The sequence below is a fragment of the Hypanus sabinus genome, chromosome 26 (assembly GCF_030144855.1).
Source record: "Hypanus sabinus isolate sHypSab1 chromosome 26, sHypSab1.hap1, whole genome shotgun sequence".
Taxonomy (NCBI): domain Eukaryota; kingdom Metazoa; phylum Chordata; class Chondrichthyes; order Myliobatiformes; family Dasyatidae; genus Hypanus; species Hypanus sabinus.
In genome coordinates, this window is record NC_082731.1 from 28,017,665 (window position 1) to 28,089,753 (window position 72,089).

Below are 72,089 nucleotides of genomic sequence, written 5' to 3' on the forward strand. Positions count from 1 at the left end.
ATGAGCAAGTGCAACAGGCAGTGAAGAGGGCAAATGGAATGTTGGCCTTTGTTACAAGGGGAATTGAATACAAGAGCAAGGATGTTCTTTTGCCTTTGTACAGGGCCCTGGTGAGACCACACCTGGAATATTGTGTACAGTTTTGGTCTCCAGGTTTAAGGAAGGACATTCTGGCAATTGAGGAAGTGCAGCGTAGATTCACTAGGTTGATTCCTGGGATGGCAGGGCTGTCTTACGCAGAGAGATTGAAGAGATTGGGCTTGTACATGCTGGAATTGAGGAGATTGAGAGGGGATCTGATTGAAACGTTGAAGACAATTAAAGGATTTGATAGGATTGAGGCAGGAAATATGTTCCAGATGTTGGGAGAGTCCAGTACCAGAGGGCATGGATTGAGAATAAGAGGTCAGTTATTTAAAACAGAGTTGAAGAAGAGCTTCTTCTCCCAGAGAGTTGTGGAGGTGTGGAATGCACTGCCTCGGAAGACGGTGGAGGCCAATTCTCTGGATGCTTTCAAGAAGGAGCTGGATAGATATCTGATGGATAGGGGAGCCAAGGGATATGGGGACAAGGCAGGGACTGGGTATTGATAGTGAATGATCAGCCATGATCTCAGAATGGCGGTGCAGACTCGAGGGGCCGAATGGTCTACTTCTGCACCTATTGTCTATTGTCTATTGTACCCGTGGGTATTTTGTACTTGTCACGTGACAGTGGTGTTGAAGCTATACTGGACTTAAGGTAGTGGTCTTGTGATGGTCGAGTGACATCATTTTCCCGGCAGTAGAGGTCATGTGACAGGTTTTTTGTACAGGGTATAAAAGGAGGACCCCTCCCTGTGAGGAGGGGCAGTTTGTGGCTGGATTTGCCAGTTTGACTCCATGTCACTGCATGGTCCAATATTATGACGCAGTTTGGTTGAAAGATGGAGTTTTATTTAATGATTGAAGTTTGAAAGGTCATTGCCAGCAGTTTCTTTATAATACTGCCAGTTAAAAATCAATGGAGAGTGAAGATCGGAGTTCGGGAGCTAAAAGTTCGAGGAAAGTTGATTTCGATGGTGAAACAGGTTCGACCTTGTTTGATCCTCATTTGGAAGGAATTCCTTGGCTGTCCCCGTGTTAATCCCTGCGAAATATAGCAGAAAGGATTGGGTACAGTTTTGTAAAGGAAAGGTCAGTGCCTTTAAGCCATTTCATTTTCATCTTCGTAAATTCTCCAGGAAAAGTAGTTCAACTGGGAACCGCAGCAACATGACATGAAAGAGATTTTAAATGGTCTAAAAAGTCTCTCCTTTAATGGACTGTAAGCATTTTGAACTTTTGCAGTACGACTTTGAAGAACTGTTTTTGCAACATCGCTTTAAGAACTGTTTTCGCTTTATTCCTTTAAGAACTGTTCAAGCTGCCACACAGCAGCTGATTTCCGGTTACATTATTAGTTTGTTTAATTTTGGGCCTTTGTTTTTCAGTGTTTAATATATGTTTTGTTTGTTATAAAAAACCCTGCCTCACTTATATATTTATTGTTGCTGAATCCGTAACGTAAATTTGGGGGCTGCATCTGGGATCAACCATTTTTGAGTTTAAAACCTTGCTAAATTTTGAATCGATGTTTTGGAAAAGGGGAATACTCGATTCTTTTGTTTGATTGGCTTGTGAGTGGTATTTGGCAACAACGAATATTGATGAGTTTCTGGCTTCGCCAGACGCGGAGTTGTTAGCAAAGGCGAAAAAAACTGAGGTGTTTGAGATAGCTAGTAGATTGCAACTGAAAGTTATTTTGAAGTCTACATCGAAGGCTCTAATACAGAGAAAAATCGCGTCACACTATGTAGATTCGGGTGATTTTGATGAATCGATTTTAGAGTCATTTCCAATAAGTAATCTGGAGATGCAGTTGCAAATCGAACAAATGAAGTTGGAGCGTTGTAGGTTAGAAGCTGAAATAAACAGAGGGAATTTCAATATGCGATGGTGGAATTAAGGTCTGAGAATCAGTCCTGGGTTTAGAAAACTGTTTGTTGCTAGTCAAGAATTAAATTGGTCCCTCCATTTTGTGAAACAGAAGTGGAAAGATATTTCCAACATTTTGAAACAATTGCTCAGATTTCAGAGTGGCCGAAAGATAAATGGTCAGTGTTGTTACAAAGTGTAATTAAAGACAAAGCACAACAAGTTTATACAGCTTTAACTGCTACGCAAGCACTTGATTATGATATTGTGAAATAGCATATTTTGAAAGCATACGAATTGGTCCCAGAAGCATATAGAGAAAGATTCAGAAGTTTGAAAAAGTCTGTGGAAAAAACTTATGTGGAATTTGCCTATGATAAAGCTGTGTGTTTTGAGAGATGGGTTTCCTCTAAAAATGTAAATGGGGATTATAATACATTGAAAGAGCTGATTTTAATGGAGGAATTTAAAAGAAGCATCCCTGTTGAAGTAAGGACCTACTTAAATGAGAGGGATACTGATACATTGCAGGACTCTGCTAGATTAGCTGATGAGTATGTTTTAATCCATAAGAATAAACTTCCTCAGGGCAGAGTTTTTAAGAGGAAAAATAACACAGAGACTCAAGCTAAATCAGAAATTAAATCAGAAGTTAATGAGAAAGGTAAGGAGGAAGTAAAACCTGTGAAGGAAAGACAGTTTGGTCCTATTTGTAACTATTGTAAGAAACCTGGCCATGTAATAGCTAACTGTTTCTGATTGAAAAAGAAAGAGAAAGAAGCAGTCCCAGATGCTTGTGTGCAACATACTGAAGCACCTGTAAAATTACAGGGTTTGATAAACACAAATGAGGTTTTGTTAGAGTCTGACCAAGTTAAAAAGGGATATGATCATTTTATAACTGAAGGGTTTGTATCCTTGAAAGAAGGATCTACTCCGGTGCCAATAAAAATCCTTAGGATACTGGAGCTTCTCAATCACTGTTTTTTGACAGTGTACTGAAGTTTAATGAAGAGTCTGATACAGGTGAGTTAAATTATATGCGAGGTGTTGGGAGTGCTTTTATGCCTGTACATTTGCATAAAGTAAATTTATAGTCAGGGTTAGTTACAGGATTTGTTAAAGTAGGATTACAGCCTAGATTACCTGTGAAGGACATTTCTTTATTGTTAGGTAATGACTTGGCAGGTGGACAAGTGTTTCCTGAAGTGCATTTGACAATGGAGTCAGAGGAACCAGAGTTGAATTCTAACACAGATTCTTCCTGTGTTGTGACTAGAGCTATGGCTAAAAAGATTGATGCGCAGAATGAGGTTGTTACTCATGACTGTTCAACTCAGGATTTGAGTTTTGAAGATGTGTCAGAGACTTTCTTACCTTCGTTGTTTGAACAAGATTCTTGGAGTAAGTCTGACTATGAAGATTTATCTCCGTCTCAGAAGGAGATGATAGCAGAGCAGAATAGAGACCCTGAGATTATAAAATTAAGAGAACAAGCTCTACCAGATAGTGAAATTGAGAAGGTGCCAGTAGGATATTACTTGGAAAAAGGAGTGTTGATGAGGAAGTGGAGATCACCTGCAATTCCTGCAAGTGATGAATGGAATATTGTTTACCAGGTAGTTGTCCCTAAAATTTATCGAAATGAGATTTTGACTTTAGCTCATAGGTGGACATCAGGGGGTAAGGAAAACTGTGGACAAGATTTTAAAACATTTTTGCTGTCCTGGTCTAAGAAAAGATGTGGCAATGTTTTGTAAAACGTGCCATATTTGCCAAATTGTGGGTAAACCAAATCAAGTTACACCGGTGGTTCTATTACAATCTATTTCAGCATTTGGTGAACCGTTTTCTAAAGTTATTATAGATTGTGTCGGTCCATTACCAAAGACAAAAACTGGTTATCAGTACTTGTTGACAATCGTGTGTACTTCGTCTAGGTTTCCAGAGGCAGTACCACTTAGGAATATAACAACTAAAACTGTGACAAAGGCTCTTATAAAGTTCTTTACTTACTTTGGATTACCTAAGGAAATACAAACTGATCAAGGCAATAATTTTATGTCTGGATTGTTTCAATAGATAGTTTATAAATTGGAAGCTAAGCAAATCAATTTGTCTGCATACCATCCAGAATCGCAGGGTGCCTTGGAGAGGTTTCATTCTACCCTCAAGAATATGATTAGGACATATTGTGTGGAAAATGAAAGTGACTGGGATGAGGGTATAAACTTACTTTTATTTGCAGTAAGGGAATCAGTACAAGAATCTTTAGGTTTCAGTCCATTTGAACTTGTATTTGGGCATAGAGTTAGAGGACCTTTAGCTTTATTAAAAGAACAGTGGATTAGTAAGGAAGTACACACTAATTTGTTGGACTATGTTTTGAAATTTAAGGACAGGTTACATAAAGCTTGTAGCTTAGCCAAGGAAAATTTAATATTGGCTCAGGAGAAAATGAAAACTTGGTATGACAAAGAAACTAGGATGAGGATGTTTAAGTCTGGAGATAAGGTGCTGGTTCTTTTCCCAGTGCAAATGAATCATTTACAAGCTAGATTTCATGGTCCTTATGAAATTGTGTCTAAAATCATTTATGTGGATTACGTGATTAAAAACTCCAGATCGTAGAAGGCCAACACAACTTTGTCATATAAATATGATAAAAACATATTATGAGAAACAATCTGATACTGTGACTGTTGTGGTTAATGATAATGAATTTGATTTAACTAGGAACATGATAGTTGATTCATCTGAATTTCATTCTAAATCCAACATTGTTTCTGTCAGGTTACCAAATTCAACCATTCTGGAAAATATTGATGAGAAATTAACACATTTACAGCCAGAGCAGATACAGCAGATGAAGAAATTAATTTTTAAATATCAGGATTTGTTTCCAGACGTTCCGAGAAGGACTACTACAGCATCACATGATATAGATGTTGGAGATGCCAAACCTATTAAACAACACCCATATGGGATGAACATAGAAAAATGTGAACTTGCTGAGAAAGAAATTAAATATATGTTAGAGAATAATATTATTAGATCTTCTAACTCAAATTGGAGTTCACCCTGTGTTATGGTACCAAAACCAGATGGTAGTATTAGGTTTTGTATGGACTATAGGAAGGTGAATGCTGTAACGAAAACAGATGCATATCCAATTCCTAGAGTAGATGATTGTGTAGATAAAGTTGGAAAGGCAAAGTTCCTTACAAAGATTGATTTATTGAAAGGGTATTGGTGTGTTCCACTAACGGACAGAGGTAGAGAGATTTCTGCATTTGTAACTCCATCTGGGCTATATGAATATAATGTTCTTCCATTTGGGATGAAGAATGCCCCAGGTACTTTCCAGAGGATGATTAACTCTGTGATTCAGGGATTGAAAGATACAGATGCTTATATTGATGATTTAGTGACAGGAAATTATACTTGGGAAACACACATTATTGCAGTGGAGAAATTGTTTGAAAACCTTTCAAAAGCTAACTTAACTATTAATTTAGCTAAGAGTGAATTCGGACATGCCACTGTGACTTACCTAGGTTATGTTGTGGGTCAAGGTAAGGTAGCTTCTGTTCAGGCAAAAGTTCGAGCAATTATAGAGATTCCCACTCCAACGGGGAAAAAAAAACTCTCAGAAGATTCTTGGGAATGGTAGGATATTATCGAAAATTTTGTAAGAATTTTGGTAATGTTGCCCTTCCATTAACTAACCTTTTGCAGAAGAATGAGAAGTTTGTGTGGACAGTGCCTTGTCAAGAAGCATTTGAAAAATTCAAAACTATGATATGTGAACAACCTGTGCTTAAGGCTCCTGACTTTGGAAAACCTTTTTCATTAGCTGTAGATGCTAGTGATGTAGCTGCAGGAGCAGTACTAATGCAAAGGTGTGAGGGTGATGAGGTTGATCATCCAGTAGCTTACTTTTCTAAGAAATTTAATAAGCATCAAAGAAACTATTTGACAATAGAGAAGGAATTGTTATCTCTTGTTTTAGCTTTAGAACATTTTGACATATATGTTGGTCCAACTCAAAAAACACTTATTGTTTACACTGATCATAATCCGTTAGTGTTTCTGAGTAAGATGAAAAACAAAACAGAAGGTTATTAAATTGGAATTTGATGTTACAAGAGTACAATATTGTGATAACTCATATTAAAGGTAAAGATAATGTGTTTGCTGATTGTCTATCTCGATGTTGAATGTTCAATGTAATTAAATTTTTTATGGAGTGATTTTTTTCCAATTGTAACATTCCGACTGTATTGTAAGTTGTAAGATGTTATATGATGATACTATGTATACTGTGTATGTTATAAAATTTGTACATTTGTTTTTTTCCTTGTAAATAATTATTGAAATTTTGTTCTTGATAGACCACATTTTTCTTTTTTGGAGGGAGGTGTTACGTACCCGTGGGTATTTTGTACTTGTCATGTGACAGTGGTGTTGGAGCTATACTGGACATAGATAGTGGTCTTGTGATGTTGGAGTGACATCATTTTCCCGCCAGTAGAGGTCATGTGACAGGTTTTTTTTTACAGGGTATAAAAGGAGGACCCCTCCCTGTGAGGAGGGGCAGTTCATGGCTGGATTTGCCAGTTTGACCCCTTGCCACTGCGTGGTCCAATATTATGACGCAGTTTGGTTGAAAGATGGAGTTTTATTTAATGATTGAAGTTTGAAAGGTCATTGCCAGCAGTTTCTTTATAATACTGCCGGTTAAAAATCAGTGGAGAGTGAAGATCGGAGTTCGGGACCTAAAAGATCGAGGAAAGTTGATTTCGATGGTGAAACAGGTTTGACCTTGTTTGATCCTCATTCGGAAGGAATTTGTTGGCTGTCCCTTGTTAATCCCTGCAAAATATAGCAGAAAGGATTGGGTACAGTTTTGTAAAGGAAAGGTCAGTGCCTTTAAGCCGTTTCATTTTCATCTTCGTAAATTCTCCGGGAAAAGTAGTTTGGGAACCGCAGCAACACGACATGAAAGAGAATTTAAATCATCTAAAAAGTCTCTCCTTTAATGGACTGTAAGCATTTTGAACTTTTGCAGTACTACTTTGAAGAACAGTTTTTGCCACATCGCTTTAAGAACTGTTTTCGCTTTATTCCTTTAAGAACTGTTCAAGCTGCCGCACAGCAGCTGATTTACGGTTACGTTAGTGTTTTGTTTACTTTTGGAGGTTTGTTTTTCAGTGTTTAATAAATATTTTGCTTGTTATAAAAAAAACCCTGCCTCACTCATTTATTTATTGTTGCTGAATCTGTAACACTTCCTTGCATTTTCCTTGAATCAAGCAGTGTAGGGCTTGGTATCGTTCATTATCGTGATGTTTTACCTTTCTTACTTCTTCAGTTAACTTTCTCAACTCATCGGTGAACCAAGGGTTATGTCTTTTGCTCTTTTTTCCGAAAACTCAACGTATTTTCCGCAACATCTGTCACTGTTGTTTTAAACTCTTCCCAGATATTCTCCACAGCCATTTTGCTACCCTTGTCACCTAAGAATGAAAATCTATTCTCTGTTTCAACCAAATATTCAATTTTTTTTTGCTTTATCCTTAATGAATTAATCAAACTCTATCATTTTTGATGGTTTGGCTTTTCTCATCTTCTTCAAACACACACTCATGTCCAATACCACAGGGTTGTGATCTGTATAACAGTCAGCACCAGGGTACGTTTTCACCTGCTTCACTCCATTCCTGAAATGATTGGGTACTTAAATATAGTCAGTTTGTTTTTTTACTGAACCATCAGGACTGGTCCACGTGTACAGTCTCTGTTTTGGCAGACTGTACCAGGTGTTCACAATCATTAGTTCGTTAGTGTTTGCAAATTCAACCACTCTTTGTCCGTGGTCATTTAATTCCCCAAGCCCGAAGTGTCCCACAGTCAAAACTTTTCTTCTGCTGCCAACTTTGGCATTAAAATCACCAAGAATCACAGATACTTCTTCGTTTTTAGTCTTTTTCATTAGCTTTTCAATTTCTCTGTAGACTATATCGAACTTCATCATCGTCATCGTCCGTGTTTGGCTTTCAGACCTGTATGACGTTAACGTCAAACGGTTTAGCTGAGATTTTAATCATCATCACTCTTTCACTAATGGAGACACTGCCTTTGATAGTCCTCGCTGTTTCCTTGTCTGCCATGATTCCAACTCCGTGCTTACGTTCACTTCCTCCTGAACGGATCAGTTGGTCTCCGTCACCCCTTTTGAGCCAACCCCCCCCCCCCCCGTCCATCTCCTTTCACATCATCCGAGTATGTTTATCTTCAGTCTTTTCATTTCCATAACCACATTTTCTAGTTTACCTCATATAAGAAGAGATCTAATATTCCATTTAGCTATCCTGACATGCGGTTTTCACTTGATAACGACCCTGGTAGCCTCATTCCTACCATTGGCAGACACAACTCCACTGCTGTTATTCGTGGCTCCGTTAACATAATTCTTTTGAACCTTTATTGAGACTGACATATTGGAAAATCATGTACTTGACAGGTTACATCAGTAGTTTGCCTTTGCCTTTGCCTTCTGCTGGGAGAGTTTAAAGAGATCACCACCTCTCTTCTTGGTATATCATCTGCCTGCGAAGCAGCCGTTGTCTTCCAAGCTCTTCCGCCTTTGCCACCAGTCCCCTGCTGTGTTTCTCAATACCTTATTAACGTGATGTATAAAGAGGTGTATTAAATAGCCTGAATACCTTATTAAAGAGATGTATTTCTGACCCCCAGTGGTTGCAGGTTTTATCTGCAAGGAACCAAATGCTTTCCATGAAGTTGACTTCAATCCAGACACAAGAGACTGCAGATGCTGGAATCCTGAGCAACATACAGTCTGCTGGAGAAACACAGTGAGTTCAGTAGTACTGATGGCTGGAAGGAAACTGTTGAATCCCTGCATCAGGTCAGTTCAAATTAGCATCTGGGCTACCACAGGCAGAATGTAATCATCACAAAAGCGAAATAAAACCTGCTCAGGTTACATTGCAGAGAAAAATACTCTTGAAACACCAGACAGACAATAGCCACGATGCATCAGTGGTTGAGGGAAAGATGTGGAGTGTTGCTAGGCAGACCATATACATCACCAAGTGTGCATGCCAACGATTATTTTGACACAGCTGTAAAATAGCAAAAGCAGCAAAAATAAATTACTAAAGATGTGTCCCATGAACAAAAGTTCAGATTAAATCCGCATTGAAGCTGCTGTCCAAAAGCATGGGGTTACTACTCGCTGACTTTGTCCAACTGTTTATCATTGAGGTCTATCCATGGACACAAATGAGCCTCTGTAATCCTTAATGAAAAACGGGCTGATTCAGTCTGTTTCAGATTGGAAAGTGGGAGAACAGACACAGTGAGACAGACAGTGTGGTGTGAAGAACAGAAATCACAGACAAATTGTATGAAATAAAATGATGTGACTGGCAGCTGCAAAGAGGGAGGAGGAAGGAGAGAGAGTCAGACTGGGAATGGAGAGAAAGAGTGATGGGGAGAGGAAAGTATGGACAAGATGGAGAGAGAGAATGCATCATATTGTACCTGAAAGAGAGACGACAAAGGAGAAGAGAGACTGAAAGAGAGAGAATAAAAACAGTGATCAAGAAAGAGATTGACCAAGACAATAATGGAGATGGAAATGAAAAGTGATAAGGAGAATGAGTGGGAAAGGGAATGATGTCTGATGGGAAAAGACACCAGAGAAAGCATGGATTGTACAGAATGCTATCACAGAGCCCAGCACTGCCTGCGAGGTACCAACTGGTGAATGAATCTCCTATCCTTTCCATGTCTGAACTTTCAATGTGACATATTCATCTGAAGATCTCTTGCAGTGAATCAGGACTTCCTGGCATAGTGGAATCCTCCTGTGCACTGTTTCATCCACATTGTCCAGCAGTCCCTCCGTGCCCGACTATTACACTGAGACCCAGATTTCAGTTATGAGCAGCCAGACTGATGAAGTGTCAATAACTAGAGGTGTTCCTCTGACACGCAGTGGTTGCAGATTATCATTACAAGGTACCAAATTCTTTTCACACCATGATCCTCTGGAGGATCGTCTGTATTTCCTGGGCAAGAAAGATCTCCAACTATGTCCTGCTCCTTCAGTGTCATCAGGGTGACATGTCCACAATGACCATGATGAAACATTGGAGATGAATTTGGAATGTGATGAGGCAACTCCATCATCAAGACTTCACTGTATCCCTGAAGGACTGAGGAAACACAGGAGACCAAAGACAACTTGGCACCATACCACAGAGACAGAAATGAGGACCCTGAACTACATCTGGGGCACTATAGAGAAGATGGCCAAGGACAGACAGAGATGGAAGGCCTTCATTTGTGCCCCAAACACAAGTGGCATAACGGGCAGTGAGTAAATGGAGCAGGAACCTGAACTACAATGGACCCAGAATGTAAACTGTCTTTCAAGCAGCACAGTGGCATTTCCCAGAGTGCACCAATATCAAACACACAAAGGCCATTCCAACCACGGGCTCTTTGCGGAAGGAAGAGAGGAGGACAATCAGAATAAAGGGAAGTCAGACACAGTGAACATGAAGTACACTGCAGATGCTGTGGTCAAAGCAATATGTACAACATTCTGGAGGAACTCAGCAGGTCGGGCATCATTTGTGGAAACGAGCAGTCAACGTTTTGGCCGAGACCCTTCGTCAGAACTCCGTGGAAACGTTGACTGCCTGATCACACTGTCCTCCACTCTCTCCAACCAATCCCAAACTTACGATGAAAGCCACAGACAAAGGCAGTGCTGTTGTAGTGTGCTGAACTGTCCTCTACCTTGCTGAGCCAGACACCTCCTCATACCTACCCTGTGAAGAGGACCCCACTCCAGACCATCAGAAAACAGTCTCCAACACCATCACTGACCTCATCAATTCTGGTGAATTCCTATCCACTGCCCCCAAACTCATAGTTCCATTACCCTACACTGCTTGCTTATACCTCCTTCCCAAGATCCACAAACATGACTGCACCTGTTCCAAGTTTGTGGCTTTCCTTCCCAGGAGATCAGAAGTGTGTCCTTCCTCCACCATTGATGCTGTCCTCACCGGCATCTCTTCCATTTCCTAAACATCTGAGCTCATCCCATCTTCCCACCGCCTTATCAGTGATAGAGTTTCTTTTGTCATTACCGACCACCCCACGAGCTTCCACATCCAACACATCATCCTCCACAACATTCACCATCTCCAAAGGGATACTTCACAAAACATATTTTACATCCCCCCCCCCCACCCACTCCATTTTCCGCATGGATCTGCCTTGACATGATACCCCTGTCCATTTGTCCATCCCCACTAATCTCCCTCCTGGAATTTATCCCTGCAAGTGGCAAAGAGCTACACCTGCTCATTCACTTCCTCCCTCACCTCCATTCTGGGCCCTAAACAGTCATTCAAGGTGAGGCAACACTTCACTTGTAAATCTGAGGGTCATCTATTGTGTCCAGTGCTCCTGATGTGGCCTCCTCGATTTTGGAGAATGGTCATAAATTGGGTAACAGTTTAATTGAGCATCTCCATTTCATTCACCAAGATGAGGTAACCCTCAAGGTGGAGGAGCAACACCTATATTCCATCTGGGTGGCCTCCAACCTGATGGCATGATATCCATTTCTCCTTCCAGTAAAGAGGAAATTATCCTCCCCTCCCCTCTTCCTCTATTCCTCATTCTGGCCTTTTACCTTTTCTCATCTGTCTATCACATCCCCTGTGTACCCCATTCATTAATTTTCTCCAATGGTCCACTCTTCTCTCCTATCAGATTCCTTCTTTTCCAGCCCTTTACTTTTCCCACCCACTTGGCTTCACCTGTCACCTACCAGCTAGCTTCCTTCCCCTACCCCCACCTATTTATTCAGGCAACTTCCCCCCCCCCCCTTTCAATCCTGTAGAAGGGTCTCGGCCTGAAATGTTGTCTGTTTATTCATTTTCATAAATGCTGCCATTTCCCAACAATGATACATTTCATTTAGTTAGCGTCACACATGCACCAGATGAGAAGCAGCAAACTTAGTGGTGACAAGGAGCCCTCAAACAGCGATCCAACGTCTTTGACACAGATATCACGTCTGATCAGTGGTTAACAGTGTCACATCTTTGTCAGAAAGCCAATTATTCTAATTCCCCTGACAATTAGCTGACAGCTGATCATTGGGAACCAATGCAGGAAAGGTTCAGACACCATAGATATGAAGATCACTACTTCTCCCAGAGTGTGCATTACCTACCATACTTCATGTCGAAAGTTCTTTATTTCCATCTCTAAATATCTGTTTGGACCCAGAGATCTCAACCCATCTTCCCTTTTCCTTCCGTCCACCTGCCAGGTTACACTGAATCCCTGTAAATCACTGTGAACCACCTCACACAGAACGGTTGCTGTCCTCTATGTCCAATTCTCTTTGAAGGATGGTTTGCTTAAAGTGACTGAGGGGAGGATATCTGAAAAGTCATCTGGGAGAAATGTTGCAATATTATTTCATTATATTGTCCATTCCCCAATGGACAAGTTTGTCACTGACCAGCAACTGTTCATCTCTGGTCAATGATTTGCCAGTCCCATCAAATGAGATGAGACCAATCTACACTGGTGAAGAAAGGAATCTCCCCTATTGAGCAGATAGGGTACACATCCTGAGGGAATGTAAATGAACAAGATTGGCCCTTAGATTGTTTTTGCAGTTTCATCATCAATTAAACTGTTTCCAGCAAATTATTAAAACTGATTAAAACAAATACAGAAAATATCCAGCATTTCAGAGTGTGACTGCAGCGTGGAAAAGAGAGAAAATATTTCACATGAAAATATTCCAGCAAATATGTTTCATATTTTAAAAATTAACATCACAAATATTTAGTTTTTGACACAAATATTTAAATGTACCATTTTCTCTGTTAACTGTAATAAAACTGCTGATTTATGAGAATGTTGTGTGTTCAAACCACCCTCCAGAGGCTTCTACACATTGTCCAGGCTGACTGTTCCCACACAGGAGCAGAGGGAGAGCTGCTCTGCTGGAAATTCAGTCACAACTGAGACACTAATCAAAGCTGGGGTTATGTTGAATGTTGGAGGGAGAGAGCATTTTGAAGACAAGTATCAGGGATCTTCCAGGTGATTATCAAGTTAAGTACTCTGGATTATCCTCAAGCTAAGAAAGCATTTTCAGAGATACAATTATGTCTTTGGCCACCCTTCTGGATTATCAGTTCACTCACACCAGGGCTGCACCATTATTCAATATTGACATTGCCTGACAGAGTTCATAGCGCAATGTAAACAATTTCAATAATGGGGTGAGTTCCAGGACCCTACCTTGCATGTTCTTCACTTGCTTCTTGATATGGGTGTCGGAGGGGGGGGGATGAATCACTGTACAGCTGAAGACTGATTCTGTCTTCCACTCCTGTAAACTCACGGTCAGGAAGTGTCTGGTACTGAACGTCCACCCCTGCTCCAGAGCGGTCGGTGTAGCGCTGATGTTGGAGGTGATCACAGTGCTGCCTGTCTCCCAGGTGACATTTATTTGGTCCGGGTAGAATCGAGAGATCACACACTCCAGTGTGGCTGTTTTCCTTTTCTTGGTCTCTTCCTGAGGTGGAGGCTGTCAGGGTTTTGAATAAAGACAGACAGTTCTGTGGGTGAGAAATGGAAACCCTCAGGATTTTACTGGAGATATTCTATTGGTTGTGTTAGGTCAAGACAGATCATCAGTACATGAGAGCTGCATTTAATGTAAACAGAATAACAGAACCACTCAGGACTGAATCACGTGTCTCATATTCCTGTAAGTTTTGATTGTGAAAAGAAAATCAGAACAAAGGATAGGTTTAGAATCCCTTTCTAATAACTGTACCAGTTGGTTCACTGTGAGATGGAGCTCTGTGAGACAGAGAAGCATGCAGATTTCTCAGCAGAGACACATCTCAGTATATTCTTTGCTTGGAGACTCAGTGCCATTGATCAGTAACAATGAACACTGTGAATCATTGAGAATCCCTTTCTCCATCTGGGATGAGCCTGAGATTCACTCAGTTTAATAACTTCACATGCCAACATTCCAGTCTTACTGTGGTTGTGCCTCTCCTGATCTCTGCAACTTTTGCCACCAACACAAACTTCAGAAAACATTGTATTCTTTCAACTCTGCTCACTCATACACCTGCACTACTTCTGCTGGTGCCTGTGGTTTTAGCATTCCTGCTTACAAACACTGAAGCTTCTGTCCCTGTTGAAAGGAGCAGTCACAGTCAGAGTGGTTGTTAGGGACTGAAGATCTGGTTTTATGTGTTTCAGTCCCAAGCTAGCAGATGGTAAATTTGAATAATAAATGTTTTTGGGAATGAAAAAGAAACTGTGGAAGGATTTGTACTGTTATAAAACCCATGCAATTTGCTGTTGTTCCTCACGGGCAGAAATCAATCATCCATATCTGATCTGTGACTACAGACATGCAGCACAACAGCTGAACCTGCATTACCATCAGGAAGGATCCAGCAAGACCCTCAGTTCCAGAGCAATCAGTGATTGATAGGAAATGATAAATGAACAAAATATCTCTGATCAGGTTTTAGGTCACCTGTCCTCTGGCCTTTGTCTTGGGAATGGTTGTTGCAAGACCATTCATACATTTCAGTGATGCTGAACCTGAAAACACAGAAGCCGAGTCTGTGTTCAGTAGCTCACTGGCTGAGGTTGGAGTCACACTGGTTTATTGGTTGTGGATTGAGGAATTTCTGTCTCATCCTGGGGATCAGCTTCACTTCACAAAATTCAAATGAATTGCATAAAGAGCCAGTGGCCATGACTTGCTATCAGGATCCAGTGACTTTTAATAAAGAACAGGCTATTATTCTATTATAGGTTTATTGAGAATGCCTGCATGAAAATGAATCTCAGGATTGTATACAGGTACCTTGGACTCCTTGAACTATGGGTACAGCAGCTCTGTCACATCAGGGAGCTGCTCGTTGTTCAGAGTAGCCAGCCAGGGTGCCATATGAACAGACCAGTGGTCAGGAGAAGGAGAGTCTGGTCAGTGGGCTGGAGAAGGAGCAGGACAGCGGATCGGAGGAGCTGGATTGGGTTCAGTGGATCTGACCAAGATGCAGACTGTTCCGTTGTTTGCTACTCAAAGATACTAGGGTACAAAAGTAACATGAAGTGAAACCGTGAGTGACTGTCTTGGATGTTTCTCTTGCGATCATAAGAACATGTTAAATATTGGTTGCTATAAACCTGTTTCCCTTGTTTGTTGGTGAGACAGACAGGGAAGTGGCAGTGTAGCCTCAGTTTTAGTGAGGAATAGTACTCGACTGTGGGCTTGCCTGCTGCTGCAGTCCAGGTGAGGGTGGTGTAACGTGTCATCTGTGCTCGGTTGAAGCTGGCCTCTCCTTTCAGTGCTGCCCTCTCATGTTCAATCAGTGGAATGGCAGGTTGAAATCACCAATTTGCAGTAATTTTCACTCAGGGTCTTGAACTAAAAATCTGCTTTCTTGCATAACTCTTTTTGGCATCTCATGAGTGGTGGAGGGAAAGAGGTCGAGTGTGTCAGTTTACGAAAATCAAGAGTGGCTTTAGACAAGGGTGTGTTTTTTCCACTGATTTGTTTTATGTGTACAGTGAAACAATATTACAAAAAAAGAGACATCTTGAGAATCAAAGTTGGCAGTGAAAACATCAATAATTTCAGATATGTGGATGACACTGTGTTAATTGCAAGTACAGAGGAAGAACTACAAAACCTAATTGATATAGTTGTTGAAGAAAGTGCAAAACGGGTCTATCTATCAATTGCAAAAAAGACAGAATGTATGGTGATATCCAAAAAGGAGAATCCTATCTGCAGGCTGAAAATAAATGAGGAAGACATATGAGGGGTGATTGATATCCTTGTGGCCTAAGGTAGAAGGAGTCAATGTTAGAAAAACTAGCAGATTTATTTTCCAACATAGTCCCCTCTTACATTCACACACTTAGTCCAGCAGTTGTGGAGCTTATGGATCTTGGACCTCCAGAAAGTGTCCACAGATGGGTGATGATAAGTTCGTGGCATAAGGTAGTAGGAGATTAGTAATACAGCTCTCGTTAAATGCATATACAGGTCAACTCTTTGAGTGATTATGCAGAAAGTTTGAAGTTAATAACTCGTCTCCTTCTATCTTAGGCCACGAACATATCAATCACCCCTCATAAAACAAGTACAGAACTTTTGCTACTTAGGAGCTGGGTGACATCAGATGGCAGGTGTGACATGGACATCAAAAGTAGAATAGGGATGGCAAAAGGCTGCTTTACGAGAGTGAAGAGTATACTGACCAACAATAAACTAGGCATGATAATTCGCCTCAGAGCACTGAAATGTTACGTTCATCCAGTTATGTTATATAGCTCAGAATGTTGGACAATATCTAGTAATATGAGGAAACGAATTAGCAGAGATGTGGTTTTTGAGGAGGATGCAAAGAATATCATGGACAAACAAATATCTAACAAGGATGTCATGAAGACCGGAAGTGCAAAAAGAAAAATAACCTATGAGATCATGAAAAGACAACTTCAATGGACATGTGATTAGGAAAGAAGAGTTAGAATGCACGGTAATTATGGGAAAGATTGAAGGGAAGAAGGCAAGAGGAAGGCAAAGACAAATGATAATGGAGACAGCAGCCAGAGAACTGGAAATGAATACCAATGAATTGATCCACTTGACCCGAAACAGGAGTGTGGGCCATGGCCGTCAAAGCCAAAACTGAGCATGGCTCCCGATGATGATGATGACTGTCCATATAACATGCACCAAATGCACTTGGAAACAGATGCCTGCTCCTGCATTGCCATTTCACCCAAGTCATAGACACCAATGATGATGTGAGCCCCATCCTGAGCCAACTAACAGTCTGGGTGTACAAGCCACATATTACTGACAACAATCTGGAGTGTTAACATTATTTCTGTATCACTGACAGCCAAACGAATGTGAGAATTATACTCATGACATAGTATATAGTATTCACACTACCTCCATAGCAAGAACATACAAAATGTACAGGTCACCTGTGATGATATCATCTCATTTATTAGTGATCCCTTTACAGACCAGGGTCAACGGACATGACTAATGTGGAAAATGAAGCAGCTGGAATTGTTTTGTTTGGAAAGGATGAAGTGGGAAGGATAGCCATGAAGGTATTTATAATCACAGGGGCTCAAAATGGATGAAGAGAGAAATTGTTGTCATTGGTGAATGTAGAGGGTGTAGAATGAGTGGGCTTGACAAAAGGATCAGGGTGACATCAGGGAAGAAAGATATATGTAGTCAGAGGCTTGTGTCTAGAAATCACTGGTGTGCCTGGTAGAGGAAGCTGACACAATTGTGATATACAAAAGGAAAATGGAAAATTGAAAAGACAAACTGCAAAATAGTGGGAGCCAATACAGGGAGACATACCGGTTTGCTCTTAATTACAGCCAGCTCAGACTTAATAGGTGAATCAACTTTCTTCCACACTAGTGATTCTCTGTGATTAGGCCATCTCCCTAGATGCTATCATCTCCTATCATTCCAACATCCTGAATGTTCCTTGGCCCAAAGACAATGATTTATATCAGGTGTCAGGAACTTGCTGGCTCCATCTTACAATCAGGCACAGGTCCATGAGACTTTCAATTATTCTAAAATACCCTTTGGAAGAGATATCCAGCTCATTTTCACAGCTAATCCAACCGAAGTAGAAGAGGCTCTTCTTCCTGATGATCCTTCCATGATGTGCACATGTTCCTCAACTGACTTTCGCCTGAACCCCGCACGGGCTGGCAACATCACTATCCGACCTGCTTTATTTGAGACTGGAACAAGATTGGGTCAACTAGGCTTATGGGATTCTCACGTTCCAACTACTGAACTTCACTTCACGACTTCTTTGTCAACTGCAGTGAAGAATTATCAGAGTTGCTATGGGAAAAGTACAACGGGAAGAGCCTCGAGGATCATGTCTGGTGACACTGCCTGTCCTGTCAGCACCAACAACACTGTGAGTGAGAATCACACCAGTAACACGGTCTCTGGTGTCAGCTCCGACCGGTCTCATCAACGGCCGGGAACGTGACCGTGTTCGAAACCCAACGGCCGGGAACGTGACCGTGTTCGAAACCCAACGGCCGGGAACGTGACCGTGTTCGAAACCCAACGGCCGAAGCTCGTGGATCGACTCTAATGCAGTGATTGGATGATCGGCCGTCACGTGGGGGTGTCTATTGGACGAGAGCTCGAGCGAGGGTTGTCGAGATTCTCACCAGAGGGCGGGGTGACATGTTTGGGTGCCGGCAAAAAAAAGGAAGATGCGTGAAGAGAGTCGGGTTGGGAGCGCGGGTAGCGGCAAGCTCTGATTGGAGGACCGGCCTGAAGGTGACGTATGGCCGCTCCGGTTACCGCTGCTTTAACGGCTGATTGAAGATTCAAACTCCCGGTGTCCGCGCGAGCTGGGAGGAAGTGAGCTCGCGGCAAATGGTTAAAGCGCGGGAGAAAGCGAGGGTCCGATTGGCTGAGGGGGAAAGACGTGTGAAGAGGAGCCAAGAACGCGAATCCCTCCAATGGCACAGCCGCAGCGGCGGGTGAGAGGAGACGCCAGCGCTGAGCTGTCGTGTCCGGTAGCACATCGTTGGTGACAGAAGAAACCCCTCGAACGGGCTTTGCCGGAGGGGTACACAAAGACTAACGGGACAATGCATTGCAGGGTAGGGAGAGAGGCAAGTCCGGGAAACATTCATTTCCTCGTGTCTCGGACCAGACAATGCAGTAAGGTGTTGGAAGAGGTTCTGAATGCTTGATGTGTGGATGCTTGGTGGGTGGAGGTAGGAGAGGCCGTTGTATGACAGGTGGACCAGTGTGGAGTGCGAATACACTTATGCTGGGTGGTTAGAAAATAAATAGTCGTTTATTTTGTTGTTCGAGGCTGGATCTGCAGGTATTCAGGGAAGCTGGGGGCTTCATAGGTGTGGCGTTTACAGAGTTGGTCAGACCTAAAGGACACACTTCAGATCGATGGGGAAGTAACTGGAGAAGACAGTCAGTACAGGGGTCCCCTGTGGCCATTTCCCCTCACTAACAGGCGTATGTTGAGACAAACAACAATGGCTGAGGTCCTGCAAAATGCAAGCCGGGAGTTAGGAATGAAATTAAAACACAGGTCCTTAAGGGTAATCACTGGATTACTCATGATGCCATGCACTGGTCTGTATGAGAATTGGAAAATAGGCCAGATTTTCCCTGGTAGTCGGCAATGGTGTAACACCCGTCCCTTTGTCTCCTCACCACCATCCAATCACCTCAACAGTCTTTCCAGTGAGGCTCAGATTTCCATGCATCTCATCCATTGTTGACTATTGCATTCTCTGCTCTCAATGTGACCCAAGTGCCGATTAGGGAATCAGTTTAATAAACGTCTGCACTCCAGGCACCATGGCCATCGATAGCCAATGCAGTTCCCCACCCCATGGCAATCTTGAAAGCCAATGCAGTTCCCCACCCCATTGCCACATCAACCTGCCTGACTTTGGCATCATTCACTTTCATGGTGAGGCCAAATGCAAACGTGAGGGGCAGAACCTCATATTCCAGTTTGGTTATCTGCAATCCAATGGTATAAATGTTGAATTCTGAAATTTGAGATAAACTTCTCTCCCACTGTCCCCTTTTCTCTCTCTGTCATACACATCTTTCTTTCAAAACTTCCCAAACTTATTGAGCAAGTTGAAGGGAGACAAAGTGACAGTACCTGTTTGAATTTATTCACAAGGTCCCTTGGTCACCATGGAGAGTGAGTAGAGCTCAGAGTGAGATGGAATTTTTTTCTGCAACTACTTAGTTTTCAACCATTAAATGTCTAATTTCCTCAGCTCTGGTGAAAGGCTTGTGATATTAGTTTATTACTCTCTCAACAGACACCCCCTGTCCTGTGATTTCAGAAGTGTTTATCTCTTACTTGCAAGAGATACCTGTAGATACTTGTCCCTCATTGATAATTTAATTCTTCCTGTTGGAGTTCAGATGCCAATTTTGTCTGAAGCTGATTTGCTTCTACCAAATTATTACCATGCAATACTACATACAACCACTAGGGGGCAGAGGAACAGATATTGAGCCTTCAGTTAAACTGACTGCTGCAATAGTAACCGACAGTCTCCGAGTGTCAGAGTAACAGTCAGGCACAGAGAGGCTGCTGGACCGTGTGGGTGCAACATTGCATAGGAGGTCCTGAGACTACAGGATCTCTTCAGATGAATATGTCACATTGAAGGTGACAGACAAGGATAGGGCAGGGTTTTCATTCATCAGTTAGTATCTCACTGATAGGTCATTTTATACAATCACTGCTTTCTCTCACTGTCTCTTTCTGTCAATGCATTGTTACCTTGCAATAATTTGCATTTATGGGGCTTCAATACAGCTATGATCTGAGCTCTTGTTGGACTCTGTTTTTGCTATTTTATTGTTGTGTTGACTTGATCACTAGCATCTCATGAGTTGGCATATTTGGAGATGTATATGGTCTACTCACCAATATTCCATTTCATTCCCTCCACTGCTGATGTACAATGTATATTACCTGTCCATTGCTGGCAAGGGGAAGAGAATCCTAAGGGATTATACAGATATGTTATGACCCAAGGGATCTCATGGGATGAAATTAGTCCTCTAAGATCACAGTGGTAATCTATGTATGGAGCCAAAAGAGATGGAGATCTCAAATGAATTTTTTGTATCTATGTTTATTCAGGAAACAGACACAGAGTCAAGAGATGTGAAGCAAAGAATCATCAACTTCATGGGCCCAATACAGATTACAGAAGAGGAGATGTTTGCTGCTTTGAGGCAAATTATGGTGGATAAATCCCCAAGGCCTTAAAAGGTGTACCTCGGACCCTCTGGGAGGCATGCAGATATTGCCGGAACCCGAGCAGAGTTATTTAAATCATCCTTAGATTGTGTGCAGCTTCAGGTCCCAGGATCTGCAGACTCTTGTATCTGAATTGAAGTCAATTTGAGCAGATGCATTGGTTGCCTTCCATTGATAAACCAGGGGCCAGAGGAAGACTTCAAATACTCTGGCCTTAGTCAAACTGGCAGCAGCAACACTGACTGCCACTGGGTGTCAGTGTAACAGTCAGACAGAGGGGGTGGAGAATGTGGGTGAAACAGTGCACAGGAGGATTCCAGAGCGTCAGGAGCTCCTGAGTCAGCAGGATCTCTTCAGATGAAAACATCACATTGAAATATGACTTCCTTCTATATCCTAAATGCATGCTTGTTGGTAGGTTAACTAACCACTTTAAGTTGAAATTGAATTTGTAGAGTCAGAGGGTCAGAGAGCATGGAAACTGGCCCTTTGGTCCAACTCCCCCATGCTGACCAAGACGCCCATCCAAGCTCGTCACCTTGGCATTATTTTGTGGATCTTTTTCTATCCATTGCCCCCTTGATTTTAGGCATCTCTACAAAATCTCCACTTGATCTCCTGCAAGTCAAAGGTTTTCACCAGAGATGAGGAATTTAGAGTTTCTTAGATATTTAATAAACAAGCACAGTAAAAGGAAAATATTTCACCTCACTGCTATGTTGACTCCCCACATTGACTGTGACTCCAAGATACAAATTATATGTTCTGTAATGTGTATATTCACTCCAAGGAAAGTCCTAGCCTAGACAATGCCTCCCTTTAACTCAGTCATGGCAACATCCTTGTAAATTATCTCTGTGCTCTTTTCTAACTAATAACATCTTTTCACCAGGGGCATCAATGAAAACTGAACACAATTCTCCAAATACAACATCACTGGCACCTTCTCCAATCCCACTATGTGCTCCCAACTTTTATACACAATGTTCTGATTGATGAAGACCAGTATAACAAAAGACTTCTTCACCACCCTGTCCAGCTGTGACTCCTTTCAGTGAACCATATACTTGAACTCAAGTCCCAGTGCTCTCCAGGGCCCTTTCGTTCACTGTGAAATTCCTATCTTAGTTTAATTTTCAAAAGCATTACACCTTCCACTCCCTGAGTGGATCTCCATTTGCCACACTTAAGCCCATTTATTCAGCTGAACAGGGATCCACAGTAACTTTGATAACCTTCTTCGCTTTTCCCTTTACCGTTTATTTTTGGAGGGCTGCAATTCGTGAGAGAGAGGTCGTTTATTGGTGTCACTGTACACATTTCTAAAAAGAGATCAGGTGTGTCCACGATTTTTTAGTGGGCTGCAATCATAGCAATTCAGTGATCTTCGATAGCACACGTCAGGGGCCAGTAAAGTGAATTGAGGTGTAAGTGGGGCAGCCATTGTGGGAGTGGACAGTGTGAAAGAGGTCATGGTTTAGCTCAAAAGGCTTCCTTGTAATCAGGCTTGGGCACACACGGTGGATGTTCTAAGGAAGTTCCTTATAAGTTTATTTTTCTCTTGGTACACAACTAGTTTCTCTGAGACTGGGTCCAGAGTTAGTTGTATGTTCCTTGTATGAGATGTGGTAACTTTAGGAGGCATCTAGTCTCCCTGATAAGTACATTTATTTGTACCAAGTGCATCAAGCTGCAGCTCTTTAGAGACCGTGTTAAGGAACTGGAGCTGCAGCTTGGTGACCTTTGGCTCTTAAGGGAAAATGAAGAGGTGAGCAATAGTGAGCCTGTCACCCCTAAGTTACAGGAGACGGGTACCTGGGTGACTGTCAGTAGAGGGTACTCAGCCAGTGCAGAATACCTCTGTGGCTGTTCCCCTCAATAATAATTAAAATGCTTTGGATACTGATGGGGGGAGAACCCATCGGGGGCAGCTACAATGACCTGATCTCTGGCACTAAATGTGTTTCAGTGCTGCAGAAAGGAAGGGGTGGAGTGGGGGAAGAGGAGTAATTGGGGATTCCATAATTAGAGGACCACACAGCAGATTCAGCAGACATGAAAGATAGTATGTTTACCTCACAGTTGCCGGAGTGGGATACAGTATCTCAGATCAGGTCCACCACATTCTAAAGGGGAAAGGTGAACAGCTGGAAGATGTGATACATATTGGTACCAACGACATAGGGCTGAAAAGCGAGGAGGTCTGGAAGAGAGAATATAGGGAGTTAGGTAGAAAACTGAAAAGCAGGACCACCAGAGTAGTAATCTCTGGACTGCTGCCTATGCCATGCACCAGTGAGGGTAAGAGAAGGTTGATATGGTAGATGAATGCACAGCTGTGGAATTGGTAATGGGGCAGGGTTTCTATAGAAGGTGCTTGGGAAGCTGAAAGCTCTGAAGGTGGATGTCACCTGGACCACATACCAGGGTTCTGAAAGAGGTGGCTGGGGAGACTGAGGAGGCATTGATAATGATCTCTTAAAAATCACTAGATTCTGGCATGGTTCTAAGGAAATGGATTGCAAATATCACTCCACTCTTCAAGAAGAGAGGGAGGTAGATCTCAGTGATTGGGAAGAAGTTGTTTGTCAAAGATGAGTTTTCAGATTATTTGGAGGCACAATAAAATAGGCCAAATTCAGCATGGTTTACATAAGGGAAAATCATGCCTGACAAATCTTTGAGGAAATAACAAGCAGGGTTAACAAAGGTGAATTGGAGGGTGTTGTGTACTTGGATTTTTAGAAGCCCTTTGAAAACTGCCACTCATGAGGCTGCTTAAAAAAATAAGATTCTGTGGAAAAGACACTAGTATGGACAGCAGATTGACTGAGTGCCAGGAGGCAAAGGGTGGGAATAAAGGGGGCATTTTCTGGCCAGTGGAATACAGTGTCAGGAAATGCATAGCCATGTGCTTTGGTAAAAGGAACAAAAGTAGAGACTATTTTCCAAATGGGCAGAAAATTCAAAAATCGGAGCTACAAAGGGACTTCTGAGTCCTTGTGCAAGGCTCCCTAAAGTTTAACATGCAGGTTGAGTTTGTGGTGATGCTGAGGCTCTGTGAGGCATTGGTGAGCCGTTGTTTGGAGCATTTTGAGCAGTTTTGGGTTCTTTATTTAAGTAAGGATGTGCTTATGTTGAAGGAGGTTCAGAAGAGGTTCATGAGATTAATTTCAGGAATGAAAGTGTTATCGTGTGCAGAGTATTTGATTGGGCCTGTTCTGAGTGGAATTTTCGAGAGAGAGTATTCAATGTTAAAAGTTGAAAGTTCAATGAATGTTGTATTCATGTATTCAATGTTGAAAGGCCTGGATTGCGTGGATATGGAGAGGTGGTTTCCCATCATGGGAGAATCTAGGGCCAGAGTGCACAGCTCTCTGAATAGTGGGTATGTATTGAATTTGAATTTCCTTTATTTCTTACATCTGTAATATACATGAGGAGTAAAAATCTTTGTTACAGCTCTGTTTAAATGTGCAATGTGCAATTTATAGTAATTTATAATAAATATTATGTACAACAGGGCAGTCAATAAAACATAGAAATACAATTCTATCAGCATGAAATAATCAGTCTGATGGCCTGGTGGAAGAAACTGTTCTGGAACTTGTTGATCCTGGTTTTTATGCTGTGGTACCATTTCCCGGATGGTAGCATCTGGAACAGTTTGTGGTTGAGGTGACCCAGATGCCCAATGATCCTTCAGGACCTTTTAAAAATACCAGTCTTTGTAAATGTCCTGAATAGTGTGAAGTTCACATCTACAGATGTGCCATGCTGTCCGTTCCACTCTCTGCAGAGTCCCACGATTGATGGAAGTACAGTTCTCATAGCAGGCAGTGATGCAGCCAGTCAGGATGCTCTCAATTGTGCCCCTGTAGAAAGTTCCTAGGACTTGGGGGCCCATACCAAACTAACGCAACAGTCTGAGGTGAAAGGGGCACTGTTGTGCCTTTTTCACCACATAGCCAGTATATACAAACCACGTGAGATTGTCGATGATGTGTATGCCGAGGAACTTAAAGCGTGTCACCCTTCAACCCCAGGTCCATTGCTGTCAATAGGGTTTAGCCTGTCTTCATTCCTCCCGTAGACCACAAAGAGCTCCTTTGTTTTTGTGACATTGAGGGAGAGGTTGTTTTCTTGACACCACCATGTCAGGGTGATGACTTCCTCTCTGTAGGCTGCCTCATTATTATTTGAGATTAGGCCAATCAATGTAGTGTCATCAGCAAATTTAATTTGCAGATTGGAGCTGTGGGTGGTGACACAGTCATGTGTATATAGAGAGTAAAGGAACAGCCCTGAGGGGCATTTGTGTTGAGGGTCAGAGGTGAAGGAACCCACTCTTACCACTGCTGCTGATCTGCCAGGAAGACCAGGATCCAGCTGCACAAGGCAACTGAGCTTCTTATCGAGCCTGCAGGGAATTATGGTGTTGAATGCTGAACTGCAGTCCAAAAGCAGCATTCTCACATAAACATCCCTCTTCTCCAGGTGTACAAGGATGGTGAGAAGACCTGTGGCTATTGCATCATCTGTCATTCAGTTATGTCCGTAGGTGAATTATAGGGTGTTCCAGGGTGGGTGGGAGAGGGAGAGATTACAAGTGTCTGCAAACACGGCTGCCACTTGTGCCATGCACACTGTGAGTACCCACCTTCGGATGCCATCTGGTCCCGCGGCCTTGTGACTGTCCACTCGGTGGAAACCCCTGTGCACTTCAGCCTCAGAGATGACCAAGCTGCAGGTCACATCAGTGGCACTTTTCAGGGGCTAGTGGTGTTGGTAACATTGAATTGAGCATATGAAAAATTTAGCTAGTCTGGGAGAAAGGCAGCAAAGTTGGAAATTCCGCTGTGTTTAGCCTTGAAGTCTGTGATGGTGTGTAGACCTTACTATAACCTGTGGTGTGTTGTTGGTGGAGAGTTGTGTCTGAATCTTGTCCCTTTATTGTTGTTTTGCTGCCTTGATGACTTTGTGCAGTTTGTAGCTGCATTTGTTGAGCTCCTGCTGATTACCAGCAACGTTGGCTCTATGTCACGTGGTAAGCGCTGCTCATACAGAACTGTTGATCCAGGGTTCCTGGTTTGGATAGACCCTGACCGCTTACTGGAGGGACAGCATCCTCGATGCACTTCTGGATGGAACTTGTGACTGCTTCCGTGAACTTGGAGAATAGAGATGAGGAGCAATTTCTTTACTCAGCTGATGGTAAATCTGTGGAATTTGTTGCCACATGTGGATGTGAAGGCCAGGTCATTGTGTGTATTGAAGATGGATGCTGATAGTTTGTTGAATAGTAGGTGTTGAAAGAGCTTTTCTACCTCCTCTCTGTAGCCATCTCAATCTTGTTGGTGATGAGCCCAACCATTGTTGTGTCATTGGTGAACTTGACAATGTGATTACTTGTTGTTTGACTATGCAGTTACAGTGTGTGTGAGCCGAGTATACAGCAACAGGCTCAGCACATGGCCCTGGGGAGCACCTGTGTTGAAGAAGATGAGGATGGAAGAGCGGTTGTGGATCCTGACTAGCTGAGGTCTGTTCATTAGGAAGTCCAATAGCCAGTTGCACAGTGGTGCAATGAGACCATGGAGTAAGAGTTTGTTCATCAAGGTCTGCAGGAGATCAGTGTTGAATGCCAAACTGAAATCCAGAAACAGCATTCTGACATAATTGTCCTATTATTTAGGCATGACATTCAAAAAGGAAATAGAAAATTGAAAGGGAGACAAACTGCAGAACAAGAGGAGAGACAAGACAGGGAGACATGCTGGTTTGCTCTTGAGTACAGACTTAAGAGACAAATGGAGTTCGTTCCACACCATTTTACGAGCGATTCTCTGTGATTAAGCAATTGTCCAGCTGCTATCACCTCCTGTCATTCCTTGCCCCAAAGAAGATCATATCTAACAGGTGCCAGCACTTGGATCAACTATGTTGTCATAAAGTCTTTCGCTTGTCTTTCAATGTAGTTTGTTAGTAATGAGGAGTCTATGTTCTATGCATTTCGTCAGGAAGACAATTCCCTTGACAACAAGAGAGACTGCTGCTGTTAGAATCTGGAGGAAAAATAAAACTGTCAGATGAGCTCAACAGGTCAGGCCACATCTACGGAAGGAAAGGAAGGGACAACATTTCAAGTGGACGTTCAACATCAGAACAGACACAGGATTCTTCTCCCACATGATTCTATTCAAGTTGGCTTTACTTTTCTTTGCTCATCCTTTGTACATTTCTAAAGGTTTTTTTTCCTTGCTATTCCCCATACTTAAAAAAAAAAGTTTCCCTTTTGAATTCAGGCCAGGATTTGCTCAGATTTCAGAAGAAATCTTCTCTGACTCCACCTTCAAATTTCAGATTGTGCTACCAGGAATGTGCAGGGTCCTTTTTCCAGCCACCGGGTCACGAGATACTCGTTTATTAACAAACAGTCTCTAGTACAGACAAACATCTCATTTTTCACAGCTAATGCAGCCCCATGTAGAAGAGATTCTCCTTCCAGATGACTCTTCCATAATGTGTAAACGTCACCTTGTTTCTTCAGAGAATCCCTCACTTGGGGTGGTGACATCAACATCCAACTCTCTGTGTTAGTGGTTAAAATAACATTGAGACACCCTGTGCTGGAGATTCCACGGGTTATCACATTCCAGTGACTGCATGTCTGTGTCAGTGGTTAAAGTAACATTGGGACAGTTACATCTTTCATTGTTGGAGATTTCATGGGTTCTCATATTCCAATGACTTCATGATTTCAGCTGCAAAGGGGAATTATCGGAGTTGTTACGGAAAAAAAAAAACAACTGCAGAAGCATTGTGTGTCCTGTCAGCACAGTCCTTGCAGTGAATATTCCACCAGTAGCATGGTCTATGGTGTCAGCATCTCCTCAGTGCCAAATGACCATTGACTGGTCTGTGTATCCAAAGCCCAGTGGCCAAAGCACAAACAGCAAGATTGGCAAGCTGTGATTGGACAATCGGTTGCCACGTGGATTGTGAGGGGTGCGAGATGTTGGAGCTGCAAATTTGAATCCCAATAGTCAGCACTCGAGTGTGGGCTGGTTAAGGCTTTCACTGGAGGTTGGGGTTGATGAGTGTGACAACCAAGGAGACACGGGAGATTGCAGATGCTGGAATCCGGGGCAACAAACAGTCTGCTGGATAAACTCAGCTGCTTGAGTAGTATTTGTGGTTGGAGGAATATGGAGCAGGCATAGAGTATATATGGATAATCTGAGCTGTGATGGGCAGATAAGAGGTACCTGATGGAGGGGAATGGTGGGTGGGGGAATGTGGCAACAGGAGTGTAAAGGGTGGGTCAGGCAACATCTGTGGAGGTAGAGAAAATGAGTTTCCATTACAGTTTGGTGAAAGTCCTTCATTAGAGCTGGACAGTTCTGTCACAAACTGGAGTGGCTGGTTATCTGAGATCATGACATCTTTGAAACCCAGGGAATGAAATGTGCCTCATGGGAGATATGTCCTTCCTCAAACTTCAGCTTGAGTTGTCAGACTGTGGATAATCAGAGTGTTGTTTTGAATGCGAGTGAGAGCAAACTGGAATCTGCTTGAATAAATAATTCTTGAAAGCAGTTTCCGGGTTTGAGTTTTCAGTAGCGTAGAGGAGGCCACATCCTGAGCAAGGAATCAACGACAGCAATTCAGAGATGTGCAAGTGAATCACTGTCTCACCTAAAAGGAGCCTTTGTACTTCTGGGGGTTGGGATGGGAACCACTAAGGGTCAGAGGAATATATCCAAATATTGAGGCCTCAATTAAATTCTGGATGTCAGTGCAACAGTCAGGAACAGAGACAATGCTGGATGGTATGGGTGAAACAGTGCACAGGAGGACTCCACCGTGCCAGGAGGATCTCAGACTACAGGAGCTCTTCAGATGAATATGACTCATTGAAGGTGATAGACAGGAGTTTCGGTCATTCATCGTCGAGAATGGCAGCTTAAGTCACCAGCTCCTCTGGAAAAATGCGTATTGAGCCCCATTAACACATAAAATATAATATTTTTTGAAAAATATTTGAACAGAAAAGAGGGGCAAGAATGGGGAAAAGGAATGGAAATAAAAAAGCGACACTGCGGAGCCTGCGTCCGAGAGGAGTACAGCGGGCGGCTCTCCTACCCGACCACGTGCTAGCGAGGCGGATGCTGGGCCTCACACAGGTGAAGCAGCAAATATGTTCGAAATCCTGAAAGAGATAAGGGAGTTTCAGAAAGAAATAAAGCAGCAGTTCCATGACATTAAGTCAGAGCTCGCCAGCGTCAATCAAAAAATAGTGGTGGCAGGGACTCGAATTGAGAAGGTGGAAGATCGTGTTCAAAACGTGGAATAGATACTGAATAACACAATAAAAAATATTACATCACCAAGAAGGAAAACTGCTTGACCTGGAGGGAAGATCATGGCAGAGAAATATCAGATTCTACAACGTTCCCGAATGACCGGAGGGCTTGTCTATGACGGAGTTTGTCAGAAAGTTACTGCGGGAGACAGCAAATCTTCCACCGGCTATGGAGCCGGAAGTCAAAAGAGCCCACCGCGCGTTAGTTCCGAAACCTACCCAAGATAGAAAGCCAGACTCAATAATAATTAAATTCCTTCCATACAGCACCAAGGTGGAGATACAATGAAGGGCCTGGGTAAGAAGAGAGTGTTTTTAGAGGATAAATTAATATATTTTGACTAAGATTATGCCCCCACAGTCCTGCAGAAACACAAAGAATACTCTAAAGTAAAGCGAATACTAAAGCAAAACAAGATTAGATTTCAAACTCCATACCCTGCTAAACTTCTAGTGTTTTATGACAACGGGACGCGGTTGTACCAGACAGTGGAATAGGTGACTACAGACAGGAAGGCCAGAGGGTTGCCCGTCAGCTTCACCAAAATGAGGGAAAGCCTGGCTGAGGAATTGTCCTGCTCCGCTTGGGAAATAGTGTGAGAATCAAGCAGGCAGGAGACGGAAGGAGGCAGAGAGAAATATATCAGGGAGAGACCGGGAGTTTCCAAAAGACAGTCCTCACCCCCTTCAGAAGAGACATAAGGTTTGGCTAACTCTAAAAATGTTGAGAAGCTAAACGGAAGCAAATGTATACGGTGTTATACTTATCTCGAGAAATACTGATTATAATATGAATTTTATATTACTTAATTGTTATTCTTTATTCACTCACTTACTCCTTTGTCACCACCAAAATGAGAATATATATGTGTGTCAAATATGCGTATGTATGTAATATGTGTGTATGTATGTGTATGTGTGTATTTTTTATACAAAAAATATATATAAAATACATAGGAGGAGTACACAGGGAAATCTTCTGTGTAATGGATTTGTTCACTGACTTCTATGAATACTGCAATGGGGGCCCTCAACTCACAAGAAGGAGAGGTTATTCCCCACAGCTAGACATTTCCTCTAGCTCAACACAGGGTCATCTACTAGAGACCTCAGCCTTGGAATCACACGTTCGTTGCCATTTTTGTTATTATTTGCATTTCTTGTTTCTTATTTGTTCAAAGAGTAGATCAATTAAGTTTTATTCTATTTTCAATGATACATTGAGAGATAAATACAGATGGCTAAGGACAAGGTAAAATTCAATTTTTTAATGTCAATGGGCTATCAAATCCAATCAAATGAAATAGAATTTTATCCAAAATGAGAAAAGAACAAGCCCATGTAGTATATTTACAGGAAACTCATTTAAGTGATAATGAGCATAAAAAAACTAAAGAGAATGGGCTTCACTAATCTGTTTTTCTCCTCATATAAATCAGGACATAGGAGAGGAGTCGCTATTCTTATCTTAAGTAAGCTAAATTTTGAAAAAAAACATTCGAACTGGGAGATAAAGAGGGCAGATATATTCTGGTAAGGGTGAATATAGACAGAAATTCATTTACTCTATTGAATATATATGCACCCTGGGAAGTGATATTGGTTTCTTTCAGAAAACTACTGATATTATGGTAACAGAAACAGAAGGTCTCCTGATATGTGGGGGAGACTTAAATTTACAATTACAACCAAACTTGGACTCTTCCAATAGAAAAACCTATGAAACCAAATCTTTACATAAGAAAGTTAATACACTTTTTGAGGATGTTGGTTTCTTTGATATATGGAGGGACCTTTTCCCTGACAGTAGGGATTACACTCATTATTCTCCTCCCTATTCTGTATATACAAGAATAGACTATTTCATAACATGTGGAAAAGACAAAGACAAAATAAACACCTGTGGAATTGGGACAATAGATGTAAGTGACCATGCACCTATATATTTATCTGTTGATTTTGACTTACAACCAATGAATACTATTTGGAAACTAAATTCAAGTCTACCCAATGATCCATACTTTAAGGAACAAATTTTAAAAGAATTTGGTCTCTACTTAGAATTTAATGATAATGGAGACGTTTCACCTCCCATTTTATAGGATACTCTGAAGGTGGTCTTAAGAGGGAAAATTATAGCAATATCTTCATATAAGAAAAAAATAAGGAACAAACATTAGAGGAATTACAAAATAGGCTGAATGAACTAGAGAAAAAACACAAATTGAATTTGGTGCAGGATACATTAGGGGAACTAAAAGAATTAGGAATGAAGTAAATAGTTTGGCTATGCAAGGAATCAGGAAAAACTTAATGTTTCTGAAACAGGGACATTATGAAAGTGGATCGAAATCTATGAAAATACTGGCGTGGAAACAGAGAAAGAAGATAGCAATAAATACAATTCATAGAATTAGGGATCCAAGAACAAAAATGATAAATAAATAAGCTAAATGAAATTCAAGAAGCTTTTGAAGTGTTTTATAAAACTCTATATTCCAAAGTTCCAGGGGGAAGCATAACCCAAATTGACACCATCTTGAATTCTCTGGAGTTACTCACTTTAAGCAAAGAACAAAATAGAAGGATGACTGCTGACATAACTGAGGTTGAATTAAAAGCTGCAATTAGTAGGCTTAAATTAAGCAAGTCAGCAGGATCAGATGGGTATATGGCAGAGTGGTACAAAGAATTTAAAAATGAGTTAATTCATGTTTTACTCCCCACACTGAACTGGGCTCTAAAAAAGGGCACAAATGCTACCCAGTTGGAAGGAAGCAATAATCTCAGCTATACCAAAAGAAGGCAAGGCTAAAATGGAATGTGAGTCATTTAGACCAATATTCATTCTTAATGTAGATTATAGGTCATTTACCTTCATCATGGCCAAACAATTAGAGGAATTTCTACCCATTCTGATATGTAATGATCAGACAGGTTTTATACGACAATGCCAGACACAAGGCAATATACGAAGGACACCACATTATGGATCATAAACAATAAAATAAAGTCGAAGCAATAGTGATGAGCATGGACACTGAAAAAGCATTTGATTCGGTTAATTGGAATTTTCTTTACAGAGTTTTACATAGATTTGGTTTCCAAGATACAATTATTAAAACTATACAGACACTATATGACAATCCTACTGCTAGGATTAAAATCAATGGATATTTATCAAATAGTCTTACCCTAGAAAGGGGCAAGAGACAGGGCTGTGCATGTTCTCCACTATTCTTCGCATTATATCTGGAACCATTAGCTCAATACATCAGACAAAATGAAAATATCAGGGGAATTACTATTAAAGGGACAGAGCATAAATTGGCTTGTTATGCGGATGACAGTTTGATCTATCTATGGCAACCAACATACTCTTTACCTAAATTGAGGCAATCCTTTGAACAATATGGTCAATTATCAGGAAATAAGATCAACATAGATAAAACCCAATTACTTTCATATTACTATAGCCCACCAAGAGAAATTGAAAGTTGATACCCCTGGGCATGGCACACAGACTCTTTCAAATATTTGGGCATCATTATGCCAAAAGATTTGGCAAAATTATCAAAATATAATTATCAGCTTTTATATAAAAAAAAGGAATGTGTGGCAAGAGGGAACCTGATTCCTTTTTCCAGTCTCAGTTCAAGGATTGAGTCTATTAAAATTAATAGACTGTTATATCTCTTTCAGACCCTACCAATAGAGATTAATCAAAATCAATTCAATGATTGGAACAAGATGCTATCAAGGTATATTTGGCAGGGTAAAAGGCCTAGAGTTCGTCTCAAAACTTTGCAATTAGCAAAGGAAAAGGGGGGATGGGGCCTACCTTCTCTTAGAGATTATTATTTTGCAGCACAGCTGTAATATGTTGGTGCAACCCATCATATGACGCTCAATGGAAAAACATTGAGGAGCGGGTACTTCCCATCCCCATACAAGCAATTCTGGCTGATAACAATCTGCAAAGCTACATAAATACTATTGATAACCCATGGGTGAAATTGACTCTTAAAGTATGGAAAACTACTATAAAAGAATATAATCTAGAGGGAGATATTGCAATTCTTAAATGGTGTGCATATGACTCAGACTTTACACAAAATAAATTGGATGTTAGATTTAAGGTCTGGGCTGCTAAAGGAATAACAGTTCTTTGCAACATAATGAAAGAAGGAAAACTGTTCAGTTTTGAAATGCTTAAAGAGAAACGCTTATTAGGAAAACAAGATTTTTAACGGTACTTACAGATGTGACAATATGTTAATAAGATGCTTAAAAATGTAACCAAGGCAAATACATGCTTGATGGAGCTCTTTAGAAAAGCATATAATTCAGATAATGGTAATAGAATCATTTCAAGCATGTACAAGAGGTTGTCAAATCTTAAAACACGTTTGACTTCATACATTAAAACAAAATGAGAGAAGGAAGGAGGGATAATTATATCTGTGGAAGAATGGACAACAATATGGAGATATCAATGGAAGTGTACCAGTTCACAGAAATGGAGGGAGTTTGGATGGAAAAATTTGATAAGATATTTTATTACACCCTCTCAGAAATCCCAGTATGTTAGTAACCTCCCTGTTTGCTGGAGAAATTGTGGAAATCAAAATGCAAATTATTATCATATTTTTTGGGACTGCCCTGTTATCAAAAACTATTGGAGGGGGATTCACAATGCCCTACAAGACAACTTTAAATGTGAAATACCCTTAGAGAGTAAGACCATATATTTTGGATATATACCTCAAGAGTGGTTGAAAAGAGATAAATATTTAATGAATATACTGTTGGTGGCTGGTAAAAAGACTCTTACTAGGAAATGGTTATCACAGGAGAGCCCAACTTTAAATACATGGATGGAAATTACAATGGACATTTACAAAATGGAGAAGATAACAGCATCTGTTAATCATAAGCTGGAACAATTTGATTCATACTGGGAAAATGGTTTAACTACATAATGCCTCAAAGGCCTGATTTTATTCTCACGAATCAATGAATCTGTTGTAAAAAAAAGATCACTCCCAACTTGTACATAGTTCTTTCCTTTTGCTTGTTTTTTCTCTCCACTCTTTCCTAGACCTCAGATAAAGACTTTGTGGAGATATGTGATATATATGATTATGTGATATAAATGTACAATGTCTGAAATACATATTATGGAAATGTTTGTTTGATGATGAACTTCAATAAAAAATAAATTACAAAAAAAAGAAAGTGATAGACAGGGAAATGGCAGGGTTTTCATTCCCAAGTGAGGACATTTTATGCAATCTCTTTGATAGGATGTTTTATACATCCCTGCTTTCTCTCACTGTCTTTTTCTGTCAATGCATCATTACCTTGCAATAATTTGCATTTATAGGTTGTATTCCATAGAGTTTTGATCTGAACTTGTGTTCATTGGACTGTGATTTTGTTATTTTACAGTTGTTTTGACTTGATCATTGACATCCATGAGTTGGCATATTTGGTGAAGTATATGGTCTACTCACTGACACTGCATTTCAGTCCCTCCAGCACTGATGTAGAATGTATATTGTCTGTGCCATGCTTTCAAAAAGTTTTACTTCTGATTTGCAACATGAGCAGGTTTACTTTACTGTGGTAATTTCATTCTGTCTGTTGTAACCCTCGTATGGACTCTTCTCATTCAGGGATTTGACAGTTTCTTCCCATTGATGCTGCTCAGCCCGCCAGTAGATTGTGTGTGGTTCCAGATCCCAGCATCTGTGAACTCTTGTGTCTGGATTGAAGTCAATTTGACCAGAAGGATTTGTTACCTTGCAGTGATAAACTGCAACCACTGGGAGTCAGAGGAACATCTCCAAATATTCAGGCTTCAGTCACACTGACTATTGTAATACTATCCGACATCCACTAGGTGTCAGTGTAACAGTCAGGCAGAGAAGATGGAGAAGTGGGGGAAACAGAGCACAGGACAATTCCAGAGCGTCAGGAGTTCCTGAGTTTGCAGGATCTCTTCAGCTATATATGTCACATTGAAATGTGTTTCACTCCACATCCCAAATACATGCGTAACTACAGTCAAGTTGGCACAAGTGAATAATGGTGCCTCAGGTGATATCTTCCAGATGGTCCATGAAACCATTTCTTTCACTTCTTTTACATCTTTCTTTTAAATGTGGTTCTGTTACTGTAACAGTGAGTTACAGTTTGATGTGATGGTGGGCCAATTGACTGATCTGGCCCTTTGCTTTTTGCAAAATCAAACCAGTCAGCTTATCAACATTTTGTGGGAAATTTTCCTGTCCGTAGGCCTCTTGATTTTGTGTATCTCCATAAGATCACCTCTCAGTCTCTGACAAGTCAGAGTGTCTCACCAGAGCTATGTAAGTTAGAGATTGTTAAAGATTTAATAAACAAGTACAGTAGCTGGAAAAAAGTCCTATCCCACTATTATGTTGGCTCTCCACAGTGACTGATTCCAAGATATTAATTATGTTCCGTAATTTGTCTATTCACTCCAAGGAATGTCCTATTGTAGACAACCTCTCCTTTCAACTCAAGTCATGGCAACATCATGGTAAATCTTTTCTGCACTCTTTTCAGATTAATAACATCCTTTCACCTAGAGAGTGAATAAAATTTGAACACAATACTCCAAATGTAACCTCACCAGTGCCTTCTACAATCGCACCATGTGTTACCAACTTCATATATAATGTTCTGACTGATAAAGGCCAGCATCCCAAAAGATTTCTTCACCACCCTGTCTTCCAGTGTCTCCATGTACTTGAACTCTAAGGTCCCCCTGTCCCACAACACCCTCCAGGGCCCTGTCGGACACTGTGAAAGTCCTATCTTGGTTTAACTTTTCAAAGATTCACACCTTGCACTTCCCTGAATAGAACTCCGTTTGTCATTTTTAAGTCCACTTATTCACCTAAACAAAATCCCACTGTAATTTTGATAACCTGCTTCGCTCTTCACTTTACTACTTACTTTTTGGTGAGCTGCAATCGGTGTGAGAGGTCATTCATTGGTGATCTAGCATAAAGTCTGAAAAGAGTTCAGGTGCTTTTGGGATATTTTGGGGGCTGCATTCATAGGGACTGTCAGGCACTCGGGAGCAACATTTAAGTGGAGCCGCCATTGTGTGAGTGGACAGTGTTAGTGCTGTTCCTTCAGCTCAACAGGCATCCTTGAAATCAAGCTTGGGGAAGCACAGGTGGATGTTCTAAGTTCTAAGTTTTTTTTTAATGTTAGTACATGCCTGTTATACTGAGAATAGGTCCAGAGTTACTGATATGTTCCTTGTATGAGATTTGGGAACTTTTGAAGACCTCCGGTCTCTTTGATAACTACATTTTCACAAAGTGCACCAAGGTGTAGCCCCTGAAGGGCCGTGTCGAGGAAATGGAGCTGCAGCTGGATGACCTTCAGCTCACATGGGAAAATGAGGAGGTGATAGATAGGAGCTACAGTGAGGTAGTCACCTCTAAGTTAAAGGAGGCAGGTACCTGAGTGACTACCAGGAGAGAGAAGGGGAAAAGGGAAAAGTACCCCTGTGGCTGTTCCCCTCAATAGTAAGTATATTGTTTTGGATACTGTTTGGGGGAGAGCCTGTCAGAGGACAGACACAGTCACCTGATCTCCAGCACAGAGTCTGTATCAGTGGCTCAGAAGGGAAGGGTAGGGAAAGGAGTGCAGTAGTGACAGGGGATTCCATAATTAGAGGAGCAGACAGCAGACGCTGCTAAGTAGAAAGAAGAAAAGCAGGACCTTCAGGGTAGTAATCTCCGGAGTTCTGCCTATGCCCTGCGCTGGTGACGGTAAGAATAGGATGATTTGACAGATGAATGTGTAGCTGAAGAATTGGTGCAGAGAGCAGAATTTCAAATTTCTGGATCACTGAGATCTCTTCTGGGGAAGTATGGCCTGCATGAAAAGGATGGCTTGCACTGAACCTGAGGGGGGCCAATATCCTGTGGTCAGGTTTGCTAGAGCTTTTGGAGAGAGTTTATATTAATTTGTCAGGTGGATGGTAAATTGTGTGAAAGGACTGAGGGTGGGGCAGTTGGTATACTACTAGGTCCAGTCTGTAGTGAGACTGTGAGAAAGGACAGGCTGATGATAGGCAAAATGGCAGTCAGTGGTTTGAGTTAAAGTGGAACAGGGGGCCAAAATCAAAAAGGGTGATTTTGGACTGAAGGTGTTATATCACAATGCAGCTGTGACTAGAGACCTAGAACGGTTAGGACCCAAGTGCTGGAGGATCTCGGGTTGGAATCAAGACACAATGTGCAAATGAAATGAAAGCAGAAACTAAACTAGATGATCAATGATAATCCAAGTCGCGCTGACAATTGTACACTGAGCCTCCATTCACATACTCCACAAATATTGAAATTTGGTGCCAAAACATGGCTGCCAATTAGCGGGACAGTCCTGAATCCTTAATGGGCTCATGACAGCTATCCACATTCTGGAGAATTAGAGTGTCTAAATCCCAGAAGCTGGCGTGGTTGGGTGCATGTCCTAACAGGACCCTCTTCCCAATAGCTGACACTTGACAGCCCGGGCTGCTCAAAAAGATGGTGATGGTAGTCATGGATAAGAGCTGGATGCAAGATGTCCTTTTCAGAAACCCAGCACCATTCCTTGGGTACAAATCCTTCCTAATCCACGAGGAACTACTGAACACCCCGAACAGTTTGTTAATCCAAAATTCTTCTTGTGGTGAAGACCTGTTCCCTATCAACACACCTCGGTGGCCGTGGGACTGATGGTGGTGGGACTAAAGGACTGGTGTCAATGGATCTTAATGTGGAGATGTGGAGAGTGGGACTGATCTTGAGGGTCTTGGGGAGCTGCAAGTTGGAAGCCACTGGGTTGACTTTCTTGAGAACCTTGAAGGGTCCAATGAATTTGGGCACTGACTTTCTAGACTCCAGCCAGAGAGGCAAGTCCTGAGTAGACAGCCAGAACTGTTCCCCAAACTGCAAAGTGGGTCCCTGTGTTCTCCTTCGGTTCGCCTTGATATCAGACATCCAAGTGGAAGCCAACAAAATCTCCCTTGTCTTAGTTCATTTCCCCTTGCAGTGTTGGACGAGATCAACAGCCTCATGAACCCCAGCCTCGGCCTCCTGCTCAGGGAAGAGTGGTGGATAATACCCGAATTGGCATTCAAATGGGGACGTCCCATGTGCTGAATGCTCTAAAGTGGAATGGGTGACCTCTGCCCACATCGTCAGGTCTTTCTGAGGGATCATTCCAAATCTTGGTTCAGCCACTCCATCTGGCCATTGGACTGCAGGAAAGGCTCACTGTTACCCCAATCAGCTTACAGAATGCCCTCCAGAACCATGATGTGAATTGTGGACAGTGATCTGACAGAATATCCACTGTGTATTCTGAAGAGCTGGAGCAGGACAATTTTGGCTGTCTGTGGCACAGATGGTAGCTTATACAAGGCAATGAGTTTGCAGGCCTTTGAAAAATGATCGACAATTACCGCAATGACGGTCTTCTCCTTGGGAGGCGGGAGACCCGTGACAACATCCATCGTGATGTGTGCCCATGATCTGACTGGAATGGGCAGAGGGTGAAGGAGCCCTTGAGGTTGGGTGTGGGGCTCCTTGTTCCGGGCACACAACTTATATGCCTGCATCTTCTTTTGATGAACTCAAGTTTCCCGACAATCCCTGGGTGAGTGGTCATTCCCAATGAGTGTCCTCGTTGAAGTACCTGACAGAACTTGGGACTAACAGGTGGCCTGGAGAACCATTCTCAGGAATCTCTCCTTGCATCTGGACAATGCGATCAAACATGTCAACCAACGAGACAAGGCATCTGGTTTCTGGATTGTGGACCCTGGTCGACAGGTCAGGATGAAATTGAAGTGGTTGAAGAAAAGACCACCTGACCTGTCTGGAATTCAGTCTCTTGGCCCCCTCAAGCCAGTGACTTCATTCCTCCAGAGGCAACTTGACGGTGAGCAGTTCTCTGTTACCTGTGTCATACCGATACCGATGGTGGCTATCTCCAGCGGAGGACAATTTTATTTTATTTTATTTTATTTTATGTTATTAATTTTCATTTAATTCCATTTAATTTTAATTAAGTTTATTTAAATTTATTGTCTGAAGGTTCTTATTGAGTCAACAGTGCTCTCACTTCAATGTCTGAGGCGTCCACTTCCATGAGGAAGGGAAGGTCCGGGTTAGGTGAATCCAAAATGGGAGCTGTCATGAACCGGTGTTTGAGCTCTGCAAAAGCAGCCTTCGCTTCAGTGGTCCAAACAAAAGGGCCCATGGATTTTTTAGTCAGACCTGTCAGTGGAGCTGCCACTGAGCTGAAGTTCCTAATGAACTTTCAGTAAAAGTTGGCAAACCCCAGGAACTGTTGGACTGGTTTCACATTGGATGGTTGTGATCAGTCTCTGATCCAAAGTTGTCCTTTGAGGACAACTCCTGAGGCTCCTTTGGTGAGTGGGGTGATTGAACAGACCTCGGAGTCTCCTTCATAGGTTTATTAGACTCTTTTGTTAAAACAGTGACTTTACAAATGGTCCTTGCACCCCCAGACTCGGCTCCAAGGGTCTGCGTTTAGGAGTCTTTACTTTAGGTTGGACCTCGTGGCAGGATCCTTTTGGCTTAGCTGCAAGGTTCCAGACACCTTGGTTTGCTGAGATCCCACAGTAAAAGCAGCCACCTGAGCGACTCTGGCTTCCACCTTGTGAGAGTTGCCACATGGCGACCTGGATCTCCAGGCTCTGTCTGGAAATCCTCTCGCTCTGGCTAGACTCAGCACATGAGAGACTCTGATTCTCACTGGGTCCGGGTTAGGCTCAATCGTACTGTGATGGGAGACTGATGGTTACGACTCAAATGCTGGAGTATCTGAGGCTGGAATCCAGACACGATGTGACACTGAAATGAGAACAGAATACTTATCTGAACATGAGATGACAATCCAAGTAGAGCTGAGAATCCCTGGAAGCTAACGCGGTTGGGTGTGTATTGTAACACACAAAGTATATGGAATAAGATAAATTATCTTTTCCTGTAGTTTGAAACTGGCAGATGTGACCTTGTGGGCATTGCTGAGTCAAGGCAGCAAGAAGATCATAGTTGGGAGTTTAATACGCAAGGATACACATTGTATCTAAAGGACTGGCAGGTAGGTAGAGGGGGATGGAGTAGCTCCATTTGTATAAAATTAAATCAAATTCGGAGAAGTGAGTGACTTGGATCAGAAGATGTAGAATCCTTGTGGGTAGATTTAAGAAACTGAAAGAGTAAAAACACCCTGCTGCAAGTTCTACACAGGCCTCTGAGCAGTGGCCAGAATGCGGGCTACAAATTACATTGGGAGATAGAAGACAATGTTACGATAGTCAAGGAGATTTCAGTATACCGGTACATTGGGAAAATGAGGTTGGTGCTGGATCCCGACTGAAAGTTCCTAGAATCTTTACAAGCTGGCTTTTTAGAGCAGCTTGTGGTTGAGCCACCTGGGGAAAGATTATTCTGGATTGGCTGTTGTATAAAGAACTAGATCTGATTCAGGAGCTAAAGGTAAAGGAACCTTTAGGAGACACAATCATAATATGATAGACTTCATCCTGCAATTTGAGAGGGAGAAGCTAAAGTCAGATGTATTAGTATTACAGTGGAGTAAAGGGAGTTGCAGAGGCAGGAGAGAGGAATTGGCCAAAGATGATTGGAAGGGTACATGATCAGGGATGATTGCAATGCAACATTAGCTAGAGTTTCTGCGAGCAATTCAGAAGTCACAGGATAGATATATCTGAAAAAGAAAGTATTCTAAAGGCAGGATGACACAACCATGGGTCATAAGAGAAGTCAAAGCCAACATAAAAGCAACAGATAGGGCATATAATAGATCTAAAATCAATGGGAAGTTAGAGGATTAGGAAGCATTTAAAAACCAACAGAAGAGATGAAATATTGAGGTAAGCTAGCTAATAGCATCAAAGACAACAGAAAAAGGATATTTTCAGATGTGAGGAGTAAAAGAGAGGCGAGAGTAGTTTCTAGACCACTGGAAAATGACACTGGAGAGGTAGTAACAGGGAACAAGGAACTGGTGGATGAACTGAGTAAGTATGTTCCCTCAGTCATCACTGTGAAAGCCACTAGCAGTATGCTGGAGGTTCGAGAATGTGGGGGGCAGAAATGAGAACAGCTGCTATTACTGGGGAGAAGGTGCTTGGGAAGCTGAAAGGTCTGAAGTTGGAAAAGTCACCTGGACAAGATGGACTTCTCCTGAGGGTCCTGAAAGAGGTAGCTGAAGAGAATGTGAAGGCACTATTAAAGATCTTTCAAGAATCACTGCATTCTGGCACGTTCTAGAGTACTGGGAAATTATAAATCTCATTCCACTCAGTAAACAGCTCGCTGTCGTGTTGATGGGATTTTGGTGGTGGCGAGATATTCATTAGTCTCACAACCAGGGAAGAAACTGTTACCCAGTCTGGCAGTCGTAGTCTGGAAACTTCTGTACCTCCTTCCGGATGATAGTGAGTCAAAGAAATTGTGACTGGATGGTAGGGAACCTCAACAATGCTTTGGGCCCTGTATCTGCAACACTCCCAGTAAATGTCAGAAATCTGGGGGGAGGGAGACACTGATGAGCCTCTCGGCAGTTTCACTTGGAGGCTCATGATAAAACAGGCTGAAGACAACATGGTTTCCTGCGGGGGAAATCTTTGAGGAAATAACAGTCAGGATAGACAAAGGTGAATCAATGGTTGTTGTTTAATTCAATTTGTAGTAGGCCTTTGACAAGTTGCTGCACATGAGGCTGCTTTACAAGAACCCATGATATCACAGGAAAAATACCAGAATGGATTGAAGATGGTGCTGACTGGCAGGAGGTAAAGAGTGGGAATAAAGGGAGCCTTTTCCGTTTGGCTACCGGTGACTCATGGTCTTCTGCAGGGGGCAGATAGTGTTGAGGAAGAAGGGATTCTACAAAGGACTTCGGCAGATATGGAGAATCGGCAGAGAAATAGCATATAGAATATAATGGAAGGAAGTTTACGGGCATGCACTTCAGTGGAAAAGAAAAAAAAATAGACTATTTCCTCAACAGGGAGAAAGTTCAAAACACAGTGGTGCAAAAGCACTTGTGAGTCCATGTACACGATTCTCTGAAGGTGAACTTCCAGGTGGGTAAAAAAGGCAAGTGTAGTATTAACATTCATCTTGAGAGACCAAGGATTTAATACTGAGCCTTTATAAGGCATTGGAGTATTATGATTAATTTTTGACCCCCTTTCTGAGAATAATGTGCTGACATTGGAGAGAGTCTGGATGAAGTTCAGGAGAATAATTCTGGGAATGAAAGGGTTAATGTCTGAGGAGCATTTGATGACCCTGAGCCTGTACTCACTGGTGTTTAGAAGATTAAAGGGGGATCTTACTGAAACCTATCAACAACAGATTTCCTGGTGGTGGCTGATGGAGTAGCAGCAATTTCCTGTTGCTCCAACTCTAATCATCTTAATATTTCCAACCTGTCTTGAAACTTTTTAAATGTGATACTTTTTCATTATGGCTGCATCAAGGGGTGGCAGACATACTAAAAAGGCTGATCCCCCTGATTCTTTGGATTCTATTATGGACTTGCTGCAAAGTCATACACGAGAAGCATCTGAGAAGTTTCAACAATTCAGCTCTGAGTTTAAACAAATAGATGGTAAATTGGATTCTATTCAGCAAACACTTAATGAACACAATAAATATATAAAAATAATGAAGCAATGTTGTCATCTCTGGAAATGGAAGTGGATGAACTGCAAAAGCTTTGTGAAAAGAAATTGAAGTCCAATGAAAAGTTGAGACAAAAGATTATCAACACAGAAAATAGAAGTAGAAGGAACAACCTATGGGTTCTGGGTCTCAAAGAATTAATTGAAGGTAATCTTCCTATGGAATTCTTTGCAAACTTTCTGCAAGAATTATTTCTGGAAATTCCGGTATCTTTGCCCATGATTGATCTAGTTCATAGGTCCCCCATGTGTAGATCTCCTAACAGAGATAGACCAAGATCTGTAATAATTTGTTTTCATGAATTTAAAACAAAGGATCTGTTAATACGTGAATCTCGACAAAGAGGCATGATTGATTATCATGGCAGCAAGATTAAAATTGTTGAAGATTACCCGCCTGAGGTTATGCAGGAGTGTGCTAAATTCAAATAAGTTATGTCCAAGTTTTTTAATAAGGGTTTTAAACCCTCCCTTCACTATCCCAGCTCGTCTCAGAATCACACTTAAAAATGGTTCTTTCGAATGGTTTTGTTTGATTGCTGAAGCACAAAGGTTTTTAATATCCGAAGGCTGGCTGCTTAGTTTGTCCTCACATGAAAACACAAGATTAAATGAGAAGCCTTTAACTTGCAAATCCCATCAAAGGGGCATGATTTGTTATAGGGTGGAATATTAAGATTCTCGAAGACTATTGGCTTGAGGTTATGCAGGAGTGTGCTAAGTTTAAACAAGCTTTGTTGGAATTTTTCATCAAGGGTTAACCCGTCCCTTGACTACCTAGTTTGACTGAGAATCTCATTAAAGATGGGCCCTTCAAATGGTTTCATTTGAATGCTGTAGCATAAAGATTTTGTTCTAAATTTAAGAGCTAACTGCTCAGTCTGTTTTTTCATGAAGATATAAGATTAAATGTTTAATGGCTTTCTGTATGAATAATGTTACTTTACTTTATTGTCACCAAAGAATTGATACTAAAGCGTACAATCAGCACAACGATATTTAATTCTATGCTTCATGCTCCCTGAAGTACCAATCAAAGTAAGTATAATAAAATAATTTAAATTGTAAATCATAATTAGAAAATAGAAAAGGGAAAGTAAGGTAGTGCAAGTCAGGTCTGGATATTTGGAAGGTATGGCCCAGATCCGGGTCAGAATCCATTGAGCAGGCAGTTGGAAAGAAGCTGTTCCCAAATCTGGCTGTACGAATCTTCAAGTTCCTGAACTCTGTCCTAGAGGGAAGAGGGACAAAAAGTGTGTTAGCTGGGTGGGTTGTATCCTTGATTATCCTGGCAGCACTGCTCCGACAGCGTGTGGTGTAAATTGTGTCCAAGGATGGAAGATTGGTTTGCTATCTTTTCCTTTTGGTAAGCCTTTGTAACTAATTTCCTTTGTATTTTTTAATACTGTATTTTTGATATATGAGAATTGAATTTCTTGTTTGGATATTGGTTAGTCCAGGTTGGAATATAAAGAAGCTGAAACTAACTGGAGCGATCACCAGGATTTTTTGGGGGGTTGTCTGTAGTTGTAGGTGTTGGTCAGTTTTCTTTCTTTGGGAGGTGAGCGAGGGGATAGTTCTCTTTTCTCAGAAGTTTTTGTCAAATTTTTTTAGCTAACTTATTGCTTGGCTACTATTTCTCAAGGTTTATGGATTGGTTTTAATTTACATTTTAACGCTTCCTTTAAAATATTCTAAAAATGGACCAAACTATTAATCTACTCAGTTTTAATATGAAAGGGTTAAATCACCCTGTCAAATGTAATAAGATTTTTGCTTATATTAGGAAATTTAAGGTCATTATTATTTTGTTTACAAGAAACTCACATACGCAAATGTGATAAGCTATGTTTTTTTAGCCGTTGGAATGGACTTGTTTTTCATTCACCTTCTCAGGCCAAATCTAGTGGAGTTTTGATTCTGATACATAATACACTTTCCTTTGTCCAACACAAAGTAGTGTCTGATACTACTGGACGTTTTCTTATAGTTTCAGGGAAACTGGATAATAATTTAATAGTATTTGCCAATGTGTATGTCCCCAATGTAGATGATCTAGTATTCTTTGAGTTTTTTTTAATCATTTCCACCAGATCTGGGTCTTAATTCTTTAATGATATGAGGAGATTTTAACGATGGCTAGACTCAATTTTGGACCGATCATCTTTTAAACCAGCGTCTTTTAATAAATCAGCTTTGTTTATTCAATATTTTATTGAAATGTGATATTGTTGATGATTGGCATTTCCTACATCCTTTAGATAGAGGGTCCTCATTTTTTCCCCACGTTCATCATACATATTCCAGGATTGATAATCAAATGATTTCATCAGTTCATTCCTGAGGCTATAAAGAGATTGTTGTTTCAGATCATGCTCCTCTATTTCTGTCTTTTAATCTCACCAGTCTTCCGCAAACAAACAGAATTTGGTGCTTTAATGCAACTTTGTTACCTGATAAGAAATTTTAAAAATTTTTAGAGAGGCATATTATTTTATTTTTTTTTTGAAGGGAATAAAGAGGAAGAGACTTCTAATCTTATTGTTTGGGATACTTTCAGGGCCTATATTAGAGGACAAATTATTTCTTAAACTGTGAGTGTTAAGAATAAAGCTGATAAAGAAAGAATTGAATTAGCCTATCAATTGAAACAATTAGATCAAAAACATGCTATAGCTCCAGATACTTTTTTATATAAAAGTCGTGTTGAAGTTAAAACTAAATATGATCTTCCGTTAACATATCCAGCTGAAACTCAGCTTCTTAAAAATAAAACTCCATTTTTCATACACAGAGATAAATCAGGCAAAATCTTGGCCAAAAAATTAAAAACTACTGTGGTTCAATGACAAATTAAAGAAATTTGCAAAACTAATTTTGATAGGACAACTGATCACTCTGAAATAAATGATACTTTTACAGATTTCTGTTCTAAACTTTATAGTTCTGATTCCCCTAAAGATAATACTGTAATAAATAATTTTCTAGATCAATTAAACATTCCTGCACTTTCTGCAGATAATTGTAAACAGATGGATCAACCCATTTCTCATGAGAAAATTGCCAAGGCACTTGGGGAAGGCTCCAGATCCAGATGGATTTTCTGGAGAATTTTATAAGGCTTTTTCTTCATTAATTATACTTAAGTTACACTTAGTCTTTTTGGATTCTTTCAAATCAGGTAGCTTGCCTCAATCTTTCTATGAAGCCTCTATTTCACTTACTCTAAAGAAGAACAAGGACCCAACTGAATGCTCTTCATATAGGCCAATTTCATTACTCAATGTTGATACTAAAATCCTTTCCAAAGTTCTGACTCGTAGGATTGAAAATATTCTACCTTCTATTATTTCTAATGATCAGACTGGATTTATTAAAAACCAACATTCCCATTTTAATATACGCCATGTATTAAATGTTGTTTACTCTCTCTCCCAGGGGATATCAGAATGTGTGATATCCTTAGATGCTGAGAAGGCCTTTGATCACGTTGAATGGAATTATTTATTTGAAACCTTAGAAAAATTTAATTTTGGGCCAGCTTTTATTTAATGGATTAAATTACTTTATCTATCTCCTTCTGACCGGGTTGTTATTAATTTTTAAATTCCAAACCATTTAAACTTCATCGCAGAACTAGACAAGGCTGTCTGTTGAGACCTTTGCTCTTTGATCTAGCTTTAGAACCCCTTGCCATTCCTTTTTGAGAATCTAGTGATATCTGTGGTATTTTACGGAGTGGTATTACTCACAAAATTTGACTTTTCTCTGATGATATGTTACTGTTTATCTCTAATGTTGAGACCTCGTTACCTTGTGTACTTCCTTTACTCTCCCGTTTTAGCCAGTTTTCAGACAATAAATTGAAACTACATAAGTGTGAGTTACTTCCTTTAAATAAATTGATATCGGTTAAAACAAATCTCCCTTTTAAAGTTGTAAAGAATCTATTTACTTATCTGGGTGTAACAGTTACTAAGAATTACAAACACCTGTTTAAAGAAAACTTTCTTACTTTATTGAATTATGTAAAAATTAGTCACTTCTTTCAATATCATTGATTGGACAAATCAATTCTATAAAACTGAACAGTCTATCTAAATTTGTCTTTTTCAGACTTTACCCGTTTTTATTCCTGAAAACTTTTTTTTACCGTTGATTCTGTTTTATCCTCTTATATATGGAAAAATAAACGTCCTTGTTGAAATAAAGTTAATCTTCAAAAATCTAAAAAGTCTTGAGGTTTAGCCTTACCTAATTTTAGGTTTTATTGCTGGGCATTAATATACAATATCTTACATTTCGGCTATATTATATTAATCGTGTAGATTGGTCAGTGTGGGTTTCTTTAGAAGCTAACTCTGTTAATAAATTTTCTATTAATTCTCTTCTTGGATACTCACTTCCATTATCTGTAAATAAACTAACTGATAATTTAATAGTTAAACATACTCTGAGGATCTGGATACAATTTAGAAAAAAACTTTTGCTTATTGAGATTTTCCCTTTTAAATCCCATTTATTCTAATTTTTTTAAACCCTCTGTGACTGAATAAGTTTTTAAGGAATGGGACAGGTTGGGTATTAAATGTTTTTGGGATATGTTTTTTGGAAGAAACCTTTTTTTTCATTTGAACAATTGTCAGCTAAATATAGCTTACCCAAAATTCACTTAGTTAGATATTTACAAAACATAGACTTTTAAAGATCACAACTACATACATTCCCTATAATCTAGGATAAGAACTTACTAGACATAAGTTTTAGTTTGACATCTTTTCATCATGGTTCAATATCTAATTTTATGGAATGTTGCTGGAGATGAGGAATGTTCCTTCAGACAACATTTAGAATCTCTGGGAACAAGGTTTACAGATAGCAATATCTGAGGAAACTTGGAATGAAATTCTTAAACTGGTTAATGCTTCATCGCTATGTGCTTGTCATTCCCTCATACAATTTAAGGTGGTACATAGAGCTCATATGACTAAGGATAAGCTATCTCGTTTTTATTCATATAAATCTCCCTACTGTGACAGATGTAATAATGGAGAAGTTTAATTAATTCATATGTTTTGGATTTGTCCAAATCTTGAAAAATATTGGAAGGAAGTTTTTCAAACTTTTCCCTTACTCTTTAAAGTCAATTTTAAGCCCAATCCTCTGACGGCCCTTTTTGGTATTGTTGCAGGACAAGATATTAAGCTGAAGACATCTGATTTACATATTTTGGCCCTTAGCTCTCTTATAGCTAGGAGGACGCTTCTGTTTATATGGAAAGATGGTTTTCCTCCTACTCATGCTCAATCTTTATGTGACGTTATGTCATGTTTAGATTTAGAGAAGATCCGTTGTTCAATTTTTGAATCTCGTGTAGACTTTGAAACATTGTGAGGACCTTTTATGAATTATTTTCAAAAACTTCAATTCATTGTTTAAACTCTTGGCTATTATTAATTTTTTGTTATATGAGAAGATATTTTACCTTCTTTTCTCCCTAATGAACAGCTTCGGTCTTGGTAGGGGTAAGATACTTTTTTTTTTGGAATAAATCAGTATAGCTTAATATAACTATCGATTAACTTATATGAATACGAGGTAATGTGTGTCTTATTATGAACAGATATAATGTAATTGGTGGTTTTTAAAATCTTTTTTGACCTTCTGCTTACACTTTCTTGTACTCTGTATTCTTCTATTTAGAAACTAATAAATATAATTGAAAGAATGGGCTTCCAACAGAAGTGTTGGTTTGGCATAATCTGAACTGTGACTGGTTTGAGTTTGCAGGATGTCATGGTGGAATGGAATGGGAGGATGTAAGAGACTATGAGGAGTGGAAGGAAGTGCAGACAGGCAGCATAAGTGGAAATAAATGAGAAAATGATCACAATGATCGAATTGAAGGAAGGTGATAGACTGGGAGATTAAAGTAATGTTTAATTTTAAGCCATGGAGTATAGTAAATGCCTTGAGTCCAAAGCACTGACAAGCAATCTAAACAACATCATAGGAGATTCACGTATGGCAAAGGTTCTGTGTGATGGAGCACTGTTGGTGGTTTGCTGAAGATTTGCAGCGAAGGGACAAAGCAATGAATGTACCAAATATTGGCAGAAGAGGTAAAAATGGTGTTGAAGAGGTGATAACGGGAATATCATTTAGAGAAAACTTAGAGGAACTAAAGAAAAATATTAAAGGAAGATTGAATTGATTTTATTATTTACATGCTTCACATACATGAGGAATAAATATCTTTAAGTTACGTCTCTGTCTAAATGTGCAATGTGCAATTTATAGTCATTTATAATAAATAATATGTACAACAATATAGTGCAGAAGTACAGTTGTGTCAGCATGAATTAATCAGTTTATGGTCTGGGGCAAGAAGCCATTCTGGATCCTGGCTTTTATGCTGCAGGACTGCTTCCCGGACGGTAGTAGCTGGAACAGTTTGTGGCTGGGGTGGGTCGGGTCCCCAGTGATCCTTCTGGCCTTTTTTACACACCTGTTTGTAAAAGTCCTGAATAGTGGGAAGTTCACATGTACAGAGGCGCTGGGCTGTCCACACCACTCTCTGCAGAGTCCTACGATTGAGAGAAGTACAGTTCCCATACCAGGCAGTGATGCAGCCAGTCAGGATGCTCTCCCTTGCTCCCCTGTAGAACATTTTTAGTATATAGGGCCCATACCAAACTAATTCAACTGTCTGAGGTGAAAGAGGCACTGTTGTATTTGTCAAGTACCCTGTGACCGGGTTACCGAACCAGTAGAAATGGAATACGCATTGGAGTGTTTAGTTCAGAGTTCTTTTACACCTGTGCGAGAACACTACAAGCATAATGTGTTGTATGTGGAAGCAGTGAGGACAGAACAAATGAGAGAAAAGTTAGAGGGAAATGATTCACATGCAAATGAAAGACAAAGTCAGTCAAATAATTCAACATTAGTAATAAATACAGCTGATTATTTTCATTAATGGGAAATGTTATTAATTGTTCTGAGAAGCAAAACCTAAATTGGAAAAGATAAAAATGATAGTGAAGGCAGCAGTGAGGTTTTTGAATATGAGAGCTATTATGGAAGCAAGTGCAGGGAGAATTGAGTTGGAATGATCCATGTCTTGAGGTTTATTTACAAGGTAACTAATACCCATCCTGTCAATTCTTCAGTGGAATTCTGGAAAGTTAATAGCTCATGGACAGGAATTTAAGAGTTATGTGAGGAATTTTGCTGAGCAACTCTGTGATAGGTGTGCAAGAAACATGGTTTAACCCAGCACTCATGATCGTCAATATGTATTGTGTTGTATGGTGTGGCTGATCATGGTATCATGACCATGATTGTCCTCGCCAAATTTTCCTACAGAAGTGGTTTGCTATTGCCTTCTTCTGGGCAGTCTTTTTTACAAGGCAGGTGACCCCAGCCATTATTAATACTCAGAGATTGTCTGTCTGGCATGAGTGGACGCATAACCAAGACTTGTGACCTGCACCAGCTGCTCATCTGACCATCCACCACCTGCTCCCATGGCTTCATGTGACCCTGATCATTAGCTACCCAGGTGCTACACTTTACCCAGGGCTGACCTGCAGGCTAGCAGAGGTAAGGAGCGCCTTACACCTACTTTGGTAGAGACATATCTCCACTCCATAACTCATCTCTCGATTTTGTAATTAATGGTTCAGATAGTGTAAGAAAAGATGGAGTTAATGGGGATTGGGGGTACAACTTTTGATAATATAGAGATCTAAAGAAAGGAGAAGAACCAGAATACATGGTTACTGAAGTACGGGCAAATGAAGGTACAATTGAAATCAATTATGTCTATATTCCTTGTAAAAAAAAATAATTAGAAATAGGGTTACTGGAGCAAATTAGTACCCAGGGAAATACAGTATGGTGTGGGGATTTTAATGCACACAGCACATTGTGGGGAGAGCATGATGACAGTGATGGAGCAGTGAGAGAAGAACGTATGGAAAAGGAAAATCTGGAATGTCGAAATGATGGAAGAGGGACAAGAGTAAATTTGAATGCAGATTCTGAATCAGCAATTGATATAACATTAGTTCCATCACCTTTAGCAAGAAGGTGTTGATGGGAGGTTTTGAAAGAAACAACAATAGGCAGTGATCATCACCCTGTATTACGTCGAATAGGAATAGAAACAGTTTGATGGGTTAACATTACATCATCAAGATAGGACTGCTGAGACTTTCCAAGGCAGAGGAAGTGAAATATGCTTTATGATCAAATCCTTGTAGTGCACAAATGTTGTGATGCTGTTTCACTCCCGCTCACCAGACCTGGAATATCTTGTGATCAAGGGTCATCCATTTTCTCTGCCACGAGAGATATCACTGATTATCTTGGTGATGGTGTACATTCCACTTCAGGCCAGTGTAAAGCAGACTCTGTATGATCTGAGCGATGTAAGAACAGGCATGAAACAGCACATCCCGATGTCTTCCCCGCAGGAGGCCCGAGAGGGGTTTGGAAGAGCTTCCCAGCTGGACGGATACAAGGCTACCAACCCAGTGCAATGGACAAACGACAACAAGTATACAGTGCATCTGTGGCAAAATGTGTAAGAATCAGAGAGGCTTGAAAATCCACTGGTCAAGGATGAAGTGTAATGAGCAACAGAGAGCACCACAATGCACAGATTCCCAATCTGGGGAGACAGAGGAGGGGCAGGGTCAGGAAGCACCCCACAGTACCCAGAGCCTCCGCATGGTGCAAGCTGTTCATCCTAACATCACATCTCAGACCGTGTGGATCAGATGGCCCAAAGCCTGCCAGACAGCAGAGTGGCAAAGATTTGATGAGGACGTAGATCTAGTGTTGGAAACCGTGGCCAAAGGTGGTGTGGAGAGGAGATTGCAGATAATGACAACAGTGATCATAACTGCGGCAGCAGAAAGATTTGGTACCGAGGAAGAGAAGCGGACTAAACAGTCAAATGTTAAAAACAACAGAGCCACCAAAATCAACAACATCTGGAAAGAACTCAGGGCGCTAAAGCAACAACATAAACTGGCAAACCATGAGGAAAGGGCACCACTGGAAGAACTGTGTGTGATGCTGAGGAAAAAGCTCTTAACTCTGAGAAGAGCGGAGCAACATCAGAGACGCAGGACAGAAAGAGCACAGAAAAGATCTGCGTTTATCAGTAACCCATTTCAGTTCACCAAACAGCTGCTGTGTCAGAAGAGAAGAGGAAAGCTGTCCTGCACAAAGGAACAGATAGACCACCATCTTCGAAGCACCTTCAGTAACCCAGACAGAGAGTTGAACTGGGGGACTGTGATGCCCTCATCGCCCCCACAGAACCAACAGAGGCTTTCAACCTTCAAGAGCCTCTCTTCAAGGAGGTTCAGCAAGTAGTCAAGAAAGCCAGAGCTGGCTCAGTTCCTGGTCCGAGTGGCACCACTACAACATCTACAAATGCTGCCCCAGGCCTCTCTGGCGGCTGCTGAGAATCCTCAAGGTCATCTGGAAGAGAGGCAAAGTGCCCAAGCAATGGAAGTATGAAAACGGAGTGTGGATTCCAAAAGAAGAGAACTCTGAGAACATCAGCCAGTTTAGGATAATATCCTTGCCGAGTGTTGAAGGGAAGATCTTCTTCAGCGTGGTGGCAAAGCGCCTGACGGAGCGCTTCCTGAGGAACAATTACATCTCCGTTCAGAAGGGTGGCGTTCCAAGGGTACCAGGCTGCTTGGAGCACACTGGAGTCATCACACAGCTCCTGAGAGAGGCCAGAGAGAATAAGGGTGACTTAGTGGTTTTGTGGTTGGATTTGGCCAGTGCCTATGGATCAATCCCCCACAAGGCTGTTGAAGACACGCTGAAGGAATATTCCTGAAGGAATCAGAGGCCTCCTTATGGACTACAACAAGTTCCACCTAAGAGTCAACATGGCCAATAACATCAGACTGGTGTGGGCCGGAGACTGGTATCTTCACAGGCTGCACCATCTCACTCATCCTTTTTGCCCTGGCAATGAAAATGTGGGTAAAATGTGCAGAGCCAGAGTGTCAAGGCCTGAAATCAAGATGTGGGATCCGCGAACCACCAACATGAGCCTTCATGGGTGATCTGACTATCATTACGGAGTCGGTGACTGGTGCTAGGTGAATTCTTAAGGGGCTGGAAAGTTTCATGAGGTGGGCAAGGATGTTCTTTAAGCTTGCAAAGTCAGGTTCTGTAATGCTGAAGAAGGGGAGAGTACAGGAGAAATCTTGTTTCTCTATTGAGGACATTCCAATTCCTACCATCACAGAGAACCCTGTAAAAAGTCTTGGGAAGATGTTTGATGCAACACTCAGAGATAAGGCGGCAATAAGAAACACCTGTGGGGAGTTTGAACAATGGTTGCAAGAGGTTGACAGGACTGGCCTTCCAGGGCGGTTTGAGGCATGGATTTACCAGCACGGTATACTACCAAGAATCAATCCTCTGGCCACTGCTTCTCTGAGTTTCCAATTTCCACTGCTGCTGAATTAGAGAGGGTAGTCAGCCGGTTCCTGCGAAGATGGCTGGGTTACCAAGGAACATCAGCAGTATCATTGCTCTGTATGGGAATAACTGCAAACTGAGGCTCCCCCTGAAATCCATCGAGGAGGAGTTCAAGGTTTTGCAAGCAAGAGGGGTGCTGCAGTTCTGGGAATCTTCAGGGGAAAGAGTGACATGAACTGGTGCAGAATGAAGTAAGGGCAGCTGTGGAGGAGGAGAGGACCAGCAGAGCAGTGGCAATGATACAGCAAGGAGCCTGGACCAAATGGGAGCAGGTGATCGAGCGAAAGATAGACAGTAGACAATAGGTGCAGAAGTAGACCATTCGGCCCCTTGAGTCTGCACCGCCATTCTGAGATCATGGCTGATCATTCACTATCAATACCCAGTCCCTGCCTTGTCCCCATATCCCTTGATTCCCCTATCCATCAGATATCTAACTAGCTCCTTCTTGAAAGCATCCAGAGAATTGGCCTCCACCATCTTCCGAGGCAGTGCTTTCCACACCTCCACAACTCTCTGGGAGAAGAAGTTCTTCCTCAACTCTGTTTTAAATAACTGACCTCTTATTCTCAATCCATGCCCTCTGGGACTGGACTCTCCCAACATCTGGAACATATTTCCTGCCTCAATCCTAACAAATCCTTTAATTATCTTAAACGTTTCAATCAGATCCCCTCTCAATCTCCTCAATTCCAGTGTGTACAAGCCCAATCTCTCCAATCTCTCTGCGTAAGACAGCCCTGCCATCCCAGGAATCAACCTAGTTAATCTACGCTGCACTTCCTCAATTGCCAGAATGTCCTTCCTCAAACCTGGAGACCAAAACTGTACACAATATTCCACGTGTGGTCTCACCAGGGCCCTGTACAAATGCAAAAGGACATCCTTGCTCTTGTACTCAATTCCCCTTGTAATAAAGGCCAACATTCCATTTGCCCTCTTCACTGCCTGTTGCACTTGCTCATTCACCTTCATTGACTGATGAACTAGGACTCCTAGGTCTCTTTACATTTCTCCCTTACCTAACTCTACACCGTTCAGACACTACTCTGCCCTCTTGTTCCTGCTTCCAAAGTGGATAACTTCACATTTATTCACATTGAATGACATCTGCCAATTATCTGCCCACTCACCCAGCCTATCCAAGTCTCCCTGTATTCTCCTAACGTCCTCTTCGCATGTCACACTGCCACCCAGTTTAGTATCATCAGCAAACTTGCTGATATAGTTTTCAATGCCCTCGTCTAAATCGTTGACATAAATCGTAAAGAGCTGTGGTCCCAATACAGAGCCCTGTGGTACCCCACTAGTCACCTCCAGCCAGTCCGAGAAACACCCATTCACTGCTACCCTTTGCTTTCTATCTGCCAACCAGTTTTCTATCCATGTTGAAACCCTGCCCCCAATGCCATGAGCTCTGATTTTACTCACCAATCTCCTATGTGGCACCTTATCGAATGCCTTCTGAAAATCTAGGTACACAACATCCACTGGCTTACCCTCGTCTAACATCCCTGTTACACCCTCAAAAAACTCCAACAGATTAGTCAAACATGATTTGCCCTTGGTAAATCCATGCTGGCTCGGCCTAATTCTATTACTGCCATCAAGATGTGCCACTATTTCGTCCTTAATAATGGACTCGAGCATCTTCCCCACGACTGACGTTAGGCTAACAGGGCGATAGTTCTGTTTTCTCCTTCCCTCCCTTCTTGAAAAGTGGGATAACATTAGCCACTCTCCAATCCTCAGGAACTGATCCTGAATCTAAGGAACATTGGAAAATGATTACCAATGCATCCACAATTTCCTGAGCCACCTCTTTTAGAACCCTCGGATGCAGACCATCTGGACCCGGGGATTTATTAGCCTTCAGTCCTACCAGTCTACTCATCACAGTTTCTTTCCTAATGTCAATCTGTCTCAATTCCTCTGATATCTTATGACCCTGGCCCATCCATACATCTGGGAGATTGCTTGTGTCCTCCCTGGTGAAGACAGATCTAAAGTACGCATTAAATTCTGTTGCCATTTCCCTGTTTCCCATAACAATTTCTCCCAATTCATTCTTCAAGGGGCCAACATTGTTCTTAACTATCTTCTTTCTCTTCACATAGCTAAAAAAGCATTTGCTATCCCCTTTTATATTCCTGGCTAGACTTTTTTCTCTCCGTATTGCTTTTTTAGTCAAGATCTGCTGTTCCTTAAAACTTTCCCAATCATCTGTATTCCCACTCATCTTAGCCCTGTCATACTTCTTTTTCTTTAATGCTATGCAATCTCTGACTTCCTTTGTCAACCACTGTGGCCCCTTCCCCCTCTTTGAATCCTTCCTTCTCATTGGAATGAACTGCTTTTCCATCTTTTGTATTATCCCCAAGAATATCTGCCACTGCTGATCCACTGTCTTTCCTGCCAGGGCATCCGCCCATTTAACTTTGGCCAGCTCTTCCCTCATGGCTCCGTAGTCTCCTTTATTTAATTGCAACACTGACACCTCTGATCTGCCCTTATCCCTCTCAAATTGTAGATAAAAACTTATCATGTTATGATCACTACTTCCTAATGGCTCCTTTACTTCAAGATCACTTATCAATTCCTGTTCATTACACATCACCAAGTCCAAAATAGCCTCGTTCCTTGTTGGCTCAAGCACAAGCTGTTCCAAAAATACATCCCTTAGACACTCCACAAACTCCCTATCCTGGGGTCCAGCACCTACCTGATTCTCCCAATTCACCTGCATGTGGAAATCTCCCATAACGACTGCATTACCTTTAGCACATGCCAATGTTAACTCCCTAATCAACTTGTACCCAATATCCACGCTACTGTTTGGGGGCCTGTACACAACACCTATTAGGGTCTTTTTACCCTTACTGTTCCTCAGCTCAATCCACACAGACTCTACTTCCCCTGTTCCCAAGTCACCTCTTGCTAAGGACTGAATCTCATTCCTTACCAACAGGGCCACCCCACCCCCTCTTCCCATATTTCTGTCTTTACAATAGCACGTATACCCTGGTACACTCAATTCCCAGGCCTGATCCCCTTGCAGCCATGTCTCCGTTATCCCAACAATATCGTAGTTCCCCATTTTCATCTGAGCTTCAAGCTCATCTGTCTTATTTCTGACACTATGCGCATTCAAGTATAGAATTCTTAGCCCATTCCTCCTCTCTTTGCTTAAAACACTGTCTATTGTACCTAACCCAGCTCCTTGAACTTCCATCGGGCTAATTGCACCTTGTATTTTGATGACCTTCTCAAGATCACCCAAACCTTCTACACATTTAACCCCATGCCCCTTCTGACCAACCCTCTGTACATGTAACTCTTCCAACACATGTTCTGTCTCACCTTTCTCCTTTACACAATTAATATTTGGGAAACGTGTATTCCCCACCTCTCCCTTATCCTTCATCATATCATCTTCTCTCATAATCTGGATCCCTGCCCCCTGCACATCTAGTTTAAACCCCCCCGAGCAGCACTGGCAAACATTCCTGCAAGAATGTTAGTACCCCTCCAGTTCAGATGTAGACCGTCCCTTTGAAACAGATCCCAATGTCCCTAGAACAAAGACCAATTATCCAAAAACCTGAACCCTTCCTTCCTGCACCATGCTCTCAGCCTCGTATTAATGTGCATAATCACCCTATTCTTCGCCTCACTCGCACGTGGCACAGGTAGCAATCCCGAGATTGTCACCCTGGAGGTCCTGCCTTTCAGCTTCCCTCCTAACTCCCTGAACTCTCTAAGCAGGACCCCCTCACTCACCTTACCTACATCGTTGGTCCCTACATGGACCACTACATCTGGGTTCATGCCCTCGTTCTCAAGAATAGCCTGCACCTGATCTGAGATGTCCCGGACCCTGGCACCATGGAGGCAACATACCATCCGAGACTCCCGATCTGCCCCACAAAATCTCCTATCTGCCCCCTGACTATAGAATCCCCTAAAACTATCACTCTCTTCTCTTCCATCCTCCCCTTTCTAGTTGAGGATTCAACCTCTGTGCCAGGAGATCACGTGAACGATCTCTGGAAGGTAGATCCACACCGCATCAGGTTCCTTATCCAGGTTGTTTATGATGTCCCTCCTAGCCCATCAAACCTGCATTGCTGTGGGAACGACCAGCTTGCCCCCTCTGTGAGAAGACCGGTACGCTAGAACATATTCTGAGCTGCTGCCCCAGAGCTCTTGCCGATGGCCATTATCAAAGGCGACATGACCAGGTCCTCCGGACAATTGCTGAGACAATCTGCAGCACCCTTAACATCTGCCGGAAAACAAGTTGGTCAAGAATACTATCTGCTTTGTCAAAGAGGGGGAAACAAACAGAACACCAGAGACTACATTGCGGCCCGTCATTGTGTCGTGGTCGAAATCATCGAAACACGTTCTAATGCTTGAGCTTACCGTGCCAAGGGAAGAACACATGGAGAAGGCCTACAAATTGAAAAAAGCCAAATATGAAGATCTGAGGAATAACTACCAAAGAAGAGGCTGGAGAGCAAAGTGTTGGCCCGTGGAGGTTGTGTGTCGTGGCTTTGCAGGCCAGTCACTCTGCAAAGTATACACTGCACTTGGAATCATGGGAGAGAGAAGAAGAAGAGCCGTTTCTACCACCAGAGATACAGCAGAGAAAGTTTCAAGACGGCTCTGGATAAAGAGGGCAGATCCATGGGTTGCTGCTAGGGGTCTGATCAACCCCAGTCGGGTCGCCTGGATGAGGATGTATGATGTTGAAAGACCCGAAACACCTGACGACCACGGGTAACATCACTGACGATGTGCCCTAGCTTAGCATCATGCAGATGTTTGTATAAGAATCAACAATCACATGTAGTACCAGAGGACCAATGTTATACCACCAACAGGTGCTTACCGTGCTATCCCACGTCCACATGTTGGAAAGTCTGACCACCTGGATGTACTTCCACTCCCTGAGTATAGGCCTGTGAACCTCCGCCATCTGATATCTGAATGAAAAATGAACACTACCTCACTACTGATTTATTTCTCCATTTGCACTACTTACTTAAACTATTTAATGAATAAAGATATACATCTCCTGTAATTCAGATTTTTCTCTCTTATTATGTATTGCATTGTACAGCTGCTGCAGAGACAACGGAGTTCATGATATGTGCCGGTGATATTAAGTCTGATTCTGATAGATCAGGAAATTATGCCAGAATGCCAGCTGTTTGAAAAGGCTGATTGGGGAAAGTTTAAAGAAATAAGTGATCCGGAATGACAGAATATTGAAATCAATCAGGATGTGGATCTTTTATGTGACAAGATTGTGGAAGGGATAATAACAGCAGCAACAATATGTGTCCTAAGGAAATGGAACAGAGCTGAAAGGAAAATGGTGCCATGGTGGAGAAAAGACTGTGGGGAAGCAATAAGACAAATTAATCGAGCATTCAGAATGGAATAGAGGACACACAATTTTCCAAAGTTATTTCAGTACTAAAAATGTAAGCAATAGTAAGAAAGCAATTTGAAAGTAGAAACAGAAATATTGGAGTAAGTTTTACGACTCCGGAGGAATACGAACTCCCATTGAAAGAGTTTGGAAGATGATAAAAAGAATGAATGGTGTCAACAGGAAAATTGGATACCCAGTGTTACCTGATGGGGAAGGTTTGAACACCAAATTATATAAGTTGGGAATTAGAGGAAAATGCTGAATTGGAATAAAGATTTTAAAATTGGTATATCTATCATGGTGTGAGGAGGGAAATCTATGTCAAGTAAACTGATTGTGGAAAATAGAATCCCTCAGGGAAGTGTGGGTGGCCCATTATTATTTACTACAATGATAAATGATATATTTTCTAATATAAATAGTATTGGAATGTCATTGTGTGTGGATGATGGAGCTATGTGGAAAAGGGGTGGGAATGTTGAATTTATAACATGGAAACATCAAGAGGCAAAGTTTTGGTGAAACGGCATGAAAATGGGAATTCAGCTTTTCGGTAGAGAAATCCAAATTAATGCTTTTTACTAGGAAGAGGATAGAAAAAACACTGAAAACTGAGACTTTGTGTAATAGAACTAGACAATGTGGAAACATTTTAAATTTTTAAGCATTTGGTTTGAAAATAGACTCACATGATCAGCACGTATTAAAGAAGTAATCAAAAGTAAGAAAGTGCTGAATTCAAAGTCAAGAAATAAGGTTAATCAGTGGGGGAATAAGGACAACACCAGTGGAGGCAATGCAGGTGGAGTTGGGAGAGACACCTCTGGAACTGAGAAGAACACAGCTTTCATTAACATATTGGGTCAAGCTACAAGGGCCTGGAGAAAATCATCCAACTCAATAGCTTTTAGATCCATGCTCAGACAAGGAAAGAAAGAAATTCAGAAGTTTAGGGTGCACTATTGAAGGAAAAGCAGGAAGGACAGGAATTAGTAATAAGGTAGCGAGTGATACAGAGCCTTTTCCTGGGCTGTCTCCATGACTGTGAAGCACCAGAGATGGATCCTAAATTATTCAAAAAGAGAAGTGATTTTAATTGAAAATATTGTTGAATATTATGTAACTATTATTATGGATATTTTCAAATGTACACAATGCTTTAAAAACAATAATAGTAGATTTTGGGTAGAATTTGTAGTGCCTGACTTTAACATGAAAAAGCAGGTGAGGATAAATGATGATTTATCTGTGTATACAGGTGAAATGACAGCTGGGCTATTCACTTTGGAGTGGGTGGAGGAAGTGAGACCAATGAGAGTTGTAATATTCTCTAATCAGAAGTCTAAAAGACTTGCATGCAGTAGCAAGACCAGAAATTGTATGTGGAATGATACAAACCTTATTTCAACCTAAAAATAATATCCAGAAAGAACTGGAATGGTCGAGGAATGCAGAAAAAAGAAGAAGGAGGAGGTGATAATATCGAGATTGAGGATTGGGCACAAAGGGTTAAAGTACATTGTTCTAAATGAAGAAACACAATAATGGGAGGTGTGAATATTGTAAAAAAAACAAGATGTAATCGAGAGAGGGGATGGTTGATTTTAAAGTTATCACTGCATAAAATATGATTGAACATTAACAGCATTTTGCAGAAAAGTTCACAGGACTACTGCTCTAAATATATTGCACAGTTTCTTGAAGAACACAGTTCTTTTTTTAAATAAAATTGGATACGAACATAAATATGGGGTCAAATACTGTATAAATATGTGGGTCTAGATATGTTGAACCACACTCCAATTCAGAAGTTAGTGGTAATGCACCTTAAACCTTGGAAACCTATCGACTATTGAAGTTGATGTTAAGGAGTTGATGTGGAGAGGATCTTGCGGAGTGTGGGGATGTAAATGTACACAGGCCATTCCCACCTAGACTGTTAGCCAAAGGAAGACAGTGAAAGGAAACTCCAGTGTAAAAGATAGGCAAACACAGTGAACCAGACCTCCCACCTACCAGCTTCTATTCCTGCCGCCATTGGTTAAAATGCCTGGGGTTCTCCTCCCGTGCATCTTTTATCCGGTTAGAAAAATACACAGACCACCTGCCTCTATTGGTTGGACGTCTGCATGTTCACACCCTCCCTTTTAATTTCCATTAGTTTTCGTGCAGAGCCATTGTCAGTCTTGCCATACCATTGGTCACTTTTTAAAGTTGTGGGGGGGGGCCTGTATAACAGCAAGAAAATTTTTCAGAAAGGTCCGTTAAAGTGGATGTTTCAGCAAAGCTGTAAAATTGTGAAGAGGTGAGGGAAGGGGTGGAGCAAGTGCTGTCAGGTGATAGGTGCCTCCAGGTGAGCGGGTTGACAGATTGGGAAAGGAAAAGTGGGAACAGCGCTGGAAAGTTGTAGGTGAGGGTGGAAGTGACAAAAGGCTGAAGATAATGGAATCTGATAGGAAAGGACAGTGGAGCATGAACTAATGGGAGAGAGGTGCGGAGAGCAGAGGAGTGCAGTGGGGGATGGGAACCAGTGGGAGGAGAGTGTGAGTTGTATCACGGACTGGTATGGAAACCCTTTGAATGGAAAAGCCTACAAAAACTCATGGATACAGACCAGCCCATCACAGGTAAAGCCCTTGTGACTGTGAACGAATTCACCAGAGAGACACTGAAGCTGGTGGATTTAGAAATATTTATTCAGCAAAACAAGCAACAGGCATCATACTCCAGATACTCATAGATGAAGAAGGCTGCCTGACCCTGTATTACATGAAATTTTTACAGGCTAAAGATCAAACGTAACAACAGGAGAATTCTGTAGTTAAAATGCATCCAGAATGCTCCCTTTAAATTACATATAATTTTCAAATACCTCCATCTTCACATCCACACTCCAGACACCCAAAATGAATATTAATCCCCACTGACTCTGGGCCACAATCATGCATATGCAGGTATCTGAGGTCGAATTTAGAGTTTCTTTGTTGTAATCAACCCCATTCTGCAGCTCCAAGAACACATTGTTCTGGGTGCATTTTAAACTCAATCTACATTACATGTTTATGTATGAAGACTGGTTGCTGTTGAAGTTAGTATTTGCTATTTACCATAATTCCAGAATACACCCTAACGTCTCTCCACACGATTGAACACATCTACAAGGAGTGCTGTTGCAGGAAAGCAGCATCCATCATCGAGCACGTCCACCATCCAGGACATGCTCTCTTCTCACTGCTGCCATCAGGAAGAAGGTACAGAAGCCTTGTGTCCCAGACCACCAGGTTCAGGAACAGTTATTACCGCTCAACCATCAGGCTCTTGAACCAGAGTGGATAACTTCACTCACACCAACAATGAACTGATTCCTCAGATGTAGGAGCGAATTAGGCCATTTGATCTGTTGAGTCTGCTCCACAACCTAAGGACTCTCTGTCACGGATTCTACAACTGATTCACAACATTATTTATTTATTATTAATAAATTATTTATGCATTTACTCTTATTCTTTTGATTTCTTTCTTATATTTGCACACTTTCTTGTCTTTTGCACATTGGTTCTTTGTCCATCTTTGTTGTGTGTAGTTTTTCATTGATTCTTTTGGGTTTCTTTATATTTGCTGTGAATACCTGCAAGAAAATGAATCTTGGGGAAGGATATAGTGACAAATATGTACTTTGATAATACATTTACTTTGAACTTTGGGTGATCTTCCAGTGTGGAGGTGGAGGAGGACAGAGAGACGATGTTGGGAGCCAGATAGATCAGAGCTGGAAGGAAAGGCCGAGAGGGAGAGCAGTTACTGGATGCTGAAGAATTCAATTTTAATGCTGTCGAGGTGCAGGCTCCCCTGGAGGATATCAAAAGGCCCAGGACCCTACCATTTACTGCAGAAGACTTTGCCTGGTTTGACCTCCCAAACTGGAACACATCCTGCAGTGTCACAGAGCACTGAAATAGGACACTTGGCCTAACTGGTTGATGTGGACCAAGTTTCACATCAAAATTGCCCATTTGCCACTGCACACCACACATCCCTCTAAAACACCAACCCTTTTATGCCATGGACTAATATGATTTAACGAAGGGTCCACAGACCCCCGGTTGGGAACCCATGCTCCAAATCCTACCAATCCATGTACCTGTCCAATTGTTTTTCTTAACTTTTTTGTCTTCCTCACTGAAGACTGATGTAAAGTATTTGTTCAGTTCATCCACCATTTCCTGTTCCCCATTACTACCTTGCCAGCATCTTTTTCCAGCGGTTCGATAAACACTCTTGCCTCTCTTTTACACTCTATGTATCTGATGAACATTTTTATATCCTCTTTAATATTATTGGCTTGCTTCCTTTTGTATTCATCTGAAACTTCTTTCTGACTTTTTTAGTTTCCTTCTGCTGCTTTGTAAAACCTTTACAATCCTTGTACTTCCCACCAGTTTTTGCTCAATTATACACCCTCTCTTTGGCTTTTATTTTGGCTTTGACCGCTTGTTTGCCATGGTTGCATCATCTTGCTTTTAGAATACTTCTTCCTCTTTGGGATGTATATATCCTGTGCCTTCTGAATTGCTTCCAGAAATTCCCACCATTGCTGCTCTGCTGTCATCCCTACCAGAGTTCTTTTCTAATCAACTCCTCTGTCATGCCACTGTAATTTCCTTTACTCCACTGTAATACTGATACATCTGACTTTACCTTCTCATATTTCATGTTGAAATTGATCATATTATTATCATTTTCCCCAAAGAGGTCATTTACCTTCAGCTCTCTGATCAATTCCGGTTCATTACACAATAGCCAACATGCCCACAATGATATTGGACCTCCACGGTTTCAGGTGTAACCTGTCTTTTTTGTAGAGGTCATACCTTCACCAAAAGAGATCCCAATGACGCATAAATCTGAACCTCTGCCCCCTGCATCAGTTCAGGATCTTCTCACTTTGTCTACCCTTGTCATTAATGCTAGTATGTACCAAGACTGTGACTGGAGTCCTTGATGATGATGGTTTGGACTCAGAAGCTGGGGTATGCAAAGCAAAGTTCAAGACATGTATCAAACTAGATTTGAGCACAAAACAAATGCTAGACGATATCACAAGTAGGGTTATGACTGAGCACCAAACCTCTGTTCAGCTGTTCCTTAAACACTCAAATCTTGTCATCCAAACCATGATTACCAATTAGTGGGACTGTCTTGATCCCTGAAAGGCACCAAGATAGCTACCTGTGCTCTGCAGGGTTAGACCATCTAAATCCCGGAAGCTGGTGCGGATGGGAGGTTTTTGTAATAGGAACCCCTGGCCTACGGCTGATTCCTCAATTCATGAGGGCACTTGCTGCTCGAAGAAGCAGCGATGATGATCATGGATGAGGGCCATTTCTAAGATGTCTCTGTCAGGCACCCAGTGCCTGGATGGGAGCAGGGCTGATGGTGGTGATGCTCAGGGGCTGATGCAGACAGGCTTTAATTTAAGGTGAGATTGATCCTTAGGGTCTTGGGGAGCTGCAAGGTATAAGCAAGGTTTCTTTTCCTATGGACTTTGAAGGTTCCTGTGATCTTGGCTGCCTACTTTCTAGATTCCACCCAGAGATGCAAATCATGAGAGGACAGCCAGTCCTGTTGCTCAGGCTGTAAAGTGGGTCCCTGCCTTCTCCTTCAACTCATTTGGTTTCCGCCCTCGGGGTAGAGGCCAACAAAATTTCTCTTGCCATAATCCATTTCTGCTTGCAGCATTGGATGAAATCTTCAGCTGCAGAGACCCCAACCTCGGCCTACTGTACCAGAACAAGAGGCAGAGGATAACCAAACTGACATCCCATGTGATGAATGCTGTAACGTGTTCTGGGTGACCTCTGCCCAAATAGTCACACCGCTCATCAGGTCTTTCCGAGGCCAGGCATCTTGGGGTAAGTTCTTGATTGGTCAGCTCGGTCTGACCATTGATTGGAGTGAAACCCAGAGGAAAGGCTTGCCGTTTCCCCTATCAGTTTACAGAATGCCCTTCAGAGATGTGATGTGAATTGTGGACCATGATCCAGGAGAATGTCCACCGGGAATCTGTAGATCCTGAAGACTTGGTCCAGAACAATTCCAGCCATCTCCAGTTATACTTCCCTATACTTCCTCCCTCACCACCATTCAGGTCCCCAGACAGTCCTTCCAGGTGAGGCGACACTTCACCTGTGAGTCGGCTGGTGTGGTATACTGTGTCTGGTGCTTCCAATGTGGCCTTTTATATATTGATGAGACCCGACGCAGACTGGGAGACCATTTTGCTGAACACCTACGCTCGGTCCACCGGAGAAAGCAGGATCTCCCAGTGGCCACACATTTTAATTCTATGTCCCACTCCCATTCTGATATGTCTATCCATGGACTCCTCTACTGTCAAAATGAATCCAAACTCAGGTTGGAGGAACAACACCTTATATACCGGCTGGGTAGCCTCCAAGCTGATGGCATGAACATTGACTTCTCTAACTTCCGTTAATGCCCCTCCTCCCCTTCTTACCCCATCCCTGACATATTTAGTTGTCTGCCTGTTCTCCATCTCCCTCTGGTGTTCCCCCCCCCCCCCACTTTCTCCCGAGGCCTCCTGTCCCATGATCCTTTCCCTTCTCCAGCTCTGTATCACTTTCGCCAATCAACTTTCCAGCTCTTTGCTTCATCCCACCCCCTCCAGTCTTCTCCTATCATTTTGCATTTTCCCCTCCCCACACTACTTTCAAATCTCTTACTATCTTTCCTTTCAGTTAGTCCTGACGAAGGGTCTCGGCCCGAAACGTCGACAGTGCTTTTCCTTATAGATGCTGCCTGGCCTGCTGCGTTCCACCAGCATTTTGTGTGTGTTGTTTGAATATCCAGCATCTGCAGATTTCCTCATGTCCACTACAGATATTAGCTTCCCGAAGGGAATGGACTGGCAGGCTTTAGAAAACCAATGACAATTTCCATCATGACCGATATCCCCCTGGATGGTGGGAGACCTGTGACAAAGTCCATGGAGATGTGTGTCCAATGTCTTTATAGAACAGGTAGGGGGTGGAGGAGCCCTTGAGGTGTGGTTCTGTTTGTTTCGAGTGCACATCTTGCATGCCTGCATGAACTGTCAAAGTTCCTCCGACATTTGGGCCACTGATACTGCTCTTAATAAATGAGAGTCCTGGGTGTGCAGTTATTCTCAATGAATATCCCCATTGGAGTACCTGGAACCAGACAAAGCTCCGGACATACAGCTGACCTGGAAGGCCGTTCTCAGAAATCCCTCCCTGTGCTTTATCCTATTGAACAAGAGTGTTGATTTCCCCAATGTATTGGTTCTCCCACCCTGGCTTGTGGTAAAAAGGTGGTAGGCTGTTCCTCTCATTCCGGTTCATCACAATGACAGGACTGGGTGTCTGGCTTTGGTTCTTTGATTCTGGTCCTTAGGTCAGGATGAACTCAATGTGGTTAAAAAAACAAAGACCACATGGTCTGCCTCGGATTCAACCTCTTGTCCTCCTGGATATAAGCCAGGTTCTTCTGGTCAATCCAACTGATAAAAGGGTTCATGTTCCCCTTGAGCCAGTGACGCCATTCCTCCAAAGCTGTCTTAAATGCAAGGAGCTGCTGATTCCCGTTGTCATAGTTCCTCTCTGCTGGAAATTGCCGCCCGGAGAAGAATGCAATTGGTGGAGTTTGCCGTCCAAAGGTGATCATTAAGTCAAGATGGCACCCACTCTGATGTCTGAGGCATTCACCTCCATGATGATGGCAAAGTCCAGGTTAGGAGAAACGAAGATGGAAGCTCTTGGGAGCCACTGATTGAGGTCGATAAAAGTAGTCTCTGCTTCAGTAGTCCTGACTTAAGGGTCTGTGGAATTCTTAATTAGTGACATCATTGGAGCTGCCACTGAGCTGAAGTTCCTGATGAACTTCCGGTAGAAGGTTGGAGACCCCAGGAATCTTTGGACATGTTTGATGCCAGATGGTGGTTGGCAGTCCCTGACAGCCTGGGTCTTGGTAGGGTCCATCTTGAGATTGCCATTGGAGATGATGAGCCCCGAAAATGAAACAGTCGTAACATGGAACTCGGATTCTCCAACTTGAAGACTCTTTAACATCCCTGACATGAACAAAATTCTCCTCCATGGACTCAGTGAAGATTAGGATGTCATCCAAGTAGACAACAGCATAGTTATGTAGTGTTTATAAAGGCCTGGAAAATGGCTGGAGCATTCACAAGGCTGAAGAGAATAACCAGGCACTCAGAAAGCCCCATCAGTGTATTGAATGTAGTCTTCCACTCATCGCATCAGTCATATGGGCCAGATTGTATGCGCTCTGTCGGTCTAGTTTTGAGAATACTCTCACTCCTTGGAGCATCTCGAAGGCCATATTAATGAATGTTAGGGCTTAGCAAATTCTGGCTGTTTGGCAGTTTAATCCTGTATAATCAATACCTAGCCGCAGGGCCCTATCCTTCTTTTGTATGAAGAAGAAACTTGTGACTGGGGTTGAGGTGAAAGGCCAAATGAAGCCTGTAGCAAGGACCTCCTCAATAAACTCATCCATTATGCTTCATTCTGGGCCCGAGAGTGCATACAATCAATCGCGCAGTGGACCGGTACTGAGCAACAGGTCTATCAGACAGACGTATGGTCAGTGCACTGGAAGAGTTGAGGCTTTTTCCTTGCTTAAGACCTCATTCAAGTTCTTGTAAACAGAAGGAATTTCAACCTGTTTGTGTGTTCCTATCTCCTCTGGATCTTCCTTCGAGGATGACTGCTAAGGTTTATTTGGGGCAGGAGTGATTCAGCAGACCTCAGAGTCCACTCCCTCAGCTCACAAAGCTCATTCATGGAAACGGGGCAAATTAGAGTCCAAATCCCCATCTGTATCCTTAGATGATGGCAGCGAGGCTTTACAGAGAGTTATTCCCCCCTGGAAATAGGCTTCAAGGTTCGGTGAAGAGGAGTCTTTTCTCTTCCTTTGGAACTGGTGGCTGGATTCCTTAAGCTTGGCTAGCTTATTTCCGTATTCCATCTTCTGCTTCTTTTAAGACTTTTTTATTTGCCTACTGGTGGTTTTTTAAATCTTCCCATTCTAACTTTCCACTGATTTTTGCTCTATTATAGTAACTTCTTTCCACAGATAGTGGGTTCACTAGTCCATAGTTCCCAGCATTTGATTTTTATTTACAGCCCTTCTTAAAGGGCAAAATTATTCGTACATATCATGTTTGTCCCAGAAAGCATCTGAAAGGTCCAGAGAACTGAATTCCTGCACCCTATGCAAGGTTTCAGCAATGTACACCCAACCCTCGTTATATGCGGCTTCAGACTATGCAGATTCACAGTTATGCGAGGAACCTATTTCTACCAACTTATTATATGTATACAAAACTCAGTTATGTGAGGACCACTGCTTTCCCGCCAATACAAGTCAGGTGCGCGTGCCTCACAGTCTCACTCCCGCTGGTCTCGCATTGGTTTTGGCAAGGTGTGGATGTGCGATGTTGTGCTCTTAAACTTTTGTTAGTTTTACCTATGATGCAGTGATTTTGTACTTGAAATAGACAATAGACAATAGGTGCAGAGGTAGACCATTCGGCCCCTCGAGTCTGCACCGCCATTCTGAGATCATGGCTGATCATTCACTATCAATACCCAGTCCCTGCCTTGTCCCCATATCCCTTGATTCCTCTATCCATCAGATATCTATCTAGCTCCTTCTTGAAAGCATCCAGAGAATTGGCCTCCACCATCTTCCGAGGCAGTGCATTCCACACCTCCACAACTCTGGGAGAAGAAGTTCTTCCTCAACTCTGTTTTAAATAACTGACCTCTTATTCTCAATCCATGCCCTCTGGTACTGGACTCTCCCAACATCTGGAACATATTTCCTGCCTCAATCCTATCAAATCCTTTAATTATCTTAAACGTTTCAATCAGATCCCCTCTCAATCTCCTCAATTCCAGTGTGTACAAGCCCAATCTCTCCAATCTCTCTGCGTAAGACAGCCCTGCCATCCCAGGAATCAACCTAGTGAATCTACGCTGCACTTCCTCAATTGCCAGAATGTCCTTCCTTAAACCTGGAGACCAAAACTGTACACAATATTCCAGGTGTGGTCTCACCAGGGCCCTGTACAAATGCAAAAGGACATCCTTGCTCTTGTATAGATTTATTATATATTATATATTTATATCTTTTGTATAAATATTTAACAATGCCTCCTAAGCGTCTGATGTCATATCCTGGGCCATCAGCCAAGTGGCAGAGAACGCTTTAACACTTGGAAAAAAAGTTGGAAATTATGAACAGCGGCATCAGGTGAAAGTAACACAGGTCTGTGACGCTACTGCCAGGAACAGAAACTTGCCTTTAAATTCTTTTGTTGCTTGACAATGCGCCAGCCCATCCTAAACATTTGGACAGCATTCCTTCTAACGTATCAGTGCGTTTCTTGCCGACTAACACAACATCGCTGATTCAGCCACTCGACCAAGATGTGATCCACATTCAAGGCGTATTTTTTTTTACGATGATCTATCTCTCAGATACTGCAAGCAACAGACGATTTTGAAAATCCCGGGAGTTTACCAATGGTGAGGGAATGGTGGAAGTCGGAACACTTGGCACAAATGGCGATGGACATGGACCCAAGTTTAGAACAGAGTCAGCATTTCCGTCATTCCCTGCCATCGACCCTTCTTCCCTACAAGCAATTTTAAGCTGAAATACAAAATGCTGCCAAGCAAACAACCTTCACCACTTTATTCAAACCAGTGTCATCTCCTGCTGCCGGGAATTCTAAGAGTTCTGTGTGTCTTCCTTCACCCCTTGCTGTGCTTGATATGATTCTGACACCAAAACACAAAAACTGTTGCTACCCTTCTTCACTCACTACAATACCATCCATTTTAGTGTCACCTGTCATCTAATACTCGGGAATATGGGATTGATTCCCATCGATGAGAGGACTCCTTCATCCAGGTATCAGCAGTCATTTGGATAAAGCCTCAGGATAAGATTCAAAGGAACAATTCTCAGTCCGTCTTTGTGGGAATACTGCTAAATTCTGTGTTGTGTGAAAATATAATTGGATCAGGTTTTGGAGACTTGCACATTCACATACTGAAGGAGATTTCTCGTGCCAAAACACAGGTTGCAGAGCAGGAAGTGAAGATCTTTGCCTGGATTTAGACATTTGTCCATTAGCCTGGCCTTAGAAATGGCAGAGACTCCTTCCTTTCCTCTTCTCTCCCTCTTATTCTGTGATCTCTCCCTCCTTGCCCTTCCTTGGTTCTCTCTCTCTCTACCTGTCCTCTCTCTCCTTCCAGCTTCCCTGTGCTCACTTTAGACTTTTAGAGTTACAATTTGCTGTCTCATTTCACCCTCCCACCCGAAAGTTCATGGAGTCATAAGTTGGCTCTGACAAGCTGCCTGCACTTTGTACAGACTGTCAGAGCCATTAGCTGAGAGAGAGAGAGAGAGAGAGAGTTGCAGAGACACAAACAGGAAGCGGAAGGCAAAGCTGTTACTGTGAGCAGTGAAGAGTGTAAACTATACTGGAGGACTGGCAGCACGCACTCATGGAGGGAAAGGAGAGGGCAAGCTAGTGTCAGGAGGCGACATTTCTGGAAGGAAGCAGACTCTACTGGCAAGGTAAGGTCCTCAGTTGTTGCACATCCTGGATTTGTAGATGGCTGCAATGTCAATGAAATTAATTCACTATTTTACTGTTCATTATTTAATGTAGTTACATGATACTGTATTGAGTTGTTTCCATGGAAATTCCATTGATAAATTGTTTCTGTTTGTATAAAACTGCATGTGATAGAATTCCCTCAGATACGGTATTGGGAATGACTCGGTCAATAATCGTATTGGTCAGTCCTGCTTACACGAGCACTCCAGGTTATGGGCATGGGGAATCTCCACAGGATCTGGTCCCAAGTCATCACCTGTTCCTCCGATAATTTCCCCAGTATCTGATTTAGTGCCACTCCCCTCACGACCTGCTCTGCACTCCAGGTTATGGGTTGAGGCGATCACCTCCAATATGTGATTTTGGGTGCAGTCTTTAAAATCTAATACATATATATTTTCCCATATGACTGAACGCGGTGCACTCCCTGAGATGTGGGGTTGGGAATCTGACTCCTGGATTCTTCCAAGTAACTGATCTTAATTTTTTTTTCTCACACGTGGGAATCACAACCTTCCTGAAGATCAATCACAATTGATTTTCTTCAATTTACCACAATTTCTGGTCCTGTGAAGAGGTATTTTTCCCATTGTCTGGTCTTTCATAGTTTTCCCCAAAGTCTATTCCTAGGGTATATTCCTTCAATATCTGGTCCTGTGTGCCTTTCTCAATGTCTGTTCCTTGGACTTACTCTGCTCAAATCAGGTGCTTGTGTCCGTCACCCAAATAGCTGTTGAAATGTGGGATTGAGACACTCACTATGAAACATTCCATCAATATCTGGCTCTGGGCTGTTCTGAGAAACTCTTCCAATGAGTCTCTGTGTTTTCCTGAATATCTTTCTCGGGCTGCAGCACCCCAGTATTCCTACTGTGAGAGTTCCCTTATGAACATGAGCAGGACATGTGGGGCTACACTCATATATTACAGGCTGGAAATCCGCGATATTTGTCCGGGATGCATTATCCACTTATTGTACTTGTAGGCCGGTGAAGTCACTGCAGTGATGAGAGAACTTAGATGGGCTGAATGGCATCCCTCGTTTTTATTAACTCAGACATTTTATTTTCTCATTTTCTTTGTTTTTAATTAATACAATTTCAAATCATGACATAAACTCCAGTGGAAAACTGAAAGAAAAGATATAGGCAACGTTTTCCACAACTTTTAATTTATAATATTTGACAGAGCAAGATCCATAATACGCATTCCACCACACTCCCCTTCCCCATGTTACCTTCGATCTCCGTAACAATAATACCCACTTCCTCACCTCCTTCTTCTCCTTCACTCACCACACCCCCATCCCCTGTTCCCCATTCCCAAGCCTTAACTGTGCCTTCCTCTCCCCTCCTGTGTACCCCC

General features: G+C 41.8%; 1 pseudogene; it reads left to right on the forward strand.

Annotated features, from left to right (window-relative positions):
* The first annotated feature begins 42,109 nt into the window (after positions 1-42,109).
* Positions 42,110-58,369, forward strand: LOC132381713 (uncharacterized; annotated as a pseudogene).
* The last annotated feature ends 13,720 nt before the right edge of the window (positions 58,370-72,089 follow it).